The sequence below is a fragment of the Spermophilus citellus genome (assembly GCF_964194105.1).
Source record: "Spermophilus citellus genome assembly, chromosome: 2".
Classification (NCBI taxonomy): Eukaryota; Metazoa; Chordata; class Mammalia; order Rodentia; family Sciuridae; genus Spermophilus; species Spermophilus citellus.
In genome coordinates this window covers 245,052,968-245,125,056 of record NC_138183.1, presented here as the reverse complement: position 1 = coordinate 245,125,056, position 72,089 = coordinate 245,052,968, and the positions used below count along the sequence as shown (strand labels likewise).

Sequence of the window (72,089 nt, the reverse complement as noted above, 5' to 3'; positions counted from 1 at the left end):
TTTCTCATTTCAGAAAAGACTGATTCTTCTCATCAATCAATACAGGGGAAATATAACCTGATAGACCCTATATGTCAGTTGAAAAAATTTTAAGTCAACAACAACAAAAGAAGGGGGGATTGAAGACCTGTTACAAAGTAAATGTTTCCTTCAGGTTAGATTTTATCACAGAGAACATAAAATCATTCTAGCAGAGGCAAGAGAGGAGGTAAAGGAATACATAGTTTTTAAAAATTACAAGTTCTGTATTTCTCTTCTACTGTGGAAAGAATATAAATTGAGAGAGAGAAAAAAAAATTAACTTTCAATAGCTCAGTTTTAGCCAGTAGTTTGTGATCCTAAAATAATTGAAGAATATATTATTTGCTCTTAGATGGAGAGGAAAGGAGGAGGGACAGGAAAGGGGAAGAAATGTAGAATGAATTTGACAAAATTATGCTATATGCATGTATAAATATACCACCGTGAATTCTACCTTTAAGCAGATCTATAAAGCACCAATCAAAAATAAATGAGTGGGGCTGGGGCTGTAGCTCAGTGGCAGAGCACTTGCCTTGCATGGGTGAGGCACTGGGTTCAATCCTCAGTGCCACATAAAAATAAATAAAATAAAAACATGCTGTCCATCTACCAAAAAATTTTTTTTAAAAAATGAGTAGAGGGGACTGGGGTTGTGGGTCAGTGGTAGAGCACTTGCCTGGCATGTCTGAGGCACTGGCTTTGAGTCTCAGCACCACATATAAATAAATGAATAAAATACAGGCCCATCAACAACTAAAAAATATATATTAAAAAAAATAAAATAAAAATAAATGAGTGGAAGGTAGACCAATAGAGTAGAAGAAAGGGAATAGGGAGGGGGGAGGGAGGAGGAGAAGGAGGAACAGAAGAATGGGTATAGTGATACACAACAGGAGTGGGAGACCAGGAAGATAATTCATTTTGTGTGTGCTTTATAATTATAATCATTAATTATTTGATTTTTTATAAATTATATTTTATAAACAACATCAAATAATTAAGTCAACAAAATCATTTATACCAGGAGTGATGCAGGTGTGGTTCCAAAAGGGAAAAACCAAACTGTCATTACCAGTCACAGCCACAAGTTAACATAAAGGAGGAAAATTAAAGTTTTCTCATTTCAGAAAAGACTGAATCTTCAGGAAAAGCAAGTATTTTAAAAGATATTGCATTTAAGCAAAAAAACAGGGTCTAAAATAATTCTATTTAAGGAATAATAATCCTGTAGAATGCCTTCAGACTGTGTAGTGTGATTTCTGCCTTTAGATATTTTTCAGGGATTCACTAAGCATGATAATTGTCTTTAGACACAGTCTTAATAACTCTGTTAACATGGTATCCAAATTGTTTTTAAAAATAAATAAACAGATGCCCTTACATAAACCCTGATGCCACAAAAAGCTAGAAGATAAAGGAACTGGAAGAAGTCCTCCTCGACTATGTTCACAGGGCAGCCATACCCAAGGTAGAGCTCATTTGACTGAGGTTGCAGGTCATTTATTATAGGTGTTCGTCTAACTTTGACCAGGAGCCAGGAAGCAGAACAGGTGACAGTCACTGTTGAAAGAAAATAACAAAAAGGGGGAAATATTATATAATATGTGTGTCCCCCAACAACAGCTTGGGAAATTTTCAGCCTGTTCAACTTGGTTGAATTCCCAACTACAGAGTGAAAATGTTTTCTATTTGTATATTTTCCCATTGTAAGATATTAGATCAAATACTTCATCTCTGTGACTCAGTTTCTTCATCAGAATATGGAAAAATCTTAGGAGAGTTATTTCCTGAGATGTTCTAAGCCAAAGATCCCCCCTTCCCCCGGTTTTTAAGAAAGCATTCAAATTTTACCAGTAGGTCTCATGAATGTTTTTGAAATATTTCCCAATGTAACAGATCTAGACCTGAAATAAGAAAGGAAGAGCTTTTATAATTGGTTGCACACAAGTGAAAATTTATCATGTGCTCCTATTTAAATTTTTCAGTTACAATGTTTGAGCCTGCTAATATTACCTGCCTGATAACTAGATGAAACCAAAAGAATTCTAAAATTGCCAGGTGCAATGGTACATGCCAGTAATCCCAGTGACTGGGGAAGCTGAGGCAGGAAGATCGCAAGTTTGAGGTCAGCTTGGGGAACTTAGCAACACCCTATCACAAAATAAAAAGGACTCCAGATATAGCTCAATGGTAGAGCCCTGGGTTTCTCTCTCTCTCTCTCTCTCTCTCTCTCTCTCTCTCTCACACACACACACACACACACACACACACACTAAAATAAATAAATCCCAAGTTGAACAAAGAATTCTAAGATAAATAATATTTCAGTTACCTCAATAACTTTTATGATTGCTAACAAATTTTGGTCTGAGTCATACTTATTGTGTCTCTATGAATTCAAGCTATTATCCCATACTTACAGATGAATAAACTTATGCCCTTATATAACTGCTAAGTGGCAGAGCAGAATTAAAACCAATGCAAAATCTATTCGGAGTCTCAACTCTAAAAAGGAATCATTTACAGCTGAAAACAGCTGACTACTCTCTGACCAAACTTCCTAACACATGGCTAGAACATGCAGACCTAAAGAATTTTCTCTCCAGGGGACCTGGCAATCTCTCCTGATTTTGCCAGTCAGTGCAAGTATTTTATATTCTGCACAGATACTAGTCAGTCTCTAGACAAAAGAAATTATGAACCTGGAAATTTTTTGAAAGTGTGGAGAAAAATATCTTGAGATCAGCTCAGGGGACAGATTCAAAAGGAAGAACTGTGCTGAAGAAGGATGGTCAAAACCCTAGCTTACTGCAACCTAGCAGTGTTTTAGCAACTGATCACCAGATGGTACGAAACAAAACCCAAAAGTCAACAGTATGTTTTAAAAGCACCCCCACTGCTTGAAATTGCCACCTCTGGAATTCTCTTGGTTACTTACAATCAGCAAGACCCTTAACAGACACAAAAAGCATAAGAAGCCCTCCTAGCACGCCTGAGAGCTTCATTGTTGCTTCAAGTCTCAGTCCTAGGTATTGCAACAAGCAAGAAACCAAGGTAGGCGGGCCTCTGCAGGGTTCATAAACCTCTTGCCTCCTCAGCTGTGAGTGATGATTTACCATTCTGGAAGACACTAAGAAGCTCTTACCATAGTCTTGGCCTTTTCTCCTGGGAGCCAAAATTACAATTATAAATCAGAAAATCAGGGAAGAGAATATAAAAGTGATCCTGGGTGTGTCCCCTATGGTGTCTTCCCCAAGCATGTATTTGTCTTACATATTTGATGTCTGTCTATTGGATGATTAAAGCAAGGATTTGCAAGGTTAGGAGGAATCCAAGAAGTAATGAAACTGAGTTTTGAGATGGGACTAGATTTCCCACTTTGCCAATTTCCTTCTGGGTTCTTGTCTTGCAAATTTGAGGAATAAAATCCATGGACAAAAAGGGAAGGCAAGAGAAAATGAAGTAGCATTTATTTAGGTGAGAAAAGACAGAACTCCTGCATGCAGACAGCATCAACTTGCTAACTTGGGGGCTTACATGGGTTTTGGGTATGAGCATTGATCAAAATCTATATTAAACAGGCCTGAGAAAGTATCAAAGCTATTGGTTGTGTCCTTCAACCTGAGTTTCAATCATTCGTATAATTCCCATTGGGGTTCACTCCTTCCTTCCATTCCTGCCTCTCTAAAACAAAGGAGTGGGCCAGAGTGTTTCCACAGGTGAGTCCTATGGTCTTTTTTGAAACAGGCCTTGATGGTACCATTGATATTTCTACCAGTTATCCTCCAGGTGCGGTCTCTGCCTTTAAATAAGACCTCAATTGAGGCCAATTACCCATTGCCTGACCCTTGTTTATTCTTATTCATTAATACCAAAGAACCATTTGCAAATTGAATGAAAATACTGTATCCCATATTATCATGTTCACTATGGGATTTTGTGAGAAAAGAACAAGGAAAAAAAAAAGCCAATGTCCCACCTACCAGCCAATGATTCAGGTCCAGTAAGCCTGGGCCAAACAGCTCTAACCACCTCCAGGAGGTCCTGGTTCAGATAAACAAACCAACACAGCATGGTCTAAGGGCTGGGAAAATGCAACTTTTAGATTTCGAGGCATTTGTCATGAATATGTACATATTAGGGTGCTGAAGAAAGATTCTCTAAGGGATTTTTGGACAACTAAATCTAGTAATGAAAATTCCTAAGAGAAAGGGCTAATGGGAAAGAATAACAATGCTGCCCAGCTCCAAATGTTGGAAGCTTCAAATTTTGAAACCTCTAAAAAGTTCCATCTCAAAACTAAAAGTCTACTGGTTTGCCTGAAGACATTAAATGGCATGTCACATAGCCTGTGTCAGCTCTGAGTGCAGGATAATTGCTGGTGAATAGTGTCAAATCCCGGTACAGACCTCCAGGACTGTGAGCTGACGTGACACAGAACCAGCAGAGTTCCATCTATGAAAATCAGAAACCTCAAGGTGATGTTCTCTCTAGTACTTATTTCTATTACATTGCATATTCTTAAAATCAATAGGATTTTAGAGTGTTTGATGCTTAACACATTTATGAAAGTCAAGGACTATAATCAGTCAATTTTATTTGACAATAATTTTCTGTTCTCTTAATTCGACAGGTGAACATGTTTTTTTACAAAGTTAACAAGAAACTGGGTATGGTGGTGTGTGCCTATAATCCCATTGGTTTGGGAGACTGAGGCAGGAGGATCATGATTTCAAAGCCAGCCTCAGTAATTTAGCAAGGCCCCAAGCAACTCAGTGAGACCCTGTCTCTAAATAAAATTTTTAAAAGGGCTGGGGATATGGCTCAGTGGTTAAGTGCCCCTGCGTTCAATCCCTGGTACCAAAAATATAAATAAATAAACAGTTAACAACGTAAGAGTACATAATTCTGAAATCTCTAATTCTAATAACTTACATGCTTTCTTCCTCTGTTAAAATAACCGCTGAAATTTTTTAGAGGTTAAATTTGCATAAAATTAACCATTTTAAATGCACAATTCACGAGGGGAGGGGAGGGGGGATAGTAGAGAATAGGATAGACAGCAGAATACATCAGACACTAGAATGGCAATATGTAAATCAATGGAAGTGTAACTGATGTGATACAGCAATCTGTATACGGGGTAAAAATGGGAGTTCATAACCCACTTGAATCAAACTGTGAAATATGATATATTAAGAACTATGTAATGTTTTGAACGACCAACAATAAAAAAAATACACAATTCACAGTATTAGCACATTCACACATGTTCAATCATCAGTAGTTCCAAAATATCTTCATCACCCCCGCCCTGAAGAAGCACCTATAGCAATTAAGCAACTCCCCACTCCTCTCTTCTCCCAATCCCCAGAAACCGTTAATCTTTCTGTTCCTGTGGATTTACCCATTTTGAATATTGTATAAAAATTGAATTATCTGTGACTTTTTGTGCATAGATTGTTTCATTTAATGTAACTTTTTTCAAGATACACTAAATCCTAGTCTCAGTACATCATTCCTCCTCAGAGTTGAATAAAACCCCTTTGGATGGATATATCATGTTGTGTTTTTTATTATCTACTGATGCACACTTGAGTTAACATGTTTGTGAACAGTGCTACTATGAATCTTTCTGTATAATATTTGTTTGAATATTTGTTTTCAATTCTGTGAGCTGGAGGCCTATATTTTAATAGCCTCTATTCACCCCACTGCGGAGGGAGAGCTTCCCATGCCAGGGCTGCAATGATCGCCAAACACTTGACAAGTGACACAGAACAGATTGGCTCCTCAGCAGTTCATTAGGACATGCTGTCACTGCCTGGGGGGAATGCCCCATGTCACATAGGGCCACAGGGAAGCTGCACTTAGGGTAAAGAAAGTGGGCAGCCAGGTGGTACAAGTCACAGTCCTCACAGTCTGAAGAGGATGAGATGACCCCTGGCTCCCACAGGAGGACACAATGGCCTCCTTTGAATGATTCATTAGGCTGTCACAAAACAGAAACTGCCATTCAGAGGTAAGTTTCCCCTCACCGGCTTCCACGTATCTGCTCCTCCTGGGGACTTCATCCACAGGAGCAAAGAGGGGAGAGGTCTGTGAAGTCAAGTCAGTAGAGCCCCCCCCCCCATCTCACCAGACATGGAGAGCCTCATGGAAATAAAAGCACATAACACGGGGGGGGGGGGGGGGGCCTTCATTTCAGTCATGATATGACGAGTTGATGGTGGAACCCACAACTGACCTCCTCCAGCCATGTACAAAGGCCCCAGTTTCTCCGAATCCCAGATAACACTTTGGGTTGTGGTATATTGTGAAACTGAGAGTTATGTGTCACTAGTTCTCATTGACAGTTTTGTGGTTGGTTGTGAAGAGATTATGGTTTTTATTTGCATTTCTCAACTGATTCACGTCTTTTCAGGTGCTTGTCAGTCCTTTGTAAATCTTTGGAGAAATGCCTACTCAAGTTCTTTTCCATTTTTGATTGTTTGTCTTTTTGCTATTCAGTTGTAAATGTTCTTTAAATACTCTGAATACTAGACACCAAACAGGCTCGAGGTTCACAAGTATTTTTTCCCACCCTGTAAAATATCTTTTCACTTGATTGAGGTTGTTTTAATTTTTGTCAAGTCCATTTTTCTATGTTTCCCTTAATTGCTTGTGATTTCAATGCTGTGCCTAAAATTTGACTGCTAAATCCAAGGTCATTAAAAGTTTCCCCTAAGTCATATAGCTTCATGTCTTATATTTAGATGTTTGCTACATTTTGAGTTCGTCTTTCGAATGGTAAGAGGTAGGAGTTCCACGTTTTTCTTTTCCATGTGGATATTCAGTTGCCTCAGCACCATTTATTGAAGAGACAATTTGTTCCCCAACTAATGATCTTGGTACCCTGGCCAAAAATCTGTGGATCATAGATGTTTGGGTTTATTTTTAGACTCTCAAGTCTATTCCATTGATCTATATCTTTATCCTTATGCCAGTCACTATTTTGATTACCGTCGGTTGTGGTATATTGTGTAGCTGAGAGTTATGTGTCACTATTCTTTTTCAAGATTGTTTAGTTATTTTGGATTTCCACGTGTTTTATGGTCAGCTTTTTTCTTTATGAAAAAAAAATGGCATTGGGGATTTTGATAGAGATTTCACTCAATGCGTAGATTGCTTTGAGTATTGCCCTCATAGTAATGTAAGGCATGTATGCCTGAGCACAGGATATATTTGGTATTTATTTAGGCATTCATTTCTTTCAGGAGCCTTTTGCAGTTTTCAGATGGGTTTTTGTCTGCCCTTGTAGCCATGTCACGCTATCTTGATAATAAATTTAGGGTGTGTTTTGATATCTGGTACAGTAAATTCTTCTACATTTTCTATAAAGATATTTTGAGGTTATTTGGCCAAATGTCATTTCATAATTTTTAGAGTTTACACTTGCTTATATTTTCCCTTGTTTTTTTTTAACCTCCTTAACAAAATTTTAAGTCTATAGTACAGTGTCATTGACAAGGTTGTACATTAGAGCTCTAGAACTTTTTCATCTGCCATTCCATAATTTTTAAGGTTTCCCAGTAACAAAAGGAAAAAAATAGAAATGTGATCAGTATTAGAATCAATCTATAATCAATGGATCTTCAGTCCATGATCATAATCTCTTCATTTTTTATGTCTTTTTAATATGTAAGAGTAATGTTTTACAATATTCTCTTTAGTATTCTTGCATATTTCCTTAGACTTTTTCATAGGTATTAATACTTTCATGCATTTATATTATTTTTCTTACTCTTGATGGTACAATGAATTGCAGCTGTTTTGTATATTAATAACCAAACTTATTTTTCAATAGGTCACCTGCATTTTACATATATAAAACGATTCTTCTGTGAACAAAAACAGTATTATTTCTTTCTAGATAGCTCTTTATTCTGTTGTACCTTTATGTTACCATATTCTCTACATAGAACCTCCAATAAAGTCAAGTGAAATGGTAACAGTGAATACCCTTGTTTTATTCCTGATCTCAGTGGAAAAGTTATAGAATGTTTGGTATTTTGCTTCTATATCATCATTGATTCAGAAATGCCATCAAAATTTTTCTGCATTTACTGAGATTATACCATTAATTCATCTGATAAGCTGGTAAAATACTTTGATATTTTTCTAATGTTAAGTGCAAATTTCATTACTTAGGCAAACCCATCATCCTTATATTTCTGGATAGTTGGACTTGGCTTTTCTAACATACTTTTAAGAGCTTTTAGTTCCATGTATATCAGTGACAATGGTAACTGGTTATTTTCCTATTGTCCTTTTCAGATTTTGTTATCAAGATTATCCTAGCTTCATAAAATGAGGTGGAGATTATTATCTCTTTACCAATTCTCTCAAAGAATTATTTCTTCTTAAATATTTACTAGAGGGCTGGGGTTGTGGCTCAGTGGTAGAGTGCTCACCTAGCATGCATGGGGCCCTGTGTTGAATCCTCAGCACCACATAAAAATAAAATAAAGGAAAAAAAATATTTAGTAGAAATATACTGGCCTATTTAGAGGACTTAGTGGATACTAAGCACATAATTTCAATCCTGTTATATGTTCAGAGACCTCAAATCACCAAGTAATTCAGGAACCCTCTGTAGTGAAATGGAAGTGTTACACATAGGATCAGACAAAAAATAGTCAAGCTGAGGTCTTATAGCTCCATGAAGGTGTCCCAAGAGTGTCTCTTTTTCTCTCAGCATATCACTCAAGAAGTTCCTGCCTCCACAAACCAGATGAGGACTCGATAAAGAAAACTCCAAGGTCATGCATGGGCCTGGGTCACGGATGGCCCCTCCAAATAATGTCTACAGGAATGGATTAGAGTGAGGCTAAATCCTGTGTCCTTCAGTGGGTACGGTAAAGAATGTGACACAGTGTGAGGCTTTGTGCAGTATGGATGACCTTCCTAGCTGCCCTTCCAAATGTCCTGGTCGTTTGGTCAGATTAGTAGCAAGACTCAGAATGGCATATAAAATAAGTCTGTCTGGAGATGAGACAGCTGGACAAAAATCAACTGTGCAGCCAATAAACTGTTTGTTACCAATATGGACCTTCATAGAAAAAGGGAACACAACCAATGAGTAGTCTGGTTGTCAGCTAAATTTAGACACTGAATTATGTGTCATCTTGGAACAAACTGATATGTGACCAATTACCTCCAGGATTTGCAAGATCGCGGCTCATGAAAATTCAGATACCGTTCTGGACTGGGCCTGTGTGCAATAAACTGCTACTTTCACCAGAAGATACTGAAACGACATGGAAGAGCAGTCCTGACTGCCAGCTTCTAGATAAAACTAAAGGTACTGCCCAGGGACAAAGCCCTCCCCCCAACAAACAGGACGTTCTTAGCAAACAGATCACACTGGGCCTCTCATCCCATCATCCCTTCTAGAATATCCAGCTGGATCCTGACTGCAGCTGGGAATTGTTCCAGATTTGGCCTAAATATCCTTATATGGTCTACTGATTTGAGCCACACTGTCTAGGCCCTACAAGAACTCATTTGTTCCCTCTTTGTGTTCCCTAAAAACATTGCATCTGATAATGGCTTTGCAATGTAGACCACACATCAGTGGACCCAATCAAGGGCCATACTATGGATTCTCCATGCTCCACAGCACCCCAAGTCATTGGTACAGTTGAGCATTTTAGTGGACAATTAAAAAACCAGTTTAAGGGGCTGGGGATGTGGCTCAAGCGGTAGTGTGCTCTCGCCTGGTATGCCTGCGGCCCGGGTTCGATCCTCAGCACCACATACCAACAAAGATGTTGTGTCCGCCAAAAACTAAAAATAAATAAATAAATATTAAATTCTCTCCCTAAAAAAAAAAAAAAACAAAACAGTTTAAGTGGCTAATGGGAATAAGATAACCCTATCCTATAGTATACTTCTCAGGTTGAGTAATCTGGGGCTTCACAGCAATTAGCCTAAAGGGTAGTTCTCATTTCCGCCACATTTGATCAGGCTATGCATCCTTTTCCTTCCACATAATGCCTCTTTTACAATTATTTACAGATCAATCTCCATGAGAAATCCTCCAAGAACCTTTTATTCCCGCAGAGATTCAAATCAATGGTAGATCAGGATGCTCATTAGAAAAGCAAGATCTTGGAGAAACTCACCTTCTCCATTTACTTCACTGGTATAGATCATGGATTTTGCCTACAAGGATCTCAGGTATAATGATTATCAATTTGAGGTCTCTGGTTCAACATTTTCCTTCAGCCAGCCCTGCTCCTTAATGAAACCGGCAGGAGAGAACTAGTCTTAGGTTGGCCTCCCAGTTCTCTAGAATAGACCCTAATAAGCTATGGAACATCTTTTCCTGGCTTGCTAATATTTGGGCTTATGGCCTTCAAGCTCATGCCCCTTGGGGTAATGCTGAGCGTAGCACTAGTCTGTGATTTCCTCTGACAGTTTAATGTCTATGTTCATATCCCCTCAATGTCCAGTTCACTCAAGTCCAGGGTCCTAAGGATTAAAGGGTAGATTTGAATGCTCTGGCTCCAGGACTCCCAAGCCAGTCTTCGTCATTTGCATATCTGCATTCCTAGTCCAAGTATCTCCATTCAGAGGCCTCCTTGTCAATGACCTTGGCTGGAACAATTTTCTCCACTTTGACTCAGTAGCTTTCCCCTCCTAACCCTTTTCAACTGCTAGGGAGCCAGCACCACTTTTTGTTTCTTGGAAAAAAAAAAAAAGCTTCATTTCAATGTGGCCTGTCATCCTAATAGACCAGTTTGATACCTGTTTGCTCAACAGGTTGTGGACTGATTAAAAGGTAAATTTATGAAAGCCACTTAGAACAGTGGCAAACTATGACAAATTTTCTGTTTATTTGTTCCTGTAACTAAATGCATTGTTGGAATGCTTAAGATTAACATAAATTCTTACCCTAGTATTTTTAAGGTGTATGTACAGTATTTTTTAATACTGTATATTTTGGACTATGTTTTTGCCATAGTCCGGCTGGGTTAAATAACCGAGAGGTGACAAGCAACTTGAAGGTTGAATCGGGAACTACTTTATTGCGAGTGAACTCAGCAGGAACTGAGCAAGAACTCAAAGTAGCGGGCACCTGAGATAGCAGGAGCCGCTTCTCTGCCACCCAGCAGAGGTATATATACACTTAATTACACACAGCTTAACTCAATTAACATCAACTAGATACAGCAGTCAACCAATAAGGAATCCTCATCATCTTAATGGCTCGCTGACGTTGCTTCACAAACCACTCCTCCTGGCAAAGTGCCAGGCGCCATCTTGACTTGATTTCAGCCCTCAACATGTTTTCATAAATGTTTTATATATTTATAAATGGAAATTTGGTATTTTGGGATATCTGTATTTCTAGAAACTTAACATGAATTGGGAAAAATCCTGTTTTTCAAGATTCTGAGCATGATAATGAAGCAAACTTTTTCATTTTTGTAATATTTAGCAGATTTATCTATGCTATGCCATATTATTTATAAATGTGATGTTTTCTAAATGGGCCTCTGATTAGCAGTCTCATATTTTAAATTGATTTTACAGTGATTGGTGTATCATTTTTTTTTTGGCCTGTATACATGTGGATGTTAAACCACAATGCAAAGAAAAGACCACCAACTTCTATTTTATTTATTTATTTTATTTATTTATTTAGCTTTTTTTTTTTTTTTTGGTTCAACTCCAATTTTAAATCAAATTAAAGCAAGCTTGTAATTCCAACCCACCAGGACTGTCTCTCCAAAAATCCATGGGTTAAAAGACAGTACTCCAGCTCTCTAGGAGCACAATTTTATAGCACAAAAAGCTGCAAAAAGGGGGGTGTCTTAAGAACTTACAGATGACAGGATTTTGACAAGCATAATACAAAGGCAAGTAGTAGGTTAATGGTCTAAATGTTTCAGCACTTAGGGAGTAGATCTAAATTTTTAGATCCCAAAATCAAATTTTATGAGGTGTCATTAGGGTTTCAGAGAGGGTTGTTATCTGGTCAGGGAAAACCAGGCATGGGTGAGTTCAAGGCATGGGCAGGCATTCCAAGCAAGTTTAGAAGTTGCAGTAATTTATAATAAAACAGAAATTAACTTTCCATGACTTTGTGACAAGATGGCTCCCAATCTTAAAATGGAATTAGGCTGGGTTCATCAGTGACAACAACATGGATAGGTTGTCCAGTAGGTACTACATCAAGTATTTTTCCTTAAAACACCTTTTTGTACAACACCTATTTTTGCTTTTCTTTTGTTTAATTTTTAAGACTTCTCTTTAGTTCTTAGTTTTCTAAAATTTCCACCCACATCAATCTAACAGGTTGAAAGGATTGAGGTAGGGAGGACACCTACTTTACATGTATGGGACAGATGTTGATATGAGGAATTGTAGCAATTCCAACTGATATAGTAGAAACCAGTTCTATTTTCATTTCTCCCCAGAGGAGAATTAAGAGTATTTCCTTATGAATTGAAATAAAAACCCTCACATTCAGAGGTAGGTAAACTCCATATGGTGTCAGTGACGTCCCTCAGTGGTTTACTAGAAAGGGAAAGGTGGGAAAGTAGAGAACAGGCAAGCAGACAGGGCAATGGAACACCACGGGAGCAGGACAGCATAGTTGCTTACTGTGTTGCCCAAGAAGGAGCAACTTTTGAAACCTACATATGGAATTTCTGTTCAACCTTCTCTCATATGAGAATTCAATCTTCAACCCTTCAGTGAGAAGGAACAGTCCCTCTACATGCCCGTGGGGATTTTCACTGGTCTCAATTGGAATCTTCCTGGCCCCAGGTCTCTTGCATCATGAAAACTATAAGGCAGGGACCCCCTCCTTGATCTCCATGATCGGTTGGGGAAGTCAAGGAGGTGCAAAGATCTGAAGCAATTCTTATTTTTCCTGGGGGCTAATCTCTGATATCAACAACTTCACCAAAAATAAATAATACACTGTGATTATGACTCCCTTGTAACTTTCATCCATTGGTTCATAATCAATCTATAGACTAAAAGTAAATAGTTTCAAGAGAATTCTTAAGAGCACATGATTTCTTACAAGATTTTTCCAATGCCACTAGTTAATCCACTGCTTTATCAGTAAAGATTTTTGGAAAATGGAAATTTACTTTTGGTTCAAATCTAACTGACATAAAAAAAAAATCTCTGCCTAAATTTCAAATTCTTATGAGCAAGATGGATGAATCTGTTTTTTAGACTGGCTTAAAATTATTATTACATAGTAGAGAAATGGGTACAAAGAGGAAAAAATAGGAAAGGCAGAAATAAATAACACAGTTCACTCTCCTTTCAACCAGGTACAGAGAAAACTTTGATTTCATCTTGTGTTACACATATCATCAGAAGGAAATGATATGGGCACTAATAAGAACTACATCATAGTGCAGTAGCTACTCAGCTGTCACTCAGAAGTATATGATGAAATGCAGTCACATTTTAGTCTACAACACCATATTAAGTTATGACTTACATTTTTTTGAAGAAAAATAGCTACTAAAAATTGCAAAATGAGGGGCTGGAGTCATGGCTCAGTGGTAGAGCACTTGCCTAGCACATGTGAGACACTGGGTTCAATCCTCAGCACCACATAAAAATAAACAAAATAAAGGCATTGTGTCCATCTACAACTAAAAAAAAGATTTTTTTAATTACAAAACTTTTTAAAATGACTTCACTACAAATTTAAAATCTCTTTCTCCCCCACAAGAAAAGTTCTTAAATCCATAGGACTTTAGTCCAACCTCCAATAAGCAATAAAATCTTCAGACAGCCAAAGTACCAGGGTTAGTAAGGTAACCTTCCCATCTACAATTTATACTTTCATTCATATATTTAATCAGGAATAAAATGTATGTGATCTACAATTCCTATAATGAAAGAAAAAAATCATATAGTAGTTTCCTATCAATAATACTTCATAAGTAGTCATTCAGACTAATCAAGGTGGGAGCATATAAGAGGACATCAATTTTCAATCTTAGCAGTGATATTTATAGTATCATTAATAAATGTTTATCAATTTTTCCATAAGAGCAATATTTCAAGTGTTGACTTAAATGCACCAGTTGACATATAGAAAGGGCTGGGGGGAGTTGTGTGAAATAGATAATCCCCAATGGAACAATCTAGATAAGGTTTTATCTTCCAAAAAAAAATCATTCTTAACATGAAATGTGAGACTTCAGATATAGGGAATAGTATCTATGGTGCACCATCATACCATGTGACCAGAAAAACTTCTACCCCTCAACCTTTCATCCTCTATCATACTGGAACACAGTATGGTAAGGGAAAGAACAAGGGAGAAAATATCCATAGATAGGATATTCATAGAGCCCTCTTACTTTGCAAGTCCTTCACACACAGATTTGAAAGTATCGAAGGAAGGAAACATTACATTTCATAAAACTGAAGATGTGCACTGGACTTTCACATATGAGAAGGAACAAAGATTTTAAGGAACAGAAAGAGATTTCATACAGCATTGTTGAAAGTCAACAGTTGTAAAAAAAAATCTAACTTCTATTTTTCTCAGAACTCACATTTGTTTTCATTTTTTATTCTAATGTTATATATGACAGAATGCATTACAATTCATATTACACATATAGAGCACAATTTTTCATATCTCTGGTTGTATACAAAGTATATTCACACCATTTGTGTCTTCATACATGTACTTAGGGTAATGATGTCCATCTCATTCCACCATCTTTTTTACCCCTTTGCTCCTTCCCTTTCCCTCCCTCAGAACTCACTTTTCAAAAATGGTTTACACTGCAACCTCCAAGTGTATAGAACTCAGAGGCTATAACTCTGCAGTCTATAATTCCTCTGCTTCATTCTGTCACAGCAGTAGATGTTATCAAGTAGGAGAGCATGTTTAAATTGGTAAAGACACTACACCAAACATAAAACTATGGGCATACAACTTCTGAAAGTGAGATGACTAATAAGGACTATCATAGTGTATATTGTAGGCACTCTTTCCATGTGCTATGCCTTAATATTCAGGCTATTTGTCTCATGTGATGGGGGCAAACTATTAAGGGACTAATATTATGTAGGTCTACTACTGCATTAACTCCGTCAATTAAACAATCAACAATGCAATTTGGTCAATGTCCCTGTGCACACTGAAATCAAATCATTGTGGAATAATTACTGAAATGAAGGTGAAGAATAGATACATATAAAGTAGGCCTAACTAAGTCATTATTGTCTTCTCAATGCATAATCACTTTAATAACAAAGAAACTAAAAATCAAAACCTTAGTAAAGAGCTATCCAAAAATTGTCTTAAGGAAAATGGCAAATCGGGTTGGGGTTGTGGCTCAGTGGTAGAGTATTTGCCTAGCGTATATGGGGCACTGAGTTTAATTCTCAGCACCACATATAAACAAATAAAGGTCCATCAATAACTAATAGAAGTTTTTTTTTAAAAAAAGAAAATAGCAAATCAGTAGATAAATTTTAAAAAGTTTGCAGAAGTGTTTTAATCATGTACCAATTCAGACAATTCAGTATTTTTTGGACTTTATAATAGGCCTTCAAAAATTGAGGTCCGACAAAGCATATGGTAACCTAGAAATAGAGAAATATCTCATCACAAATTGACAATGCCTTCAGAAGCTGGGTATTTATTTCTTTAGGCAACTCCAAAGTTTATACTTAACTACTACAACACATTTCTATTACAAAAATATTAAGTAAAATTTAGTGAATTATTTCTCATAACCAAGGCATAAGTTATGAGGAAATCCCTCCTGTTTAGCATGAAAAATACTATTGACAACAAAGAAAGCTAGCAACCTAGACAGACTCCAAGAACTTTTTGAAAATTGGTTAGGTACTGCCCTATATATATGTATGATTACACTACCGGTATGACTCTGCACCATGTACAGTCAGAGTAATGGGAACTTGTGCTATATTTGTGTACAATGTGTCAAAATGTGTTCTACTGGCACCTATAACTAATTATAACAAGTTAAAAAAAAATAGAAGGGAGACCAGTAGAATAGAAGAAGGGGGTCAAGGGAGGCAAAAGTGGAGATACTAGGGAATGAAATTGATTGAATTGCACTGTTTTATTGTGTGCACATATATTATAAAAAATCCCATGGTTACGTATAATTATAATGCACCAATAAAAAGTATAAGTTAATAAAAGATTTGTTAGATATTACCAATGGAGAAGCTTTCCATTTTTCACCCACAATCATCTGCATGCGATTAATCCTTTGTTTGGGGTACATAAACATTATTAAAGGAATATGTTAGTCTGGATAGGATGTATGTTAAACCTGAAGTTTCAGTTGCTTGACATATGTTTGTTACTCTTGATACCTATCAGCACAAGCAAGGGACTCTGCTCTATAGAGTCACTCAAGGCCCCAAGCCAATGAAGGTTGCACCTTCCTACACTCACTCCCGTTTTATCCGGGAAGAGGCTCACAGAACTTCAGCTCACAGCTTACTGACCAGTGATAACCTCCAGCCTCCCCTAGAAGGGAATGTGATGATCACTTGCATATATAGTGGTCATCAATATCTTTTTCAGAGAATTACACAGAACTGTTCTGATAGCCATCATTATACCACGTTTTTTAAAAAAATGATAACCCGTAAACCTATACACATAGGACTCTGGCCCATCTAAACCACCACAGGGCAAGCTAAGGATCTGCTTTGATAAGGGATCCTGAGGTTTTCAACTTTAAATGTTGTAACAAGTTTCGTTTAAAACTGAGTCAATATTTTAAAGGCCTAAATAAAATATGTAAGTACAAAAAAAAACAGAACACAAAACATAATACTCATAATTTTTTAAATGCCCATTAACAGATTTGAGGTTTTATAATTATATAAATTATGCCTAGGTCTTTGTATCCTGTGTGATAGATTGCTTATAACCACATATTCTTCTCACACAAGTATGTTAATACCTTTTCAATGAGATTTGACTATTGCTCCCACTCACAGGCAAAACAAATTTCCCCAGCCACTTGAATCTGGGCTGTTCTGGAACTCATCTTGACCAACAGAATGTAATCATAATGATGTATAAATCCTAGAGTTGAGGCTCAGCAAATCTCACAGTCTCTGCCTCACCTCCTTGAGAGTACTCTTAAGCCAATTGAGGTAACAAGAGAAGGAGAGAGAGATACAAGTAAACCAAGGCCCAAGTGTACCAGCACTAGCTATCCAATATGTGCATGAGACCATCTTGGAACTCCCATGCTACCCAATCTTCCAGCTTTAATGCAGCTATTCACTGGAGCTAGAATAAAAGCCCAACCAATCCACAGAATTATGAGACATGAAAAGTGTCATCATTTTAAGTCACTAAGTATTGGGATAATTTATTACACTACAGGAGTGAACTAATGACCTGTATAAAATAATGTGGTTTATGACGAAATAAATAAGTAAAATTCGCTTTTCCATATTAAGATATTTCTCATAGCTATGCCATACTAACCAAACTATTCATCAGTATATTTTAAAAGAAAATAGAACTATGATGAATAGGTAGCTATTTACTTATTTTAAAAATGAATTTGTGTGGGAAAATGCCCTTGACATATATACAGGATAAAAATATACTTCAACACATAAAATATGAATTCATTAATGTTCAAGTAAATACAGTAAACACATAAATAAAGACCAGACACTCTAACCCTGTGTCCTGCTCCAGTATCCTCCCTCTAGTCAACTCAAATTTTTAAAATTTAGGAATCCTACTATATGACTTTGTGAAAAAGAAAGATGACTGGAATGAAGTGAAATTTGTTTCCAACTAAACCCCTGTAACTATTTCTACTATTTATCAGAGGAAAAGGGGGAAGGTTATAGTAAGGAACCAAGTTATCAGCACAGTTTTCTCTGTTGTTTATCTAGAAATTTTAAGGTTAAAGAAACTTTTGTAGCCAATCTGGAGAGAATATATGCAACCAATATTAGTAAAACCTCAAAGCACTTTGTACACTCTTTTAACTATGTTAACATAGCAACCTGGGTGAAGTGGCGCATACTTGCAATCCTAGTTACTCAAGAGGCTGAGATAGAAGGATCCCAAAATCAAGGATGGCCTAGGAAACTTAGCAAGATCCTATCTCAAAGTTTAAAAAAGCCTGGGGATGTAGCTCAGCAGTAGAGTGCCCATTACAGAAAAAATTCCCCACTACAGGAAAAAGAAAATGTTAATAAGAGTTATCTCTCTGTGGTGGTACTGAGACATATTCTCTTATTTACAGAAAGCAGCACAGAAAATTTTATTAAGAATTTTACAGTTAAATATGTTTTAAGAAAACACAAACCTAGACTTTTGGATTATAGGAGGATAATGACAATAGCCTAAAATATCTTCTTGGATGCTCTAAAAAACATATATAACAGAATAAAGCTATTTCCTATGCCTTCAACAAACTGAGAAAATAAAGAGAATGCTTGTATTAGTCAGTTTTCCATTACTGTGATCACCATACCTGACAAAAACAACTTAGAAGAGAAAAAGATTATTTGGAGTTCGTGGTTTCTGATATTCAGTCCTTGGTCAGCCAACTCCATTGCTCTGGGCTTGAGGTGAGGCAGAACATTATGGCACAAGAACATAGTTGAAGAAAGCTACTCAGTACATGACAGCCAGGAAGGAAAGAGACATATCAGGGACGAGATAAAGTCCAAAGTCATGCCCCCATTGACCTTCCTCCTCTAGTCACACCCCACCTCCTGACAGTTGCCACCTAGTAGTCCAAAAAAAGTTGTTCATCAAATGGATTAGTTCACTGATGAGATTATAACCTCTAAAATCTAATTATCTAAAATCTACCTCTGTACCTTGCTGGCAGGAATCCCATGCTTTTAGCGCATAAGCTTTCCAGGGACATCAAACATCCAATTCATGACAATTACTAACTTGAAGCTGCATTCCAGTGGGGAAAGCACGTCTAAAACCAGACCCAGGGCCAATCTAGAAGCCAGACACCTTCAAAAAAACATACTGTCATTCCCATATTACAGATCAGGAAATTGAGGCCAAGAGAAATATATAAGAAGCATGTGCAATGAGTAACTTCCAAAACTATTTATTGAATTTGATTCCAGTATAATTTTTAAACTCCTTTCTCAAAAGGAGTCATAAAAGAAATGTCAATTTTATTAAAATTACATATTTATAAGAACATCTAAAAACACATGGTATCAGTAAAAGCTATGCCATTTCAAAAGATTGTTACTGCTTCTCTGTCTTCAAGAGACTGATGTTGCTCTGTGCATCATTATGTAACCCATTTCCATTTCCCAATTGAAAATAAAATGAGGCATGAGGTGGTCAGTGTTCTAATGTTAGGCACTTCCTAGAAGAGAAAAAGAATTGATAAATGTCTTTCATATTAATAATGATGGGATTATCTGGCTAAACTAGTTTTATTATTGGGATAGAAAGGAGGGAAGAAACTGATCTGTATCCTCAAGACTAACCCATGAGAAGACATCACATCAAGAGCTATAAATACTTAAATTAAAAAATTCTCAGGCACAAAATTTAAGTACTATGTATTAAACTGTGTGCAACACAATCCACAATAGCTATGGATGAACATCAGATACCCATCAAGAGGTGACTAGATTAAGAAATTGTGGTATGTAACTGTGTATATACATACACACACAAAAATGGAGTTCTACTCAGACATAAAAAGAATGAAATTATGCATTTGGATGGAAATGGAGAACATCATGCTAAGTGAAATATGCCAAACTCTAACTCAAAGTTTGGATGTTCTCTCTCATATGGGGAGGCTAGAGTCAAATAAAGGAAAGCAGGAGGGAGGGCAGGGTAACAAGGGAAATATCAGGGATGTAGGAGGACATGAAGAGAGAGAGAGTGAAGGGATGAAAGGGGAGTAATGAAGAATAAATCCTTAAATCATGTCATGGGCACATATATACTACAGAGAACTCCGCCTTTAAGAATAGGTAGAAAGAACCCATCAAATATGAATTAATAGACAAGCAAAAGGAAGTCTAGTAAAGTAGGAGAATGGGAAAGGGGGACATCATGAACTGAAAGCAAATTCCACGTATGTACGAATTTGCTGGGATAAACCCAAATGCTATGTGTAACTATAGAGTTCTAGAACAAATAAAATGGGTGCAACATTCCAATTTCCTAGAGTAAATGGCTTCATTTTTAACTCTAGCTTTAAAGCAATCTCTGTAGAACAAACCCCTTTCCCTTCAGGGTCATATCTTGTCCCAAGCACCCTAAACATGTAATTTTTTTTTAACAACTTCCCTTTCACTGCTGATTCAGTGGGAAAATTCCACGAGTAGGGAACATTCTTCTAAACAAGTTTCAGTTTAAGAAAGACGATTTATCTCTAAGAAAATGCCAAGTTTGTACCTTTAGTGATTGCTTAGTGACTGACTGCCTTCATAGGAATACTAAAATATTTCTTGTTACTATATAAAGTTTCAGTGAATGTTGAAATGGCCAACTATGCACACATCAACACCAAGATTACAGATCTGGTCTACTCTATGAAGCCTGAGAAACCACTACTAGAGATCCCCCCTCCAACAGGATCAGATGAACGGGACAATATCATGAAGACTAATTCACAAGTTGACATAGTAACATATACATCTTCCATTCCTGAACTGGAAGGCTGGTAAGTTACCTGATATATGAAACCACACATTTATGCAATTTTTTTTCTAAAATCTTCCTTTTATCATAGACCATACCTGAAGAATATAATAAATTGATATTTTAACTACCTTGACTTCATTGATCTTCATGGATAGAGAAGGATCTAAGTACAGGAGTATGACAACACAATCGCAATTATTTGGAAGGGCACCGGAAGCGTTTTTGGAAAAATGGAGAAGCCAATGATTCGATCTGCCTAGAAAGTAAAGAAACAAACATCAAACAAAGAACAAAAGATAAAACATTTTAATGTCTATTTAGGCCCCAGTGTGATCAAACTGAAGTCCGGGTATTGTTTCTATTTGCTGACACTAGGATTTTTTTTCTATTTTTTAAGTGAGAGGGCCACTGTGTCCCATTGCTGTTTAGACACCAGAATGAGATCATAGATTCTTAGTATAGAATTTAAATATGAAAACATTTATGTAAAAGTTGCCTTAAGAACATCTTCCAGACATATGACATTTTATAACTAGATTAAAATAATGATTGGTAAATAAGGGCTCGACATAAAATTAGACCTATTGAAAGTTTCCAAAAGTATAAAAACTGAAAAAGTTCATCTCATGATCCTGAAGGCATATAACTGTCATTAGAAACTAGGAAAATTAATAAAAATTATAATTCTTCTTGCTGACAGTTGTGAACCCTAATGTGCTCATGTAATTATTGCTAGAGAAAATAAGACAGGAAAAATATAGAATGTAGAAATTAAATGGAACCCCAGGTTGATCCTGACATGAAAAATATTTTAAAGAAATTATTCATAGAGGAATAATGATCTTCCCATTCATTTACAAATGACAGACACCTCTTAGTATTTGCAAAGATAAATGCTTGTTCTGCTAAACACAAAATAAAAAATTTTTAAAAATCAACTGTGTGTTATCGCAGTCAGATCTTGGTGTGCAAGAAAACATCCTTCTTATTTTCAAAACTATTTAGGAAGTAGAGAGATGATTCAAGATCCATTGAGGATGTATAACAACATGCTTTAAAAGAGAAACCAGGGCTGTCATTAAAGGGGGCTTTCGGGGAAGGCATTTTTCAATACTTTCTCTGAACACAAGTACCTTGGGTGGATGTATAAAAGCGCAGGCCATTTTGGGGGCGGGGCTTCATTAACAGAGCATGAGATAGGCATGATTCCTTGCCTTGGTGATGTTTTTGAGATAAATGATAGTGATGTCCTAAAAATAATCTTCCCCTTTGAAACCTGAGGGCATAAAATAAATTTTAAATAGATAAATCAACATATTATGTTTAAACAAATTGAACCTGGAACACTACATCCAATACAGGATCCCCTAGTAAGTTTTAATTAAATCTGAATTTATTGCTTCCAAGAAACAACATGATTCCCCAAGGACCTTTATTGGGAAAGCAATTAAGCCTAATTGTTAAAGAAATGGTTTATCTATGTTTAAATTCTATGGTCTTTCTAAATATCTTACTATTTCCCTGTCTTCCTTAAAGTCGTGGTTTCCTCCCTAAAGGTGGGACTATGCCAGACTCATACTAACTGAAACCAAAAATATTCATCAATGCATTGGCACATAAGTCAGAACACATTCACCTTAGACTAATAACACATTAGTAAAGGAAGTTAATTGTCAGTCAAATGCTTTATAAGCACCTCTCTGAAATACCTCATTTTCTATTCTATTCAGCAGAAAGAATTCTCCTAATTCCTACAGGCAGAAGTAGAAACAAACTCTCTGGATGAAATGAGCACGCATTTAATGACCCAACCAAGTAAAATACCAATTGCTCTTACCAAAGTTTGGATGCCACAGTCACTTGTAGGGTATAAAAATGTGTAAATATCCTCCTGCACATTGGTCACAGGACATCCAAACCCCAGAAACACCTCATCAGGAAGCAGATACCAATCTCCAATTGTTATTGCTTTAAAGTCAACTTGAATCCAAAGGAGACTACAGTTGATCTTCAAGACTGAGAAATCCAAAGAGAACACATCAGTACACCTGTGTCCTAGGAAACAGCTCAGAATTGTGCAAGACAGGGGTAAAGCATCTTCTCGACAGGAAAAAAAAACTAAGGTCTGCAGCTTACAATACTGTGTCACTATTAATTCCCTAATCTTGATAATTGTGAAGCATATAAGAGAATGTTCTTGGTTTTAGAAAATATACACTGAAATGCTTAGCAATAAAAGACCCAGGAGAAATCTTAGAAGCAAGGCAGCAAAGTCAGGGTACCAGGATCTGAACAGCAGGAAACTGAGCAAATTAAGAAGTTGTTCCAACTCCAATCATCAAGCAAGAGTCCTGTGTAAATTCTAAAGCACACAACAGCAGGTACAATGCCATCATATGGGATTCCCACTCCAAGGTAGACCCACCAGAGGCTGCAGCCTTCCCTTAGCGGAAGGAATTTTCCTAATCCCTACAGGCAGAAGTAGAATCAAACTTTCTGGATGAAATGAGCACACACTTAAAACATGAAGACAAAAGAAAAACAAAAAAATTTTAAGTAATCCCATGGAAAAAGAAAGCACACAGAATAGCTAGAAGAAAATGTGTATCAATATAGTTACATCAGACAAAGTAGAGAGAGGGAAGGGTGAGTCTAACTTTCCTGAGGACACCAACTGCTAGAATAACTGGGGGAAAAAACACATTTGCAGCCACCACATTAATAATTACTTTTGGCCAGAATCAACAATGGATGCTTAAAATTAGTAAAAACTTGAGGAGAAAAAAAAAGATATTTGATGTAGTCTCCCAAGAAAATATAATAATAAAGTTGACAAACAACTTTATAATGAATAGTAAATGACTCTATAACATGGCAGGTACCACCATAACCATGTGATCCTCCTGTGGGGCAAACGGGTACCTTGTGCATCTGGACACAACACACTGAGAACAACAAAACAGGACTTCTGGGTATTTCAATCAAAGATGAAGAACCTGGACCCATTCTTGAGAAAATATTAGATAAGCACCCAAATTGACTAGTAATAGTCTACAAACTAAATAGCCTGCTCACTTAAAAAAAATAAATACTAAATTCTGACACAGATCGAAAGATTCTAAAGAGATCTGATGTCTATGATACCGAATTTGATCATAAACTGGATTTTTTCTTTTTGCCAAGGAGGGCATGAATGACAGAACTATGGACATTTGAACAGGTCTGCAGCTTACAATACTGTATCACTATTAATTCCCTAATCTTGATAATTGTGGATCATACAAGAGAATGTACTCGGTTTTAGAAAATATACACTGAAATGCTTAGCAATAAAAGGTCATACTTTGACTATCAAATGGTCTAGAGGAAAATATATAAGTGCACACAAGAGAAGAATTAAATGGCAAAACGTTAACACAGAGAATCTTAGGGCAGCTATATGGGAATTTTGTGTACTATTTTTTGCAAAGGTTCTATGAGTCTGCAATTATGTTAAAAAGTTCAAATTAAAAGACTATTTTCTACCTTACCTCAGGTATCTATTCCCAGACCTTTGTCATCACCATCCACCTTCTTCATAACCTCAATTTCATATAACATAGTCTCTCTTCCAAGATTCTAATGTCCAGTTGATCCTCTAAGAATGATCACCAATAACTCACTAATGTCTTGAGACCTCAATCTTTGATCCTACCAGCCCTCTACTGTTAATTATCTTGTCTTTTACTCCACGTTTGCCTTGCCTAAACTCCAGTCAAGCATAACTTCCCCTCCCCAAACCCCATGTCATCCTGAAGCCCCTTCTAACAGGTGTGGTGGGACACCTGTGGTCTTTCAGTGTTTTCATACAGTCAGTGAACAGCACTGTCTGTGTTCATTTAGAAATTCTGTTTCTTTTTTTTTTTTTTAATTCCTACCAGATGGAGTAACCCAGGCATGTTGCTTGATTTTTCTTATTCTTTTGCTTGACTTATAATGCACTTATTGTACTGCTTGAGATTTGGGGGGAAATGCTTCAGGAAGAAAACTGTCTAAGCACCGGGCTCACTTCTATGTGCTTTCACCTTAGGAACCTTAGTGCTTCAAGTCCTGAGTGCTTTGGTAAAATGTGATGAATTCTTATTTCACCCTTAAGCCCTATAAGCCACATTCTGCTGGTTTCTCTGCATCTCCCTCCCACCATCAGCACCAAAACATTTTAAATATCCTGAGATAAAAAATAAATATGCAGAATATTGAGTTCACTTCTCTGAGACCTTAGCCCTCCAACTGCTGGCCACCTTGCCAGGTCTCCAGTACCTTCAAAAAGGTATATGTGTACTTTACCTACATCTTCAAATTGTTCTCAGTATTACCTCCTTCAAGCTACTTTCTCCATCAGAGCCCCAAACACAAGTTCTTCCTAATAAAATTTTGAGGTAATTATATTCCCATGGAAACCACAAATCTTGCTTTTTAAACATAGTATAACAGATTGATTTCAAGAGCAACTCCAGACCCCAAACCTGCACTAGGAGAACATATACAGTAAACACCATGCAGTTGCCCTCAGAGGAGATCGTCCCTAGTGCCCATTTCTGATGAGGCAATATAGAACAACAGATAAGGAATAATCATTCCAGAGGCACAGCTAGTGGCTGTCAGAATATAGCACCAAAGAACTTGCTTTCTGGAGCCATAACCAGGATCTGATTAAGAAACTTAATTTCGGCTCACAATTTCAGAGGTCTTTGCCCATAGAAGGCTGGCTCCATTCCTTGGGGCTTGCGGTGAGGAAGAACATCATGGCAGAAGAGTGTGGCAGAGGGAAGCAGCTCACATCTTGATCAGGAAGCAGACAGGATCACTAGGCAATGCTGAGCTGACGTGGATCTGGGGCGAACAGTCTGGGCCTCTCAGAACACACACTGAGCCCGGATCGGCTGAATTCAAGCTCCCGTTCGCCTGCTTCCCGCAGACAAACAGCTGTGACTCAGCACTAATCCATCCGGCTGAAACAACTGGTCAGCCCTTCTCATCCTACGGAGGTAAATGCCTACCGAGCCTTCATAGGTAGTGACCACAGGTTTGAAACGGGGCTTGGGAGAGACAGTAAGGACCCACCTGTTGCTTTGGTCGCCTGGCAAAGGGAAACGAACTGTTGCCATTTGCAAGAGATACCACCATGGCAGAGAACTGACGTCCCCAGACTGCGGCGGAGGAGATAACTTCATTGAAACCTGCGGCTACAGGTGTGTAATTCCCTAGCCTTCCCTCTCCACACATCGGGGAAACCTTAAGGGACCCTCCCAGCTCACCCGTAAGGGCCCCTCCCAGCTCTCCCGTGAGCACGATAGTCAGACCGGGGGAATCAGAGGTGGCGCAGGACCAAGGCGCGGAACTACCGCTCCCACCTGTGCTGACAGCTGAGGTCTCTTGTACCAGCTACCGGGGGCGTGGCTACTGGAGGGCAAGTAAAATCCGCTGAGGATTCTCAGCCCCAAGCTCTACAAACTTAGGGTCTGAGGGAATGGCAAACAGAGAGAGTGTACCCAGTTGTTCATGGAAACAGGGCTCCCGGGAGCAGCAGACCTGGCGTGTAGCCAGTATTGTGGTGAGCGGCACCCGTGAGAGGGGCCTGGCTAGAGGAAAAGGGGGAAGTGACTAGACACAAGAGGCGGCCCTAGGCACTCAGGATTGGAGACTCGCCCTGTCTGGGAGGAGCTGCTGCACAGTGATTGGTTCCCGCGAATTGACAGGAGAAACTTGGCCTGGTGGGCACAGCGCCACCTACTGGAAGAGAAGTTAATCAAACTTTAAGACTGCATTTATTAGGTTTTTTTTTTCTTTTTTCTTTTCTCTTTTTTTTTGATTTGGGTTTTTCTTTCATTTTCATTTTTCTTTCTTATTGTCTTTTTAAATTTTTTTTACAATTTTTTTTTAATTTTTTTTCTTCTAATTTTAATTTTAATTTTAATTATTTTTTTAAATTTTTTTTTCTTTTTTATTTCCTATTTTTTTTCTTCTTTTGTCTTTTCATTTCTTTTCAATTATCTTATCCCCCCTTCCTTGAATTCTACCTGCTTACTCTCATTCTCTTTAATGACTTCTTCCCTTCCCTTTTAATACCTTTCCTCCCAAGCATCAAATAAATTTATAGGAGTAAACAGTAACTCAGCAGTCAAACAGAACAAGAAGTAACATGAGCAGCTTCAAAAAGCAAGGAAGAAAAGGAGTACAAACAATGCAGGACAGCCTAAATATTCAGGAGGACCTAGAGTCATCAGAAAAATGGTCATATAAAGAACTCAAGGAACACCTTAGACAGATGGAATGGAACCTTAAAGAGGATACAAGTCAGCAAATTCAAGCAGCGAAAGAACACATTGAGAATGAATTACATAAAAGAAGAAGTTAAGCATCTTTATCAGGAGATAGAGATTATAAAAAATAATCAAACAATAATTCTAGAAATGAAGGAAACAATAAACCAAATTAAAAACTCAATTGAGAGTATCACTAACAGAGTGGAGCAAGTAGAAGCCAGAATGTCAGATAATGAAGACAAAATATATCATCTTGAAAAGAGTCTAGCCAACTCAGAAAGGCTGGTAAAAAATCATGAGAAAAACATCCAAGAGTTATGGGATAACATAAAAAAACCAAACTTACGAGTCATCGGGATAGAAGAAGGTACAGAGATTCAAACCAAGGGAATGAGTAACCTGCTGAATGAAATAATTACAGAAAACTTTCCAGAAATAAAAAAGGAAACAGATATACAAATTAAAGATGCATACAGGACACCGAGCACACAAAATCACAGTAGACCAATGCCAAGACACATTGTTATGAAGATATCCAATATACAGAACAAAGAGAAAATATTAAAAGCTACAAGAGAAAGGAGCCAGATTACATTCAGGGGTGAACCAATAAGGTTAACAACGGATTTTTCATCACAGACACTGAAAGCAAGAAGGTCATGGAACAATGTATTTCAAACACTGAAAGACAATGGATGACAACCAAGAATTCTGTATCCAGCAAAATTAAGCTTCACGTATGACAACGAAATAAAAATCTTTCATGATAAACAAAAGTTAAAAGAATTTGCAGCCAGAAAACCAGCATTGCAAAGCATTTTGAGCAAAATGCTACACGAGGAAGAAATGAAAAACAATAACCAAAACCATCAGTGGGAAGTGCCTCGGTAAAGACAGAGGGTGAGGGCTGGGGATGTGGCTCAAGCGGTAGCGCGCTGGCCTGGCATGCGTGCGGCCCGGGTTCGATCCTCAGCACCACATACCAACAAAGATGTTGTGTCCGCCGAGAACTAAAAAAATATTAAAAATTCTTTCTCTCTCTCTCTCTCTCTCTCTCTCTCTCTCTCTCTCTCTCTCCTCTCACTCTCTCTTTAAAAAAAAAAAACACAGAGGGTGAGGGGAAAGATAATCATGGATAAACAAACTAAATTTTTTTTTAAAAAAAGGATAAATAATCAAACATGGATGGAAGTAAAAACCATACATCAATAGTAACTCTGAATGTTAATGACTTAAACTCTCCAATAAAACGACATAGGCTGGTATCTTGGATTAAAAAAACAAATCCAACAATATGCTGCCTCCAGGAGACACATCTGATTGGAAAAGACATACACAGGCTGAAGGTGAAAGGATGGGGAAAAATATACCATGCACACGGTCCTCGTAAGCAAGCAGGGGTGGCCATCCTCATATGGAATAAAATTGACTTCAAGACTAAGTTAATCAAAAGGGATAAAGAAGGACATTATATACCGTTAAAAGGAACCATTCACCAACAAGACATAACAATTATCAATATTTATGCACCAAATAATGGTGCTGCGACATTCATAAAACAAATTCTCCTCAAGTTCAAGAATCAAATAGACCACAACACAATAATTATGGGTGACTTCAACACACCTCTCTCACCATTGGACAGATCCTCCAAACAAAAGTTGAATAAAGAAACTATAGAACTCAATATCACAATCAATAACCTAGACTTAACTGACATATATAGAATATATCAACCATCATCAAATGAATATACTTTTTTCTCAGCAGCACATGGATCCTTCTCAAAAATAGACCATATATTATGCCATAGGGCAACCCTCAGTAAATATAAAGGGGTGGAGATAATACCATGCATTTTATCTGATCATAATGGAATGAAACTGGAAATCAATGATAAAAGAAGGAAGGAAAAATCCTACATCACATGGAAAATGAACAATATGTTACTGAATGATCAATGGGTTACAGAAGACATAAAGGAGAAAATCAAAAAATTCTTAGAGATAAATGAAAATACAGACACAACATATCGGAATCTATGGGACACAATGAAAGCAGTATTAAGAGGGAAATTCATCGCCTGGTGGTCATTCCTCAAAAAAAGAAAAAACCAACAAATAAATGAGCTCACACTTCATCTCAAAGCCCTAGAAAAGGAAGAGCAAAACAACAGCAAATGTAGCAGAAGGCAAGAAATAATTAAAATCACAGTGGAAATCAATGAAATCGAAACAAAAGAAACTATTGAAAAAAATCAACAAAACTAAAAGTTGGTTCTTCGAAAAAATAAATAAGATCGACAGAGCTTTAGCCATGCTAACGAAGAGAAGAAGAGAGAGAACTCAAATTACTAACATACGGGATGAAAAAGGCAATATCACAACAGATGCTACAGAAATACAGAAGACAATTAGAAATTATTTTGAAAACCTATATTCCAATAAAATAGAAGATAGTGAAGACATCGATACATTTCTTCAGTCATATGATTTGCCCAGACTGAGTCAGGAGGATACACACAATTTGAACAGACCAATATCAATGGATGAAATTGAAGAAGCCATCAAAAGACTACCAACCAAGAAAAGCCCAGGACCGGATGGGTATACAGCGGAGTTTTACAAAACCTTTAAAGAAGAATTAATACCAATACTTTTCAAGTTATTTCAGGAAATAGAAAAAGAGGGAGCTCTTCCAAATTCATTCTATGAGGCCAACATCACCCTGATTCCGAAACCAAAGACACCTCAAAGAAAGAAAACTACAGACCAATATCTCTAATGAACCTAGATGCAAAAATCCTCAATAAAATTCTGGCGAATCGAATACAAAAACACATCAAAAAAATTTGCACCATGATCAAGTAGGATTCATCCCTGGGATGCAAGGATGGTTCAATATACGGAAATCAATAAATGTTATTCACCACATCAATAGACTTAAAGATAAGAACCATATGATCATCTCGATAGACGCAGAGAAAGCATTTGACAAAGTACAGCATCCCTTTATGTTCAAAACATTAGAAAAACTAGGGATAACAGGAACTTACCTCGACATTGTAAAAGCTATCTATGCTAAGCCTCAGGCTAGCATCATTCTGAATGGACAAAAGTTAAAGGCATTCCCTCTAAAATCTGGAACAAGACAGGGATGCCCTCTATCACCACTTCTATTCAATATAGTTCTCGAAACACTGGCCAGAGCAATTAGACAGACGAAAGAAATTAAAGGCATAAAAATAGGAAAAGAAGAACTTAAATTATCACTATTTGCAGATGACATGATTCTATACCTAGAAGACCCAAAAGGGTCTACAAAGAAACTACTAGAACTAATAAGTGAATTCAGCAAAGTGGCAGGATATAAAATCAACACGCATAAATCAAAGGCATTTCTGTATATCAGCGACAAAACTTCTGAAACGGAAATGAGGAAAAACACTCCATTCACAATATCCTCAAAAAAAATAAAATACTTGGGAATCAACCTAACAAAAGAGGTGAAAGACTTATACAATGAAAACTACAGACCCTAAAGAGAGAAGTAGAAGAAGATCTTAGAAGATGGAAAAATATACCCTGTTCATGGATAGGCACAACTAACATTATCAAAATGGCGATATTACCAAAAGTTCTCTATAGGTTTAATGCAATGCCAATCAAAATCCCAACGGCATTTCTTATAGAAATAGATAAAGCAATCATGAAATTCATATGGAAAAATAAAAGACCCAGAATAGCAAAAGCAATTCTAAGCAGGAAGTGTGAATCAGGCGGTATAGCGATACCAGATTTCAAACTATATTACAGAGCAATAGTGACAAAAACAGCATGGTACTGGTACCAAAACAGGCGGGTGGACCAATGGTATAGAATAGAGGACACAGAGACTAATCCACAAAGTTACAACTATCTTATATTTGATAAAGGGGCTAAAAGCATGCAATAGAGGAAGGATAGCATCTTCAACAAATGGTTTTGGGAAAACTGGAAATCCATATGCAACAAAATGAAACTGAATCCCCTTCTCTCGCCATGCACAAAAGTTAACTCAAAATGGATCAAGGAGCTTGATATCAAATCAGAGACTCTGCATCTGATAGAAGAAAAAGTTGGCTCCGATCTACATATTGTGTGGTCGGGCTCCAAATTCCTTAATAGGACACCCATAGCACAAGAGTTAAAAACAAGAGTCAACAAATGGGACTTACCCAAATTAAAAAGTTTTTTCTCAGCAAGAGAAACAATAAGAGAGGTAAATAGGGAGCCTACATCCTGGGAACAAATTTTTACTCCTCACACTTCAGATAGAGCCCTAATATCCAGAGTATACAAAGAACTCAAAAAATTAGACAATAAGATAACAAATAACCCAATCAACAAATGGGCCAAGGACCTGAACAGACACTTCTCAGAGGAGGATATACAATCAATCAACAAGTACATGAAAAAATGCTCACCATCTCTAGCAGTCAAAGAAATGCAAATCAGAACCACCCTAAGATACCATCTCACTCCAGTAAGATTGGCAGCCACTATGAAGTCAAACAACAACAAGTGCTGGCGAGGATGTGGAGAAAAGGGTACACTTGTACATTGCTGGTGGGACTGCAAATTGGTGCGGCCAGTTTGGAAAGCAGTTTGGAGATTCCTGGGAAAGCTGGGAATGGAACCACCATTTGACCCTGCTATTGCCCTTCTCGGACTATTCCCTGAAGACCTCAAAAGAGCATGCTATAGGGATACTGCCACATCGATGTTCATAGCAGCACAATTCACAATAGCTAGACTGTGGAACCAACCCAGATGCCCTTCAATAGATGAATGGATAAAAAAATGTGGCATCTATACACAATGGAGTACTATGCAGCAATAAAAAATGACAAAATCATAAAATTTGCAGGGAAATGGATGGCACTAGAGCAGATTATGCTTAGTGAAGCTAGCCAATCCCTAAAAAACAAACACCAAATGTCTTCTTTGATATAATGAGAGCAACTATGAACAGAGCAGGGAGGAAGAGCAGGAAGAAAAGATTAACATTAAACAGAGACATGAGATGGGAGGGAAAGGGAGAGAAAAGGAATATTGCATGGAAATGAAGGGAGACCCTCATTGCTATACAAAATTACATATAAGAGGTTGTGAGGGGAATGGGAAAATAAACAAGGAGAGAAATGAATTACAGTATATGGGGTAGAGAGAGAAGATGGGAGGGGAGGGGAGGGGAGGGGAGGGGGGATAGTAGGGGATAAGAAAGGTAGCAGAATACAACAATTACTAATAGGGCATTATGTAAAATTGTGGATGTGTAACCGACGTGATTCTGCAATCTGCATTTGGGGTAAAATTGGGGGTTCAAAACCCACTTCAATCTAATGTATGAAATATGATATGTCAAGAGCTTTGTAATGTTGTGAACAACCAATAAAAGAAATTTAAAAAAAGAAACTTAATTTCACTGTCAGGAGAAATTCTGTGCAATTACTGCCCTGGAGAAATTGATGTGGAGAGTGCTCATCCCATTTTCCTCCATGAGGGTTTTCATAGCAATAATTCCGCTCCTTCTGAACCATATATATATATGTATATTTGTATGTGTATGCATGCACACACACACACACACCCCCCACATAGTTTATATTTTCCCATACATGAGAAACCATAAATAGACAAAACTAAAGTCAGCACATCCCCCAATAGCCTAAACTTCAACTTATTTACTATAACTACTTATAGCATTTTGGGTAGCTCTTAAATGAAGGTGAATATATCATTATAATGTGGCCAGGGAGATTGACTATGGCCAAAACTCCTACATATTCCCCAGCACTCATTATTGCCTTTAGTAATAGAATACTCTGATATTCACCCTCCAGGAGAGGTTGTGTAACTAGAGACCATCTGTAGGAAGCTGTGTAACTAAAGACCATCTTTCCAAACTCTCGTGACAGTAGGTATGGCCACATAACCAGGACATGGCTGATGTAATACATGTATACAATATCTGGGTAATTTCTCTGGAGAAAAACCACTGATCTAGACATCCTCATTTCCCTTTCTTGGTGGCTGAGAAGTGGTATCAACAGAAGCGGTCAGTTGGGGACAGAATTGGGACATTAGTACTAAGGAATGAAATCGTGGAGCAATCGTGCTCTGGGCCACCTGACCATCTCTGGACTCATCCTTCAGCAAAATAAATGGCTACTTAGTCCACTGTATTTTGAAACCTGTTACATCAGCCTAGTTTAGCCACAATCTTTATACTCAACAGTGTGGTGGAAAATGTTAACCGATTCTCTGGGGTGGAAAAGCATAAATATGCAGTGTTTCCTCTCTTCCATAGTGTCCTGATCTTTTTGTGCTGCTATTAAAAGCACAATTGGTCCTCAGTACCCATGGAGGTTTGGTTCCGGTACCCATGGGGATAACAAAATCCTTGGAGGTTCATTTTATCCTTTATATAAAATGGTACAGTATTGTACAAACTCCCACATACTTTAAGTCATCTAATTGTTTATAACATCCAATGCAATATAAATTCAATGTTATTAGTTGTCATGTTGTTTAGGGATTGACAGGAAAAAGTCTGTACATGTTAAGTAAAGGTGAATTTTTAAAATTTTTTGATCAGACATTAGTTGAACTCATGAATATGGAGGGCTGACTGTACCTGAGCCTGGGTAATTTATAAAGAGGAATTTATTCCCCCCCAGTTCTGGAGACTAGCTGGTCCAAGTTCCAGGCCATGGCAGATTCCATGGCTGGAAAACATGCATGATGTGGGGAGGAGGAGGGCCGTGTCCTCACACAGCAAAACAGAGGTGCACAGGAGCACAAGCCCGCCAAAGGCTGCATGAAGCCTCCTCTAACTAAGGGCCTGGATCCCATCAGTAAGGAGGGAACCCTGGGGGCCTAAGCTCCTCCTACAGTCTCCGCTTCTCAATGCTATCTCACTGGCAGCACTTTAATTCTGGAGGTGAAGCATTCAAACCATAGTACATGTTATAAATCCTCCCAAAATAACTAATTGCAAGCAGTCACTGAACAAGAAGTTGGGAAGAAATATGTACAATTGGCTCTTATGATCTAGAAACAAGGTGCGTAACAATTATCATGTCTACAATCTGGAAAATTTATAGAATTCTTTGGTTTTTTGTTTTGTTTTTTTTTTTTTTTTATGGGTGTTTTTGTGTGTGAGTGGTGCTGGGGATTGAGCCCATGTCCTTGTGCATGCAAGGCAAGCACTCTACCAACTGAGCTTTATCTCCAACCCTTGGTTTTGATTTTTAAGTAACATCCACTATTTAAGCAAATATCCACAATTATGCTTCCACCTTTAAAAAAAAAAAAAAACAAAAACAAAAAAACCTCAATAACCAGATTGTAAAACCTAATCAGCCTGGCTGGTTACAGAGGACCGATTGTTCAGGCCAGCAATCTCTACCTTAATTTTAACCAAAAATAGACTATAAGGAAAATACTTTTAAATTTCCACTAACATTATATTTGGTATCTGTCGAATCTGAAGTTCATGATTAAACCTGATTTAAAATGGAGCACTCCATATCAACACTATTATAAAGACAGCATAATTAAGCCAGGAATTGAGGATAAACAGACCAACAAAACATAAACATAAATACCCATGAATTTATGGACACTTGATTTTGTATAATGATGGTATGTAGAGCAGAAAGGGCAAGAGAAATTTTGCAATATCTAGGATTGAGACAATCTGTTGTTATGTACAAGCAACTTGATTCACATGATACACAAGAATAAGTATCAGGCCTAATGTTGAGCTAAATGTTCACAGCAGGACTAAGCTGGGAGAAAGTAAAGGCTTTCATTGTTGTTTGGCCTGGACTCAGGCAGGATTCTTAACCCTCACTATAAAGGAAAAGGTGGATAGGATGAGTGACTGCAACATGAAGAGCTATGGATTAGAAAGATACCACTAAGAAAGTAAAAACTAAAGCCAAGGCATGGAAAAAAAATGTGTGACACATGAACTACTGCTTTGCATCCACAATATTACAGAAATCCTATGATTTCAAGAAAAATTCAGTGGAAAAATAGTTGAACAAGAGACTGGTACAGGCACTTCTAAAAAAAATTCAAATGGCAAATAAACTTATGAAAAATGGCTAACTTCATTTTTTAACATGAAAATGCCAATTAAAACTACCATAAAATAATACTAAACATTCACTAAATACAATGAAAATTACTGATAAATCCAAGTTTGTGCCAAGCTAGGAAGCAACCAGAGCATTCATAAACTTTGTAGAAACTTTTCAGAAAACTTTTGTAGGATCAAAAGGTTGAGCCACCCTCCTCTAGATACAAGCATCAAGACTGCATATGTGGAGATTCACAGCCTCTGGGACAGAAGTCTCCTGTGCTTCTCCTTTGCTAGCAAAGCAATAAAACTTTCCTTTTTCTCAAAACCATGTCCTCATCACTGGATTAACATCGAGGACAAGGACTGAGCCTTCAGTGACAAATTCCCAATCCAGATCGGACCCCATTGCAGCCCCTGCTCCAACTTCCTTGGGCAGGCCTGGCTCTCCAAACAACCCCACTTCCACGCTGAGGAGCAAGATGGCTGGTGAACTTGTGGAGCGCCAACTGCTGGAGAGGTAGGAGACAGTGAGTTTGCCTAGTGTCCAACTGGGTAAAGGGAGGCACTTTGGGATCATCCTAGCAGCTGATTAAACTGCTTTTGTTTGCCTCAAGGAAGTCCCAACTTCTCTTAATCCACTTAGAAAAAGGAAACGGAATGCAGCAATGTTGTAACCCCCTTGCCATCTGCAAGATCTCTGCCCTAAATATGCCTTGTCCAGTCACCCACCAACTGCCACAGGGACCCCTGGACTTCCCTGATGCTGAACACCCTTAACTGTCTATGCCCAACCCATGGAGACCAAGAACTTCAGGTCACTCCCCCTACTTTACCCTCCCTCAGCAGGAAGCAGCTTGAAGAAGTCAGTCACCCATTTATTCATAGAAATGGAATGCAGAAATTGACAGTGAGGAAAGATAACAATGGTCCACTTCATGCTTTGAATACAGCCCTGGCTGCTCTGCCACTGCAACTTATTTTTAAAATGGACATGTTTCTTTCTCTTCCTCTCTCCCTGCTCCTCCCCAATCTCTCCCTCTCTCTAACCTCAGGAGAAACAGGATTACCTTTCTTCCCCATCTAGGCAGAGTCATCTGTTCTTGTGTTGTGGAAAGCTCCTCCTTGTCCCCACACCAGTCCAAAAATGAGGACATGATTTTGAGAAAAAGGAAAAGCAGCTTCCCCAGGTGTTCTGAGTGCTGCTCCTGTTCTTGACCTGGGGGTAGTCAGGTGTTCAATTTAAAGTAATTCACTAGGCAAAATTTCATGAACTTTTATATATGTGTTTAGGTTAATGCTATTTAAAGTAAATTATTTCAAAGGAACCCACATCTGCTTATTAAGATGTCAGATCTTTAGGATGGAGATGGGGAACAAATTCCTGTAAATTTAAAGTAATTAAAATTCCTTCACCTGAGAAAGCTAGAAATTGCAGTTACCACTGATTCTTCCTTTCTTCCCCCAGACATCCGAAACTCCACAAGACCTCAACAAGCCACTCAACTAAGACTGCCAGCCAGTGGCCAGCTTTTTTCAATTCATACTTAAACGTCATACTTTCAGAAATATATTTGCATAACAAACGGCTAGAATTCACATTATGCTTTAATACTTATTGCTCACTCTCCTTCACAGTACTCTGCCTAGGAGACACAAAAAGCTCATATTCACTGGGTTCCTAGGAAATCACTCCTGGTCTATCTCTGTTCCTAAGGCTCTGTGGTTTTCTTCTTCCTATGGGTTTGTATATTTAAATGATCTCATTCTTTCAACAATGGTTTATCTTAGAGGGTTGACCCCTCAAGATTCAGGTCCACAAAACCATATTCATATTATGCTCCAACTGTTTATGGCATGTGTGGGCTAGACGTCTCAATTCCCAAATCCCTTTCGTGTCATCTTGCTTACAAGTGACACACACTGCTGCAGCCACCAACAGAAGTTGTAACAACAAAACCCTATCAATAAAAAAAATCAAATAAGGTAACTGCCACTGAAGAAGTTTTGCTAGATATAATAACACTAAAGTCTAATTGATTAACTCCAGGTTTAGTCATTTATTACAAATTATCTCAAGACAAGGGCCTCCTGTCAAACCCACTTTGCAGACAGATCTGTAAATAAGGTTAGCAGGGAGACCATACACCTCCTGGGCCCCTCCTGAGACTTAGGTGTCAATCAGCTTCCTAAAGCCACACAAAGCGTGCTGACAGGTACAGTTGCTCACTGCCAAGATGACTAGTGATTTCCTGATCTGCTATATGAAAGAGGGGTCAGGGAGATAACAATGAAATAGCAAAATTCAATTTTAAAAAAATGTTCCTGCAGAAGCTGGAGGAGGAACAGTGTAAGAAAATTAATTTAGGGCAGAGCATGGTGGCACAGGCCTGTAATCTTAGCAATTTAGGAGGCTGAAGCAGGAGGATCACAAGTTTGAGGCCAGCCTGGTGTACTTAGCGAGACCCTGTTTTGAAAAAAAAAAAAAATTCCTGGGGGTTTTAGCTCAGTGGACGAGGGCCCCTGGATTCAATCAATCCCCAGTACCAAGTCAGAAAAAAAAATTAATTTAAAAAATTAAATTAAATTAAAAAAATTAATTTAAGAAGAGCACTGTGAATGAGAATTGGGTAATCAATTCTGCCCAGTGAGAGATTTCTTGAAAATTCTGCTGGTGTGAGGTTCAGACATGGAAGAACAACATGGCAGATGAGAAAAGGTAGAGTTAAAAGAAAATATCTGATGCTTAAAAGTGTTTCATAAAAGTAAAAATAGCATCAATTTGAACTCAGCACATTGATAAAAAGGAAATAGTGCCGCTTATTTGACCCTAACTGAAATTAGAATCAGAAAATCCTTAGTATCAGCTGAAACAATAAGAGTCAGAGAGTCAAATTAGAAAGCAGTTCATTCAACACACATATGGAGCATGTCAGTGTGCCTAAAGGTCAACAAAAGCTGTGAACGAAATTCTCTTCTCTACCTGCTGGTGCACTGTATCCAAACAAAGTCACAGCAACGAGGAGAGGAACGAAAGCTAGCTTCAAGGGAGACTTCATGACACCAGACCAGAGACAACAGCCTCAGGACACAAAGACAAAAAGAAGCTGGGCTGCCTTGGGTTGTTTTATAGCTGACAGGGAGCTCAGGTGTTGCCCATGGACGCGTCCTTAGGCTTTTCCTAGCATTCAGCCCAGAATCCTAAATTCTGACCCTTCATCTATCACATGAGTTTCTTTTTTTTTTCCCTTGGGGGAGGGGTATTTTTTTTGTACCAGATATTGAACCCCCAGACACTTAACCACTCAGCCACATCCCATAACTTTTTATTTTTCGTTTTGAGACAGGGTCTTGCTAAATTGGTTAGAGCCTCACAAAGTAGCTTAGGCTGGCTTTGAACTTGCAATCCTCCTGCCTCTGACTCCTGAATCACTGGGATTACAGATTTTTGCTACAACAACTGGCTCACATGGGTTCTAAATTCCAGAGAATAGGTAAAGTAAGTAAGAACATCAGTTGTGACAAGAGATCTGTTTCTTCTTTAAGTCTATGGTACTGATAGAGAAGAAAGTATGCAGAATTCTCAAACCATGTTTTTGGATTCTAGGATCTTGTTCACTGTGGGGTTAGCACAAGGAAACTCCACCTGCCTCTCAGCTGTGGCTGACCCTGCCACCCACAGCCTGTATTTAGCATTTTGCAATCCACCTTACTCCTTCCACCTATACACTGGTTTCTAGCTCCACTTTCCCTAAGAACTACCCTTCTATTCTTACAGTGTTGCTGTCCTAGGGAGAGCAATTCATAACTGCTCTTTTGGGTTCCTTTCTTCCCATCTTCTCTTAAACAGACTTTCGCCCCAACCACTCCACCAAAACTGTTGTCAAACTATAAGAGCCCTCTACATTGCTGGATCTAATGATTAATTCTTAGTTCACATCAGATTTAACCTTTCAGAGATCATTAACGTAGTTGACACCCCCATCTATGGGCTGTCAGGAGCCCCTTTATCCTGGTTTAACTTCTACTCTTCCTTACTGACTTCTCTTTGGCTGGCTTGAAGGTTCTGTCTCCTCTAACTACCTCTTCACACTGGAAATACCAAGACTCAAGCCTTAGACCCATTGTCTTCTTTTTCCTTATTTGCTTTGAACTTAGTCAGTCTCTAAGAATATTACATTTTAAGGATGAATCCTAATTTTCTACATCCAGCCTGGGCCTTTCCTCCTGAAATTCAGATATATATATATATATATATATATATATATATATATATATATTCAAATACCCAGTTGTTCTCTCCTCTTGGATATCTAACAAGCATCTAAACACAGTATTTTCAGAACACAGTTAGTTCATGAACCACACCTTCCATATTCTCATCTGATTTAGAGGCATCTCCCACTTCATGATAAATCACAGGTCATAAACTCTCCTAGATACCTTTCTTTCTCATACCCCATATCTAACCATCAGCAAATCATTCTCAGACGATGGATGGATATACAGGTGGATAAATAGATCTGACCACCTCCTATGTATTCCACTGCTGTATCTAACACAGGGTTCTCAAACTCAACATTATGGACACTTGGGGCAAAATAATTCTTGGTTTCCAGTGGCAATCCTAAGCACTGAAGATGTTCAGCAGCACCCCTGGCCTGTGTCCTCTAGATTCTCTTAACACAATGAGTACCCCACTGTGGCAAACAAAACTGTTTCTAGATATGTCTTCAAGAGGGCAAAATCACCCCTGTATATGGAGCACTGGCCTAAGAGTCATCAGTATCCAACCAATCTCCTCGTTCCCTCTTCATATCTGATGACCCAGCTCATGTAATCTTGGTAAAAACCCAACTCAGATCATGTTACTCTTCCATTTGAAGTTCTCCAGTGGCTTTTCCATCTTATTTGGGATAAAATCCAAGCTTGTAATGTTGTGGTGTGAACTGATAAATACAATCAATAAGAGTGTAAATTATAGGTTATAGATTAGTAAAAAAATAGATTATATATAAGATTTTGATAAGTGAGATAAGACAATTATGAAGCAAAAACTGTCATAGATAAGCCTAAGTCTCCATTTTGCTGCCTTCTATAAAAAACTGTTACAAGAGCTGTTTCTGAGAAACTGAAATGAAAGCTGTTTTCTTATAAAAATTGTTTTTCTGTACTTTGTACCCCACAAATTGTACCCTACTCAGGATGCAGCAGCGGTCATGGTGAGCTGCAGGCATTTCCCCATAACACTATATCAATTTTGGGAAACTAGGTGGTCTACCCCAGCAGAGTACCATCATTTTAAAGGTATTTTTTTTCTTTCTTAAAAACTTCATTTATTGGGCTGGGATTATGGCTCAGCAGTAGAGCACTCGCCTAGCAGGTGCAAGGCCCTAGGTTCGATCCTCAGCACCACATATAAATAAAATAAAGGTATTGTGTCCAACTACAACTAAAAAATAATTTTTTAAAAAAACTTCATTTATTAAGACTTTCCCCCTCCAACCACACTGATCTCCTGTGGATACTCAGGGCATGCTTTCTTTCCAGATATTTTTTATTAGCTATTTTCATACTCTTTTTTTTACACTTCATTCTAAATGACTGTAATTGTATGAATTTATGGAGTAGAAAGTGATATTTTGATATATATGCTGAGAAATTAGTAAATCTGGCTAATTAACGAATATATCATCTCACTTGTTTTTTGTGGCAAAAACATTAAAATCACAAAATCAGCCCAGATGCCCATCAACAGGTGAATGAATACAGAAAATATGGTGTATACATACACAAAGGAGTTTTTACTCAGCCATAAAGAGGAATAGAATTATAGTTTTTGCTAGTAAATGGATGGTGTAAGATATGGAAAATGATAACCCTCAGGACAGGAAAATGATAACCCCTCAAAACTGTCTGACCTGGAGGAAGAGAGAAGAAGGAGGCCTCATTAATCCTCTCCCAGCAAATCCTTTCCCAGTAACAATCCCCCCCACCTCAGGGGGGAAAAAGCAAACTTTCTTCTCTTCCCCACCCACCACAGTGGGTCCTGAAGGAAGGAGGCAGATAAGGAAATGCTGGGCCCTGGACTTTCACCCTTTCCCATCGCCAATGAGTCCTGGAAGGAGAAGAGCAAAGAGTGAAGCTCTGGGTCACAATGGGTCCCAGAGGAGGAAGATAATCTGTGAACACCTAGTTCTGAGCTTTTCCCAGGCACAATGACTTTCAGGCTTTTGACAACTTCTTTCCTGACTGTCCAAACCAACATGTCCTGCCTCAGTCTCCAATAACTAAACCACCTTCATTGTAACCTATACAATGCAGACTCCTTGTACAACCACAGCCATTTTCCTCTCAGAAAATGACACTGAAGAATAAAGGAAAGCTTGCTGATCCATTTGGAGTCTGCTTCGGTACCAGTTATTTTGTTTTCATAAAGGTGCCCAAACTGTGTTGGTTATTTTTGCTTACAGATGGAAATGGAGAACCAAGTGAACAGCTAAGTGAAATAAGTTTGACCCAGAAAGTCAAGAGCCAATTGTTTTCTCTCCTATGCAGAAGGTAAGCCAAAATAAGGGTGGCAGGGAGAAAGGCAGGTTGTGGGTGGGGGGAAGCCCATGAAAACATGAGAGATTGGTGGGGTACAGGAAGGAGACTGAGGAGGGAGAAGGGAAAGGAAAAGGGAGGAATAGTTAAATGAAACTGACCAAACTATCCTATGTACATATATGAATATACCACAGTGAATTTGACCTTTATGTGTGTGTGTGTGTGTGTGTGTGTGTATAAAATGCACTAATTTTTTAAAAAAAAAAACTATAAATAGAAGATCAGTATAGGAAAGGGAACAGGGTGAGGGAAAGGGATATACTGGGGACTAAATTGAAGCAAATTTTATTCCATGGCTGTATATTTTTGTAAAAATGAGTCTCAATATAATGTATAAGTATAATGAACAGATAAAAATTGAATAAAAATCATTAAATTCTCTTAACTTTGAAATGGAAAATACATTATTGATTATTGTCACCATTCTATACAGTAAACCGCTAGAGCCTATTCCTCCTACTTAACTGAACTGTAATCAGCATCTCCCTTTTCCCCAGCCCCTGGGAATCACTATTCTAGCCTCTATTTCTAATCAGTTTGACACCTGTGGAGCCCACAGGTAAGTGAGGTGGTAAAGTCCATCTTTCTGTACCAGGCTTACTCCATAGCATAAGTCCTCCACAGTCTTTTTTTTTTTTTAGGTTGATGTTTTATTTTTTCTGATGCCAGAAATACTCCATATTCCTTGGATCCTGTATACTTTGCAGTATATTAGTTGATCATCATCATGATGACCTAGGAATTAAGAATTATCTTCCATAGACCTATCAGTAGTAAAAAAGAAAATTGCATAACACATTTAGAATGATTTTCATCCAGAGGTATAAAGTAATGTTTAATGAAGATGGGAGGGGAGGGGAGGGGGGATAGTAGGGGATAGGAAAGGTAGCAGAACACAACAGTCACTAATATGCCATTATGGAAAAATGTGAATGTGTAACCGATGTGATTCTGCAATTTGTATTTGGGGTATAAATGAGAGTTCATAACCCACTTGAGTCAAATGTATAAAAGATGATATGTCATGAGCTTTGTAATCTTTTGAACAACCAATAAAAAAAATTTACAGAGCTAAGTTCTGATAACATGTTAACTCTGTATAATACATACCTTATGCTTTTCATATAGCAAAACATTACTTTATACCTCCACAGTCTTGACAACCTTCCCTCCAGGATCTGCATGCCTCACTCTCTCACTTCCTTCAGCTCTTTCCCCATACCCGTCACCCACATGCTACATCTAGACCTACAAGGCTTAGCCCAGTGTTCCCAATCCCTCTTCTCTGCCCTACTTTCCCTCAGAAGCAATTTCCTTTCCTAGGATGCTTTGTAACACGCTGTCTTTTTGATTATTGTCACCATTCTATACAGTAGACCACTACAGCCTATTATAGTGTCTCCTCCTACTGAAATGTGAGCTCCACAAGGGCATGTTAGCAGAATAGAAGAATGAATAGGCATCATTCTAGGTCCCCACAACTAAAGCCTTAGCCAAGGGCATGAGTCAACAACAAAGAAGAGTGAGTAATTTTATGTTAAAAACCTTTAAAATGGGGTTGGGGATATGGCTCGGTTGGTAGAGTGCTTGCCTTGCATGCACATAGGCCCCGAATTTAATCCCCAGCACCACACACAAAAAAAAATACACTTTAAAATGGGCATAGAAGCTTATCATGACATGCAGATCAGCTCTTTGATAATTAGAAACAGTATGTGATAGAACAAATTTTATTCATAAATAAAGCTCCATAGTTAAAAGGGCAGCTCCTTTTTTTAACAAAGGGAATATAAGAAGGAAACATACCATTTTATTTAAAATTGCAAATAAATTTCTTTTTAAAAATGGATCAGAGTTGAGATATCATTCAAGCTCTTTTCAACTTCTCACATCTCACACTTCTTAAATCCTCAGTCTAAGCACTCGCTGCAGTCATTCCAAATTGCCTCTCGATGGAGGGGTGAATAGCCCGGTTTCTTCTCTTCTGATAAAGGTACATCATTTGGCAAACAAGGTCTGTAACATTTGGATTGTTACTGAAAAGGAAGAAAGATGGTAAAAAAAAAAAAAGGTCCAAATATAAACATTGCTTAGCTACTTCTAAGTAAGGCAGTGTATGTGCATGAAGTAGGGAGAGAGGTTGTGGATAGGAGACAAGGGGAGAAAAGAATTTGAGAAAGTCAGTGCTCCATGAGAGAGACCACAACCCGAAGTGCATCATGATTTAAGCACAATGCATGCCTAAGTGACTAAATATACTTTTGCTTCTTTAAGCCATGAAGATCATCCCAAATGCTTCCTTGGGCACTCTTTACAACATAGCTCCATCCTTTTATTAATAACCATCCTTTTATTAATAACCAATCAACATGTGGATTTTGGGTAGTATCTGTTGGGAGCCACTCTGGACAGTAGCTATGTATACACCTTTAAGTCCTGAGTAAAGGGGTACTGAATAGTTATTGCACCCCGCAAAACATTGGACTTTTACCCCCGCACTCCAGGAGAGGGTGTCACCCAGTGAGGTTGAGTTACACTCACCTGTTCTTTTGTAATCTTACTACCCCTTTGCCCTTTGGGGGACAGAATGTTCCATAGAACCTCCCCTTGTGTGCCCTCTATATAAGAATGAAGAATTCCAGTGGCTCTCTCTTTCCACAGACCCTTAAGGTCACAGAGTCATCCCTGGATTTTGAAAAGGTACTTCTGTGTGTTTGCATGCTTTCTTCACTGTTTTCTTAACTTACTGAAATAGTCAGATTTTGTGAACCCAGCATAGGTTGCCAGCTCAGATAGACGGTGATAAGTATCCCTTTATATGGGACTTGAGAATAAAGGACCGCATTGCCTTATGGGCATTTAGTAATCCTGGAAGAAGCTACAACCAAGATTTATGACATTTCCGAGTTTACATCCCCAGGGATTACCAATGAAGCTACTTTGTGGGCTCAATATTAATACTTGCTTTTTAAAATTCAGAATTTTTTTTTTTGATATTGGAATTGATAGAAATTCTGTCTTTACATTGATTATGGAATTTCATATGACACCCAAGAAAGACACCTCTTATTTATAAGGAATCTCTACCAGTTAGCAATAGAATAGCAAGAATACTGTGATCAATAATACCTTCTACAAACAGGAATGCATGAATTTGCCCTCCCCGATTTGGAAGCCCTTTCAGTACAAAGCGCCTAAGTGCAAATACATGACATTTCTTTGACAGTCATCTTGATTCTTGTCTAGGATGTGCCTGGACAAAGTCACAATCTGCCACTTCTAAGTGTGCCTACCATAATGGTGTCCCACAAGCAGCTCCCGTGTCTTCGTGTGCATTGTTTACTCTCACTTCCACTTCCCACTCAGTAGTTGTGCTGCCATTGTTGTTCCTGTTCCTTTCCAAAAAATGGAAAGTAAAATGAGAAAAGAAAATCAAGAAACACCACAAGTTCAAAGCCTAATGTTTGCAAGGCTGAACAGGGGGCCAAATTCCTGTTGCTTCTATATGTATTGATTTCTGCTTATTTCTCCAGAACATTGCAAGGCAGTGTTTGTGGTGTTAAGAAGCATGGGTTTAGAAACCCAATATCTGGGTTTACTTTATGGTTCTACCATTGACCAATGAAGGATCTAAGGCCAAAAAAAAAAAAACACCTCAATTTCTCTGTGCCTCAATTTCCTCACCTGAAAATTGGCATAGTAGTATCTACCTCATTGAGTCGCCATGAGTAACACTCAATAAAGTGCTTAGAACAGTATCTGCATGCAGTGATTTAAAAACATTAGCTGCTAATATAACTAGCACTACCTGTGGGAACAGCACATGTAGGGTCACTTGAGGGGGATAAGAATTCCAGTTTAAGATTTAAACCAGAAAATTTGATGGAAAAATTTCCCAAAGAAAGTTCTTTCAAATATATCCGTTTTGCTAAGATCTGATCAAAGATGTTATTAATCTAGAGAATATCTCAGACTTCTTAAAGAATCAGTTAATAAGGTACAAAAAGAGTCAAATCTCCACCCATGGATCCTAATATAATGTGTTTTTTAATCTCACCCCACAACTTCAGCCAGCCATGGTGCATGCTGATCTTGATTCTTTGTGGTATTATTTGGGTTGAGTTTTGCCTTTCATTTTGCCTATTACCTTCAGGAATCTTGAAAGTGGGCTCAAGTTTAAAGTTAAAATAACATGGTAAATGGCACTCAAATCAGGTTTTCAGTTATCAACACTTTTTTCAAAAACAAATCATTATTATTCTATATTTCAATATTCCTAATGTTCTTATATTCTAGGGGACAATTGCAATAATTTTCAAAGAATGCTGACTAGCAATCAAGAGATTTTGTTCCCATTAGGATCTAGGGCTGTCCACCCTATACCCACACTTCTAGTTTTGCCATTTTACTGTTTGGGCTTGGGCATCTTATTAAAACAGAAGGTAAAGATGAAGCTGGGGGCCAGGACAGGTGTCTGGCATACTGTACTCACTTGTTGATGACACATGACAAAGGCATTTCAGTTAGGAGAGTAGTGTTTCTTGAAACATACTTGATTTTAGTTTTAAGCACAACAACTTCTTGGAAAATCTAAAAGGAAAGGAAGTTTGGAATGTTTATCTCAATTCTCTCAGGAAACTCCAAGGCATTCAAATAGAAATTTACAGATATTTTGAGCACTCTAAAAATGGTCACACCCTCTTAAAACAAAAAACAACATCTATTTATGGGGAACAGGACCATTTTCCTCATGTGCCAGATGAGTTAAAATCTGGCACAATGTTTGTACATAAGAGGCAAACAATACTTGTGAGATGAAACAGGGCAGGTCTTTATGATTCATACTCAAGAAAGTGCTTGCACCTCTTTTTGAGAAACACCATTGTAGCTAGAGTACTGCTTATCAACAGAGAGACAGAGGATGTGAGCTTTCAGATTAGTTGAATCCTGTTTGGAATCTTAGAGCTACCTCTGTTCAATATGAAGGGAATTTTGTTTAAACTCTGTTTACTCATTTCTGGGGATGGTGTGGGAGGAGCACTCATCATGGTGGTAAGGAATAACCTTGATACAGTTCAAATTTCCAATCACTTATCCAGCAGGAATTTGAAGCTCTGTAGGGTCAGCCAAAGCTGCCTTTAAGCCTACATTAATAGCACAGCTTCTCCATTTTACCCAACCTTCTTTATCCCAAGAGCACTTAATAAATAACCTGGAATTGGAGCCATTGTTCAGTGGTAGAACATTTGCTTAACACCTGGTAAGGCCTTGGGTTCAATCCTCGGCACCAAGGGAAAAAAAAAATGCATGCTCAACTCCATCTTGAATTTTTCTTTCTATGAAACTGAATCTATAACATTCATGTAGAATTGACAAAGTTCTAGTATTTCTTTTGGTATTTTATTTGGGATATTAAACAAAAAAATTAATACTATGACAAAGTTTCACTGACTTTTTTTTTTTTAAATCAAGTCAAAAATCCCAATTATACCTTTAGGAATGGTATATACAATTGCCCTAAGTGACCTATCAATATGCCCAGTAAGGCATGCCAGAATATCTGGGCTTAGGACTGGTACGAGTCAAACATTTACTTTGAAAAGCTGTCTGATGCTTACCTCGTGTTACTCCCTTCTTCTGGTAGCAACTGGCCAAATTTCGAATTATAAAGAATAACTCTTTTGTAAAACTGCTTAATAATCCTTGAAGCACAGAGAAATTACATTCGTCCTTTGAAAATAGTCAATTCTTAACCTGTTCTACCACAAATTGAGCAATATGAATTTTCAGTTACTGAACAACAAGTTAAAAAAAATAGTATTTAGCATCTCCTTCTTAACTTTTGTTGTAAATGTGACTGTTAAATCAATCTAACCATACTACAAATAAGAACTTAGTGACTTCTGGTTTGTTGACAGGTTAAAGAAACCGTAAGACTCTCAATTTAGGTGAGAGCGCCACTCCCCTTACTTTAGTTTCGATGCCACAGTCTTGAGGGTGGTATAAAAACTCATAGTAATTATTTAGACAAACGTGGGTTACAGGGCATCCGGTTCCTAAAAATGCTTCATTATGGTTCATATGCACGTTGAAAAATATCATGGGTGGGATTCTGGCGTAGAAGAAATTGCTGGAGCACAGCACGAGAATGGCTGAGAGGCAGAAAAGAGAATCCCTCTGTTAGTAAGTACACATAGAGTAGCTCAGAAAGTTTTAGCACAGCCAATTAATAGAAATGAAGGCATGCTCCCTGACTCAAATAAAACACGTTTTAGAAGGGGGCAAGTCTGCAAAAGATGGTCTCCATATTATTGCTTCATCCCCCAAAACACACCTCATCTACAAAGAGGCTTTTGGGTGATTATATGTGAAAAAATAATTAATACAAAAATAACATCTTTTCATTCCACTGTGCGAGATTTTTTATAGATTCATAAGAATACATCTATATTGTAGCATTTGTGCTAAGTACAGTGCAGGTTCTAGTGATCTTGTTCAATGGAGGCTTCATTTCTATAACCACAGCTTCATGATATATAAGAATAAGCACTGAGGGGCTGGGATTGTGGCTCAGTGGTAGAGTACGCATCTAGCATGCACGAGGCACTGGGTTCGATCCTCAGCACCACATAAATGTAAAATAAAGATATTATGTCCACCTAAAACTAAAAAATAAATATAAAAAAGAATAATCACTGAGAGTTGATGCAGCAATAAAGATTTATCCAGAAAAGCTAAAGCCTACCAATCAGTGACATTAGTACTCCTCCTCCTCTTTTAACTCTAAATATCTGTACCACATTTATAATTTTATCTGAGAAAGGGAATTTTTATGGTATAATCTGTTAATTGAGCTAGATGCCAAGGGCAGAGACTCAGAACGACCTAGAAATTATGAGACTGGGTAAGCATGAGGGAAAGAGTGAGGTTGGCTAATTACCTAGACCTCCCTAAGGAAAAATCTTCTCACTTGCACTTAGGGTACTGGAAGGGGCCTGAGGCCTCAGGAGATATCAAAAACTCACACATCAAATGCAAACAACATAAATCTGCCATCCTTTCTCTGAAAAGGATATAAAAATTGCAAATAATCAAAGATATTAAAGATAAAAAAGATAAAAAGATATTAAAAGATAAAAAGATATTCAACATCATCAGCTATTATGGAAACCCAAATTTAAAAATCACAGTGAATTATCACTATACACCTATTAGCATATCTAAAATAAAAAATAGTAACAGTCCCAAAAGCTGGTAAGGCTGCAGAGAAACATTACTACTTATATTTTGCTAGTGGAAATATAAAATGAAAACTGAAAAACAGTTTCACAATTTGCTTTAAAAACTAAACATACAACTACCATATAACCTAGGAAATAAGTTAATGGACAATTTATCCCAGGAAAATAAAAATTTATATTCACACAAACTGTATGAAAAAGTTTTCAACAGTTGGTCAAAAACTAGAAACAATCTAGATGTTTTTTTAAAGAGAGAGAGAGAGAGAGAGAGAATTTTTTAATATTTATTTTTTAGTTTTCGGCAGACACAACATCTTTGTTTGTGTGTGGTGCTGAGGATCGAACCCAGACCGCACGCACGCCAGGCGAGCGCACTACTGCTTGAGCCACATCCTCAGCCCTAGAGTTTTTAATAGGCAAATGGTTAAATAAACTGTGGTTCACCCATGCCATGGAATAATAGTTTGCAATAAAAATGAATAAACTATGAATACATGCAAAATAAATAGATGAATCTCCATGAGTGGAAAATGCCACACCCTCAAACAAAAATAAGAGAATAAAAAAGAACAAAGATGATCACAAAAGGTTATATGCCATATGACACATTTATAAAACACCTGGAAATGACAAAAATCATAGAAGTGGAGAACAGATTTGTGGTGTTTAAAAATTAAGAACCGGAATTAGAGCAGTGTCCTCATATGATTGTTCTAAGAGGACAGTGGCAGTGACTCTACAAGTATCTTTATTGTGATAGAAATGATCTGGCTATAATCATACCCCAATGTTATACAGTATTAGAGTTCTGCAAATGTTATTAGTGAGAGAAATGGAGTAATAGTATATTGATCTCTCTCTACTACTTCCTATAACTGCATGTGAATATACAATTCTATAAAAAATAAAAAGCTTTTGGAAAACTTTGAGTTTCAGTTACTTTTTGTCAATCTCAGTATGAAGCAAGTCATCTGCTAACACCAAATACAGATGAAAATGAAAGAAAGAAAAGTTTTTGTTTTAAGAGGACCCCAAACTGGAATGGTCAAATTAGCAAACTAAACCAGTGGGTCAGTTTTAAGATCAGTCCACCCTGCGATCCCACAATTCCATTCCTAGGTATGCAAAAACATACCTACATCCACATCAATATGTACAACTATAATGTGCAAATAAAAAATATGGGGAAAAAACCATCTACATACAAACATTACTTGTAATAACAATGGAAAAATTCTTTCAATATGAGAATAGAAACATTTTGTAATACATTCATTCAATGGAATAACCAAGTAGTAATTAAAATAACCAATGTTTCCAGTATAAATCTCTAAATAATGTTAAAAAAATAAAATCATAAAATTAAACAAATAAAACTTTAGATGTCCACAAAACATATTTATGGATTCATAGATTTGAAGCAAAATTATAAAGTCCACAGAAAAATGAGTAATTATCAAGTTTACATACAGGCATAGAGGAAAGACCACAGGATCAGGGATATTCACAGGGTCTCTACTTGAGCTTTTATCAGAAAATAAAATTTAAGTAAATGTAGCAAATCATTATGGATTTAATAAAACTGGATAGTGGGCCAATGGTTACTTACAGTTGTCTCTTTCAAATGGTCTCTAATAAAGGAAAGCAAAATGTAATAAATACTCCAAAATCCATACAACTGTCCACACAGCAAGTCTGGACCATGTTATTGAAGGTAACTTGACAAGAATATATAGCCTTTCATTGCCATTGTGAAATTTCAGAATCAGAAATGTCAGAACCCCAAGTTCATACCTGGGGTGGCAAACCATGCATGTTCACCCAAGATAGAAGACTTGCTAAAAGAAGGACATATTGAGAAACAGTAGGTTAGTCACCTGAGGAGGAGCCCTCCAACATGACAGATCTATGAAGGATAAGGAAGGTAGAGACTGTGGTAAGGCTCCCTGCCTGAATGTCACACCCTACAGAATCCTGAGTCCTAGCACAGCTGTGGAAGATGCCACCGATTTCTATCCTCAAGAATATGATGTGGTTTGCAAAGTGTCAAAAGAGAAGGGAAGTCGGGTGTGGTGGTTCATGCCTGTAATCCCAACCGCTCGGGAGGCTGAGGAAGGAGGATTTCTAGTTCAAAGCCAGCTTCAGCAACTTAGCGCCCTGGGCAACTCAATCAGAACCTGTCTCTAAATAAAACACAAAATAGGGCTAGAGATGTGGCTCAGTAGTTGAGTGCCCCTGAGTTCAATCCTCTGCCCCCCACACCACATACAAAAAAAAAAAAAAAAAAAGAAAGTGAGAGAGAAGGGGAATTAGAGAAAGACTGAAGTTCCCAAGTTAGGACACATCCTTTAGACTCAAGAAGACAAACATGACATCCCAAGATCATTCATCCAAGAAGTATCTCCGTCATTACATCCTTAGTTGTTACTAAGATTTATCCAGACCAAAACTGTAAAGAATCTACAGGCCACATCTTACAGTGCTTGTTAACAAATTCCAGTTCCCCAGGTCACATGTGATACCTGACCAGTCCCCAGCACAAATCCACATCCAGGAAAGGAGGAGAAAGAGAACCCCTAACGCCAGAAAAGTCTTCATTTTCGCAGACTGAAATCCAGATCCCACTGAGGAAACAGGAAATTGGGAGCAGTGAGCAACCTTAAATGCCAAAACAGCAGAGGCCACATCAGGAGTAAGTAATTGACTACCACTTTAGACAGCACACACATGCCTCAAATATACCATCAAGTCACCGGTTCTAGAGTTAAGCAACTGTATGTTATCTTCATACAACAAGAAAAGCAGAAACTTACATAAATTAGAAGACTAGATAAATGCATTTAACCATCCAGTCTGTTCTAAACATTTTGAAAGAGTTCATTTTTTAAACTTTAACATTTTTATTCAATTATCAAAGAATGAGAGCAAAGTTGAAGCAAAATGTACTATTTGAGCTTTCCCATAGACAAGCCTAAGAAACCCCCCCCCCTGAAACACACACAACTTATAATAATGTGTGATGTAAACGAGGTAGGTCTTTGAGAGGTGATTCAAAGATTAATAGAAATCTCTACACCTGCTTTTGAGTCTGTATCATCAAAAATAGAGTTATTTTATGCACTAATGTATCTTTATTAAAACTCCCTATCATCCTAAAATGTCTATCTCCATATCTAAGAAGAAATAACTGTGAAAGATCTTAATTGTCCTGTGGACCTGAAATAAGGGATATGAAAGACTGATTTCACCTCTTCCACCAAGCAACTTCTACACCATGGCTCCCAAACTTAACAGATATCAAAATCACCTGGAGGGTTTATTAAAATACAGAGGGCCCCAATCAGTTTTCTGATTGGGGCAGGACTTGAGAATTTACATTTCTAACAAATTCCCAGATGATGTTGATATTACTGGTCTAGGGGCCGTGTTTGAGAACCGCTGTGTACAGGGTTTTGCCTTCAGAGAGCATGCTGTGCTGATGCCCATTAGCAGCATTTGCTTATCAAACTTCAAGAAGCATCCACACCACCTGAGGATCTTGTTACAGTGCAGATTCTAATTCAGAAAGTTGGGGTGGGGGCTAAAATTCTGCATTTGTAATAAACTCCCAGGTGATACTGGTGATAATGTGCAGACTACATTTGGAATAGCAAGGTCTGAATATACCTCATGCACACTTAGATTCCTTTCTTCAAAACAGAAGATGCCACTTTACAATGAGAAATTCAAACTCTACTATGACAAGGAGCTTAAATAAATATTTGGTTTAAATGTATTCTGCTTTTTTTTTCTCAAAGTCAGCAGTTACTAGAGTTAAGCAACTGTATATAATGTCAATACAACAAGAAAAGCAGAAACTTACATAAATTAGAAGACTAGATAAATTCATTTAACCATCCTTGGTATTACTTGAATTTTATCATTACATGTACAGTCTGTTCTAAACATTTTAAAAGACTTCTTCAAAGCCAGGGACCATTCCTTGGGTTTTCACATCTCCAGAGCTTGGCAGACCTGGTGCTCAATCAGAGATGGTAGGAAACTGAAATGGAGCAAATTATATTCCATGCATGTATGATTATGTCAAAATGAATCCCAATATTATGTATAAGTATAATGTACCAATGAAACATTTTTTAAATCCTTGAAAAGAAGAGATGAAGGGTGGGGAACAAAAAGAGAAAAGAAATGTAATTAATTAGCATTTTTTTGATTTAACAATTTACCAAATGTTTATGTTCCACACAAACATATCTTCACTTTCATAATTATAACTTTTAAATTTTACGCGTATTAGGATAAAAGGTGAATTAAAACAGCATTTCAGAAATATTGCTGTCCAGAATGGACAATGCTAAAGAACAGTCCAAATGAAGGTCAGAGCCTTGTGCATAGTGATGTACCCTGAGGCTGAGCACAGGTCAAGGTCTTCAACTTTCAGTAACTGTTTCTTAACATCCTGTATCTGCCAATCTACAAAACTACTACTATTGTCATGTTTTTAATAAACTGGTAAGAAAAAGGTGATTTCTATCTTAAAATTACATGGATTTGTGAGATTTGGTTAGCAGTACTTTTAGGATGAGGATAGAGGTGTCGATAAAGTGATTGCCTATGGCTTCGCTTTGGAATCTCACCAGACTTCAACTTCTAGTTGCTCCATAGTCTCACCAGCATCTGCTATTTTAACTTTTTCCATTCTACTGGGTGTATAGTGACCTCTCAGTGTGCTTTAAGTTTTCCTAATAACTAATGGTCTTGAACAATTTTTCAAGTGCTTCTTTGCCATGTGTATTCATATCTTTTTTGAAGAGTGTCTGTTCACCCATTTTGCTCATTTGTTATTTAGCTATTTTTTTTCTTATTGAGTTGTACCTACTATTTTTGTTTTGTATAAAAAGGTCTTTTTAGAAGAGTCTTGGTTCATTGTCATGAGTAAAGATTCAAATTTAGAATCTTTCTGATTATGTTCTCATAGGTAGACTCAAGCCTTTTTTGGCAAGAATATATCATAGCCATGTTGTATCTTTGTAGTAAAGTTTAAAATCTCATAATTTTGAGAACATATTTTTTCATTATCTTTTATCTGTGATAAGATGCAAATATATTATTCCCAGTCGGTCATTTATCTTTCAATTTTTCCACCAGAGTTTGTTTAATTATGTTTTCAAATTTTATTTGGTCAGATTTCTACTTACTGCTTCTGGAGTTGAGTATAATTAGAATAGACTCCCTTGCACCAGTTAATAAAGTAATTAATACAAGCAAGCTAAACACACACTGAAGTGAGACCAGCGCACAACCAGAAATTCACTATTTGCTCCTATCCAACAGATCCCCAGACACCTAACCGAGTCATACTAACTCTCAGCTAAGTGGCTAGTAACAGTAAAACCCATCAGCTCTATCCTGTTAATACTTGTATTAAAATAGGGGAAAAAAGAAAAGAATACTCTTGCTGGCTAAGGTGCCTGTCTAAGGTGCCTAATGGTCTCACCCACAAGGCTTTCTCCCTGGTAGAGGAAACAGGACACCTTGGTTTTACTCTCTCTTTGGACCAGAGCCCAGCCAGCCCTCCCTCTCAGTGTCTTAAATATAGTAATTTTTCTGCATCCTCACCTTCCTGCCTTGGGTTTAGAGAGTTCTATTTCTATTTGGCCAGATCTTTTTTTTAACAAAAAGAATTGTTTTAGTTTGGAAGATTCACAATACAGTTATAGCAGAGAACATCATTCCATAGTGCTCTTAATAGTATGGTTAGTTTTTTTTTTTTTTAAAGCATCCCTTAATGAAAAGAATTGTTACTGGCTCACTTATTAGTTACATCAAAATAGTTACATCAAAATCAAAATAATTATTTATGCTGTAAAAACTTAGTACCATTTGAAAACATTAAATGCATACTTTGAAAAAAGTACAATATTTTTATATTATTCTTTAAATAATCACTATTGCTAATGGAATGCATATGCCTGTTCAACACTGCAGTTTCTCAAATCTTTGAACCAGATTGGACTGTGCTGTCTCGTGTCTTATTCCAAGTTGATTTTGCCACAGTGGTTGATTTTGCTCTGCATCTCAGCAGCCACTGACTCTCCAGCTGCACAAAGGCACACACTAATAGGAAGGAAAGGTACACCAGGACAGGGCTATCTCTAGCTCACTGTTCGCACAGTGACTGACAGTTGTGGAGTATCACTTTTCCCTGGAAATGTTAACATTCCCTAAGGTACCCCCGCAAGATCACTGTAGTCCCTCTGGCCTTCTCAGCACACAGTGGAGGAACTGTGGAGTTCAGGAGACAATGTGTGTGTTTGAAGAAAAATCGACATGTTAGTAACTCCTTTAATGCGACAGCAAATTCTCCCACACACTTTTTTAGTAAATGAATGAAAATAATAAAATAATGTTTTATATCTCTTCTCACTAATTCAATGAATTTAGTTCTTCAATATATCTACTGAGCACTTAATATGCCAGGGGCATATTTCAGAGAAATAAAAATTTGTTTTTACATGTAAACATGTACAGGAATATTTTAAACAGTCTTATTCATAATAGCAAAATACTACAAACAATTGAGATATCCTTCAATGAGTGAATGGTTAAATAAACTGCAGTAATTTATACCATGGAATATTACTCAGCAATAAAAGGAACAAATTGTTGATTCACTGGAACTCAAGGGAAGAATCACTAGAGAAGTATACTGAGTATGAAAGTCGATCCCAAAAGGTAACAAACTGAAAGATTCCGTTTATACAACACTCATGAAATGACCAAGTGGAAACCAAGAGCTGCTAGGGGCTAAAAAAGAGGTGGGGACAGGAGGGAAGTGGATATAGCTCCAAAAGGGCAATATTAGGCAAATGTGATGAAGGAAATGATTGATTGTATCAATATCAATATTTTGATTGTAATATAGTGATATAGTTTTGCAAGATGTTACTTGGGGAAAATTGGGCAAAAAGTACATGGTTTCTCTGTATTATTTTTTATAACTTCATATGAATCTATAAATTTCTCAAAATAAATTTTGTAACGTTAACAAAAAACTTCTATAAAAACCAGCTATTATTTTAAGAAATTAAGTCAGAAGAGATCTTTTTCAATGACAAGAAAATCAGAACCATAAAAGAAAAAGAAAATAATCTACTAAGTAATCAATTAAGCAGAAATTATAGGTGAGCAACTAAATCAGAAAAACTTGAAATGAATAATAAAAGGATAAAATTGCTTTTATAAAACTGCTCTTACAAATTGCTTAGATCAAACAAATAATCCTACTAAAAAAAATGAGCAAAGTCATTTGCATAAATATGTGCAATTCACATAAGATTAATGAATTAGTAGCTTCTCTCTTCCATTAATATTTGCAAACTTAAACAAAAAGGGATCACTTACATTCATTTGGACGTCAAAATTTAAGAGATTTGTTACATTCAATGATGACAGTTTCCTTAGAAAGTATGCAATATTATTTACTCCTATGAGAAAGTAAATTAACACATCTTGATGGAAAAATTTATCAATACATTTATACTTTATTGCAATTCCTCATCCAATATTTTATCCTCTAGAAATATTGTCATGAGATTGCAATGATTTATCTTAAATTAATTACAGCACTCGGTAATTATATAATATTGGCAAAGAAGATTCAACTCAAAAATTCATCATTTGATATGAATATACCAAAAGTGTGGTTATATCCATAAAATGCACTAATGTTCAGCAATTAAAAATAATAAAGTACACTGATACATCTTCAGTGCCTGTGTATGTGTGTGTATACAGTGTACACATACATGCACTGGAAAACTTCAGAAAAAAAAAAAGCCACAACAGCTATCACTTAGAAATGTGTTAGAACTTTAATTTTACATTTTTAACACTTCTGTATTGCTTGCATTTTACTTCATTTATTTTCTTCAAGTCACCTGGTTAATAGGACTCTGCCTCCACTTCTAACTCAATATACTTAAAACCTAGTTTCTGGGTTTGCTGCACCCAATGTAACTCTTTGGTTTCTAAAATTAGTGACATTTTCAGATCTACCTGTCTAATGCTTCTCAAACTATCTCTGAAATAGAAAGAAAATGAACAACATCACATACAGGGTTGTAACTGGAAGATGCAAGCTTAAAATAGAGTTTTATCCTAAGTTTTCAAAAGAATTTTCACCAGTTTTTTATTTGCAATTTGTGCTGTGTGTTGTGTTACTGGGGATCAAACTCACGACTTCACACAGCTAGGCAAGCACTCTACGACTGAGTTTCATCCCAAGCCCTGTTTGCATTTTAAATGACATTTTAAATTATTTTCCAGATAAGTCATCAAATACTTAATAGACTTTCTAGGAAATTTTGCCACCTCCATCTTTTATCTTTGATTGTATTATTGCAGAGTACTAACATATTCTTGAGCTTGTCCAAACCCTAATATTGAAAAAGCAACACTACTGGAGAAACTTAAATTTTCATGGCATCAACTTGAGCAAAATCTAAGCTTTTCGTTGATCATGGGGATTTTTAAACACTTTAGATTAAACGTACTATCCAGGAGGCACACATTGCTCACCCAGGAGCACCTGTCCACACCAGTCAGTTCCTGGTATACCACAGTATTTCTTTGGGGATATGGAAAATGTGGTTAGAAAAGAGATCAAAGTGTTAACCACATGACCTCTGGGAAAGACATTAAGAAGTCTGAAGAGAATGGAACTTGTTAAGGTTGATTTTTGCAAAAGGTAGAAATGGTCCAAGTGAGGCTGCCTGTCCCTGTTGGCAACTCCTTCCCAGGCTGATAGTGTTGGATCAGGTCTCTTGCAGCTCCTGATAGCACCCAAGTTGTTAGTTAAGCAATTAATATAAGTATATGTATCACAAACGGGGGGTGGAGGGATGGCACTATCAGTGGATCATGAAATGACACCATCATATCAGAGCTTTGAAGAATCCCTAAATCAGCTAATAGAATTTCAAAAAATGGCCAGCAAATGACCTCCATTCAAGCACTTCAAAGGTCCCCCAAAAGACAATTCTGTGGGCACTCCATAATGCATTATAGTTTTCTATGCCCAAATAATAAAGACAGGGTCAGGAGCTGGAGATGATGACAATATGGTAAAGGTTTTCTTTTTCCTCCCTAAATTGGGTGAATTGGACACATCTGAGTGTGCCCTCCCATATAAAAACACCTCAGGCTTCCCAGCTCCTCTCCCTCGCTGTTTCCTGAGAGGATCTTACCCTGAGATCCAGCATGATGAAGGCCTTACTCGTGCTGGAAGGACTGTTGCTGCCACTTTTTTCCTGGATGTGGATGTGTGCTGGGCAGAACAAAGGTACAGGGGGACATTGACTCCTGGTGTTTTCAAGGGGGAGTTTCTCAATGGCTATGAGTCACAGGGCTTTTGATTGCCAGCACTGAATTGTCCAATGCTAACAATTAAGAACTAAATAATTCTCATTAGTCCATGCTTTGGTCTCCCCTGGGGTCCAGATAATCCTGGTGGGTGAGTGAGGGAGAGCTGCACTCAGGTTGCCATGAGTTTCTCCTCTTTTCCTCCCTACCACTTCTTCCTCCTTGGGACCTACTGGAATTTCCCACTAGATCATCCTTGGACCATCTGCTTTTCCATATGACTCTTCCCATTCCTGGTAACTCATTGTTCTTTCGCTACTTCACACCTGAGTTACTCAACCATGCACTCCTAACTGGCCTCCCTTATGTAAGTGCCCCACCTCCCCGCTACCCACAGAACATCATTGTGTAAATTTTTAAACAGACCCCCTCTTAAACACTCCAGGGCTTCCCTGCAGCCAACTAGGTATAGAGTAGCATCCTATAAAGTCTGACCTAAAGCTACCCTCAAATCCCAGATGTCTGATGGCTTCCCAAAGAGTCACAGAAGGGACTTTTAAGATGCTTGCTTCTCCACTGACATTGTACAGCCTCTCCCCTGCTCCTAGTAAAAATGTGTTGCAGGGCTGGGGATGTGTCTCAAGCGGTAGCGTGCTCGCCTGGCATGCGTGCGGCCTGGGTTCGATCCTCAGCACCACATACAAAGATGTTGTGTCCGCCGAGAACTAAAAAATAAATATTAAAAAAATTCTCTCTCTCTCTCTCTCTCTCTCTCTCTCTCTCTCTCTCTCTCTTTAAAAAAAATTCTCTAAAACATCTCACACCATTCAGAATGGAGATTTGCTCAACTTGAAAGAGATAGGGGTTAATTTATATGTCCTGCAGATGTATAAACTGCTCTAACTACTTAGACGGAAAATGACGAGAGATGAGTATATGAAATAAATAGAATTGATGTAGTTCTTTGGGGAGAGATTCCCTGGATTTCTAGGTGGGATAACATTGTCTTTACTTAGGGGAAGACTTGGGTGTTGGGGAACTAGAAACACTAATTTTTGCCTTAAGCTAAAAGGGGTTGTGTGTGCACACAATACCTGTGTTTCCAAGATAAATGGAATACAACCAGATTGGGGGAAAGAAGGAATGTGAGCAGACTAACAGGGTGGACAGGACCTTGGAAGGCTGTGAGATGGTAAGGGGGGAGGATATGAGAGGACCCCTTTTTTTGTACAAATGGTTCTCTAAATTAGTCTTGCAGATCCTTAGGGCAGAGTGCTGTCAGTGGTTATTAGAGAGCTGGAGAAAAATGTAGAAGTGATGTGAGAGCTAGGAATGGAGTATTTGGTTTGTGACTGAAACACTAGGACTCAGAAGTGAGGAGAGTAGAGAGGGAAATCAAAGGTGACACAGTGAACAGCACAGGGTCTGCCCGTCTCGTCTGTCTCTGCCCTCCAGCTCACTATCCCAAGTTTGAGGGCCTGCGTTTGCTTCTGATGCAGGGGGCTGACTGGGCAGAGCCTTGTAACTCTTGGTAAGGACTTTGGTCTTTTCTTAAAAAGGAAATCCTAATCAGGAGAGTCCCTATATTTAGGTTAAGACATCAACTACCCTATCAACTACCCTGCGGTAGTAATGGCATTTCAAAGCCTTGCCTGATGTCCTCCCCCAACCTGCCACTCTCAATCACAAAACCACTTCAGCTAGATGGAGGATTGTGGAAGGCAGAATTCGAAACAGGTGATCCTTGTAAACACGTTGCCTGATGTGGCCCAGCCCAGCCTGACTCTGCTGACCAGTTTTAATTTGCACATCTGAAACCACTTGAGTTCCTCTTTTCCTTTTCTACAAAAGGCAAAGAATGCTTATTCAATTTTCCAAGGATATAAAGAAATTCAAATTTAAAATAATGATGGAAATGTGAAGTTCCAAGAAAAGAAAATATGCGGATGTTTTGTAAATATAAACAACTCTCAATTCTTATGAAATGGAATTTTGAAAGTTGAGTTTCCCTCCCCCCGACGGAGAGAGATACTTGTGGAAAAAGAGGCATATGAGACTGCTGGAACTTACCGTCAAATTTCCGTTAAGCTTTAAAGCTGACAATGAGTAGCTTTAGTACAGTTTTTTTTTTTTATTTTATTGTTGGTTGTTCAAAACATTACATAGTTCTTAATATACCATATTTCACAGATTGATTCAAGTGGGTTATGAACTCCCATTTTTACCCCGTATACAGATTGCTGTGTCACATCAGTTACATTTCCATTGATTTACAAATCGCCTTTCTAGTGACTGATGTATTAAGGCAATATCACAACAGACACTTCAGAAATACAGAAGATAATCAGAAATTACTTTGAATCCTTATACTCCAATAAAATAGAAGATAGTGAAGGCATCGATAAATTTCTTAAGTCATATGATCTGCCCAGATTGAGTCAGGAAGATATAGACAACCTAAACAGACCAATAACAATAGAGGAAATAGAAGAAACCATCAAAAGACTACCAACTAAGAAAAGCCCAGGACCGGATGGGTATACAGCAGAATTTTACAAAACCTTTAAAGAGGAACTAACACCAATACTTTTCAAGTTATTTCAGGAAATAGAAAAAGAGGGAGAACTTCCAAATACATTCTACGAGGCCAACATCACCCTGATTCCTAAACCAGACAAAGACACTTCAAAGAAAGAAAACTACAGACCAATATCTCTAATGAACCTAGATGCAAAAATCTTCAATAAAATTCTGGCGAATCGGATTCAAAAACATATCAAAAAAAATTTTAGTACAGTTTTTACACACTGTTTACCCTAAATACTGGATCTTGCCCTGGTGAAATCAGGCAGCTTTATTTGGGTTCTTTTGTATTTTTTTTCATTTTATAGTAAGTTTATTAATTGAATCAACACATCTACTAGGGATTTAAATATCAGATATTTTCTCAAATAATTCCACTTATTGATAATTAAGCACACAGACACAATTCAAAGAATAAATTCAGCAGTTTCAATGATATATTTTGTTTATAGTCATAAAAGAGCAAAATCTTTAAAGATAATTAATATTTCCTGGAGTATTCTCCCACAGAAATCAAATCAGTGTTAGATCTGATTTAACACCCAATGTGTGCGTGCTGTTAGGAAGTACTTCTCCCAAAATGTGTGCCCTCCCTCCCCGGGACGTGTTGACAGTTATGAATACAACTTAATCAATTCTTTATGCTCATAGTCCTAATTCCATCATAATATTTCAGGTTCCTCACAAGGTCTGTGTTTTATTCAGCTTTTTTTGCTACTGTGACCAAAAGACCCGACAACATTTTAGAGGAGGAAAAGTTTATTTGAGGTTCATGGTTTCAGAGTTCTTGGTCCACAGATAACCAACTACATTGTTCTGAGGCCAAGTGAGGAAAGGTGAAGGAAAGCAGCTCAGGACATGGCAAACAGAACAGAAAGAGACTAAGTTCAGCTCACCAGGGATGAAATATATACCCCCAAAGCACACCCCCGGTGGCCTGCCTCCTCCAGGCACACTCTATATGCCTACATACCACCCAATTAACCCATTCAAGTGGATTAATCCATTCAAGTGGAATGAGCTTTGGGGGGATACCTCATATCTAAACCATGACAATAATCTTGAACAAGATCTTTCCCCCCTTTTCCACAAGGAAAATCCATGTTACCCATCTGCTCTGTCCTATTATCAGTATTTATTTAGCACAGGTAGTAAGTAAGTAGAAAGTATCATCAGAATTCTAGATTTCCATTTAATATTTCCTTCCTCATCCATTTACCAACCACATGTCTGACTTGTTGGCAGAAAAAAACAGCAGTAAATAGTCACTACATGTATAGCTCTTGAACCCCAGTTAGGGAGAAAAACCCTATAAATAAGTAGTATGATTCCAGATTATAATGAGGGCTTTTTTGTTTTATTTTTATTTTTTTGTTTTAATTACTTATACATAATAGTACAATGATCTTGACATATCATACATTTGAATCAAATGGGAGAAAATTTCTCATTATTCTGAGTGTACAGGTTGCAGAATCACATTGATCATGGGTCACGTATATACATACAGAAATACTAGTGTCTATTTTATTATGCTGCCCTTCCTTTCCCCCCTTCTCCTCCCCTCCCATCACTTCTCTCTATCCAATCTAATGTGACACACTTCTCCCCCCCCCCCACATCATCATACATGGAAGCTGTATACGATGAGGGTCTCCTTCCATCTTCCGTGCAACTCCCCTTCTCCCTCCCTTTCCCTCCCACTTCTCTTCCCTATTTAGTGGTATTCTTCTTCTCATGCTCTTCCTCCCTACCCCATTTTGAGTCACCCCCCTTATATCAGAGAAGACAGTCGGCTTTCAGAGAAATGAATAGGGTGAGGTGAGATAGGAATAACTGAAAGAGAAAAGCCACTTGAATAGGACCCTCAGCATGAGGTCTGCTGAGAAAGTGACATTGAACTGGGACATGGAAGAAGAGTTAGCAAGTCAGAATCCCAGAGGGAAAAACCCTCTATGTGCAAGGAGCTGTGAAGAGGGTGTCAACCTCACTGAGCCAAAAGGAGGTCGGTATGGCTAAGGTGCCTTCAAAAAGGCCTTGTTTCCTGCTCCCTGGGGCATTTTGGTAATGTATACCACTTTGCTTTGAACAAAATTGGAAGGAAAGAGGGTATGCCACATAACCTAAAATGCAAGGGACAATCCCCAAAGCAAAGAATTCTCTGGTGTCCAAGATAAATTTCAAATATTTCACCATTCATTTATATATATAAAATCTGTTAAAACAATCTGAACCTAGAACCCATCCTTCATTTATATAGAACCAGGTTCTCCCCCAGATTTACTGAGCTAAACAACCATGTATATTATATATATATGTAATAAATATGAATGATGTATATATGTTTATATATTAAAGGACTACAATGTGGTTTCTTTATTAGTGTATCAGTTATACATAATATCAGGATTCATATTGCTGTAATCATATAAGCAAGAAATATAATTTGTTCCACTTCAGTGCCCAGTACTTCCCCTTTCCCTTCCCTCTCTCCTCTTCCTCTTCCCTTAATTCTACTGGTCTTCCTTCCATTTATTTATGGTTTTTTGAAATTACTGCATTATGGATATACATAAAGGTGAAATTCACTGTAGTATATTCGATAGAAGGATACATTGTAAAATGATTACCGCTATTGACATAATTAACGTATCTATCACCTCAGTTTCTTTGTGATGGGAATACTTGAGACCTACTCTTGGAAACCTCAAGTGTACCAGGTGCTCTTAATTATAGTCACCATGCTGCACGTGGAGCTCCAGAACTAATTCATTTTGCAAAGATGACAAAGAGACTCTTGTACAATTTGTACATGTAACCCAAGGGAAGTTTGCACATCTTTGTTCTTGGAGCTTTACTAAGTTGTTTATCTTCCTGGAAAAATCTCACTACTGAATGGAAAGCCACTCTGGTGCTTGAAATCTGTTGGTATTAGCCTTAGTCTTGATCAAGGTAAATATTATGTACATGTTAGAGTATTCAACAGGTCTACCTGACTATCTTTTTATTGATATACATATTGTTTTAGTACATTTTTTCATTTTATAGTGCAATGAATAAATTATAATTTTTTAAAGTGTAAATAGGTTATCTCTAAATTTTTAGGAATAAGAAAGTAGGCATTAAAATTGCTTATTGTTAAAATTGGGTCAAATGATTGAAACTCACTGGACTACAACTTAGCAAATCAAGCAAAGTTAATTGGAGATTCAGTGACCAGGTCAATATTGACCACTAGGATCTCAGATTTTATACTAATCACAATAGGAAGCAGTTAGAAAGCTGTATGCATCCTGGTGAAATGATCTTATCTGCATCCATCCATCTTTGCAGCTGACCTAGAAAAAGAAGGAAACTGGAGACAGGGTGCTCCTTCACAAGGCTGTGAGGGTAGTCCAGGGGAGATGCAGTGGCAGATTGGGCCAGAGTGTTGACCATGGAGAAGTGAATACATGTGATATAAATTTCGAAGGTCAAAATGAAAAGGTTGGGAGATAGGATGTAGGTATGAAGATAAAGGAAGATAGATTCTAAGGTGTTCTGGCTTGGATGTTGGGTGGATTGTGGCACTATTGGCTGAGATGGGGAGAAAATAAATAGAAAACAGGGTAAAATCCTGAGTTCCATATTGAACAAGAACATAATGAGAGAATATTTCAAATATCCTTTTGGAGAGATGACCCTAAAACTCAGAGGAGTTTAAGCCAGGTGTAAATTGAACATTCTGATCTTCCAGTGTAATGGTATATAAAAAGCAACAAGCCAGGCTTGACTCAGTTCCAGATCTTTACTTCCTTAGCCCTAAAAGACTTGCTTCTTTCCTTCCACATGTACTACACTGTGCTACTATGTGACACATGACCAAAGCTGAAAACCTAAAACAATCTGAACCTAGAACTCGTCCTTCATTTATATTGAACCAGGTTTTGCCCTAGATTTACTAAGCTAAATAACCATAATAACCCCCCCCACACACACACACACACATTTAAGGACTACAATATGGTTTGTTAGTGCATTAGTTATACATAATATCAGGATTATCTAAGGGCTCAAGTTTTACAGGAACACTAGGTATTGGGGAACTAGGAACCCAGTATGAGCACCCTAATGAAGATATAGACCTTTTCTCTTCTACCAAAGGCAGCTATATATGGTGTTTCTCAGAAAAGAATTCTGGTACTGGTACTTTTACAAAAGAAGGGAATCTTTGGGTGGTTTTGTTTGTTTCCTAGCAGTACTTGGTATTTAATACAGCAGTAGTTGGTGTTTATTAAACTTGGTGTTTAATAAAATGCTAGACAAGCATTTTACCACTACCAAAGCCTCAGGCCCCTTTGTATTTTATTTTGAGACAGGGTCTTGATAAGTTACCCCAGATGGCCTCAGACTTGCCATCCTCCTGCCTCAGCTCCCCAGTAGCTGGGATTACAGGCATGCACCACCATGCCCAACTGGGAATCATTTTTTACACAAATCTCTAAGCTTCATTTCCTTTAATTAAAGATGGTTTTCCTTCATGCGACCTAATACTGCTCAGATTTCTTTGCTTGTCCACTGAAGCAGAATTGCTAATTTTTGTCTTCTCTTGGCAGTACTGGTGGAATGCAGCCATCTTAATTTCCGTGTAGTAGTTAACAGAGCACTATTTTATGAAGATGAATTGATAGGCCCTGATGAATTATTTCTTGGGACTGGCTGTGTGGCAATTTATGTGCGACCAAATGAACTTGAATTTAACTATCCTGTCAGCTTCTGTGGAATCGTACCACAGGTAAGAGCAGCAATCATTGTGCCCAGTGTCATCTGTAAAGTGGTAGGAAGTGTTGCTTTGTCTTTGCTCTAGGTGCCAGAGTGCAGGTGGAAGGCAAGAATAAGAAGAACCTTTTCCTCAATTCATTCATTCATCAGAGTCTAGTATGTGTAGGACACCAAGTATGAGTAGTAAACTCCAGGACCTCTCTCTCAAGAAGCTCACAGTCTGTTGGGTAGTACAACTCCACGCATAGCATAATGTAGTATCCAGCATTGCCACACCTTCCTAATCCCCATAATCCTTGATATTGGCGCCGTCCCAATTTATTTATATAAAAGAATCAAGGTATAAAGGCCAGAAATGTGACAAAACTTGTGAAGTTGGGATATAGCAGAGCCAGGAATAGAAACCAGGTTTGCTGATGCCTATTCGAATGCACATTTTTCTTTGTTTTCAATTATGACTCTGGGATAAGCAGAACAGAATGCATAATATGATAAAAAGAAATTTCCAGGGGTATTCAGAGGAAAGAGTGACGTGGGACAGTCATGAACTCAAAACAGACTTTTCTTGTTCTTCTCTGATTAAAAAATATTGAAAAATATATTCAAAGTATCCCAATGTCCGAGAAGGGAATGTATGAGAAGGTTTAGATATAGGTGGTTTCTGCCAGGCCAAAAGCAAGTACAATATGTAAATTTAGTCTGTCTTAATGGTTCCTGCTTTAAACATGAGGCTAAGTGTGCTGTGCCAAGAACCTAACCTTATCATTACAGAGAAAAGATAACTTGGACATACTGACATGATGTTCTATCAAAGGATCTTCTTAACAGACCCATAGTATCATGGTCTGAGAACAAAGTGTGTTTGTCTAGAACATACTATTATACCTGCCCTGCATGCATCACAGCAGGGAGCTAGTGACTCAGGCTCTGTTACACCTGCCGAGAAGAAATCCAAAGGCATCTTGAGATGCTCTAAATTATTAAAAGTAGCTCTCACAGTAGAGTCTTTGGCACATTTAAGAAATCTGGACTGAAGTAACCCCCTGAGTAGAGGTTGCCTGGGCTAGCATGTTAGGAAAAGCTAAAAGTTTAGATTGTAAGAAAAGAAAACGGAAGGCATGTTTCCTGTATTACAGGAACTTCATCAGTTTGTAAAACAGGAGTCTGAAATGACCAGCACTTTGGTTCTTGAAACATCTCTGAATCGTGTGCAGTTACTTGAGCTAGTAGGTCAGGATCCCATCCTGAGACAAGTGAAAGAGAAAAATCTAGTCACAATATTTTCTAACAAATGAGATGTGGCAATCAGGGGACAGTGACATATACCAAATGGGTGATATTGGCCAAAAGACAACATGGCACAGTATCAGTGTTCCAGACAGGCCTTAGAGAGATGGTATATCAGTACATGCAAAAGGGGTCTTGAATTGATGTAAAAGGGAATGTAGACTACGGTGAATTATGTGGATAAAAATAATGTGAGGCAACAAGCAACAATAGTCAGAGCTGATAACATTATTTCTGAGGGGCCCGACAAAAGAAAAGGCATAGAATGCATGACTCTTCTTTGGCATTGTTTGGTACAGTCCCATTTCTGAGTCATGTATAGTCTTTATAATTTCTAAGGAGAAGATTTAAAATGCTCTTTTATATAAATAATATTTTTCCTAACTGTCACTGCCTCCTCCCTTTTTGTGGTATAAACCTCAGTAGCTCCTGTCAAAAAAAAATATTATATATTATTTATTTTATATATATATATATATTCTGGAGTCAAATTTAGCTGCCACAACTGGAGAGGAAAGGAGTGTACTGGCATCTGGAGAATAGAGGCCAGAGATGCTGCCAGGTACCCTGTAGGCACAGGACAGCCCCCACAACAAAGTATTACCTGGCCTAAAGTACCAGGAGTCTCGGGGTTGAGAAACCCACCTTTTCTCCTGGCCCCTTGTTCTCACTTCCACTCCACTCAGAAGTTTAGAATCATTGCAGTTGAAATGACCTAACCTCTAACAACCAGGAGCATCCAGGAGAGTGCTCTTCTTTCTTTCTTTCTTTCTTTCTTTCTTTCTTTCTTTCTTTCTTTTTCTTTCTTTCTTTATTTCTTTCTTTAACTTTTTGGCCCTTTTTAGTTACACATAACAACAGGATTTGTTTTCACATAATCATAAAAAGCATGGAATATAATTTGCTCTAATTCAGTCCCCAGTACTTCCCTTTCCCTCTCCTCCTACCTCCCCCTGTTCCCTTACCTCTACTCTACTGATCTCTCTTGCTGTCTACTTATTTTTTTAATTATTTTTAGATGGACACAATACCTTTATCTTATTTATTTTTATGGGGTGCTGAGGATTAAACCCAGTGCCTCACATGTGCTAGGCAAGTATTCTACCATTGAGCTACAACCCTAGCCCAAGTTTTTTTTTTTAAATTGGTGTCTTGTAGATGTGCACAATTGTATATTCATATATATATACATGGGAAAGTTAGGTCAGAAACATTCCACTGTCTTTCCTAATCTCATCCCTCCTCTCTTCCCTTCATTCTCCTTTGTCTAATCTACTGATCTTTCTTTGATTCTTTAATTCCCTACCCCTTATTTTGGGTTGGCTTCTGCATATCAGAAAAAAACATTCAACCTTTGACTTTTGGGGACTGGCTTATTTCATTTAGCATGATAATCTCCATTTCTACCCATTTAGCAGCAAATGCCATAATTTCATTCTTCTTTGAGGCTGAGTACTACTCCATTGTGTACATACATCACATTTTCTTTATCCATTTATCTGTTGCTTTGGCTATCCTGGATCTGACATTTTTCCAAATAAACTTCATAACTGCTTTTTCTATTTCTGTGGGAAAACATTGTTGGAATTTTGATGGAAATTGCAATGAATCTGTATAGCACTTTTGGTAGTATGACCATTTTGACAGAATTAATTCTGCCTATGCAAGAACATGGGATATCTTTCCAACTTTTAGGTTCTTCAATTTCTTTCTTTAGTGTTCTGTATTTTTTTTTTTTGCTGTAGAAGCCCTTCATCTTTTTTGTTAAATTAAATTGATTCCTGTGTATTTTTAGGCTATTATGAATGGAATAGTTTTCCTAATTTCCTTTTAAGCAGACTCATAATTGGAATATAAGAATGTAATTGACTTATTTGTCTCTTGTCTTACCTCTTGAATAGCTGAATGAGACAAAGCATTTAGACCCCAGGAAGCATATGATCATTCATCTAACAGGATATTATGCAGCTAATCAATTTATACTATGCTTTAATGACACTGAAACCTCTCTATTAAAGTCAAAATATTAGAAAACATACATACATAATATATAATATGACTTCAACTACATAAAGAATTGAGACCCTGTAGGAAATCCATACAAATAGTTATAAAAAATGAACTCAGGATGATAGGAATGTAGGAATTGTATCTCATCTGCTGACCACCAAACATATTTCAAATGCTCCTAATGGGGGTATATATTTTATATACCTCAATTGGTAGCCTAAATACATCATTTTAAATTAGCTCTCCTCCTTTTGGTCTAATGTTCTAGAGGTAAAAATCAAAAGGAGAAAATATATTTTAATCCAGAGATACCAGCTAAAATATTCTTAGAATTCCACCACAGTTTCTTTGTCCTTTGAGTCCTCCTTACAGAAAGATTTTTATCCTAAGGACCTGTGGAAAATTTTTCTTTCCCAGAATTTTGATTAAAGAAGACCAATAGAAAATCTTCAGGGTCAACTGACACTCATTTGCCAATTCCATTTAAAAATCCTATACCATGGGTTTCTGCTTTATTTTGTGACTAAGCTAAGTGCTTCCCCTTTGCCAGAGAAAAATTTAATCACCTTACTTGGGCTAATACTCTGATCTCTTGAGATAAGTGGCCATCTTTTATTTTAATAAAATACACTGTTGTGACAAATTAGCTTGCATTATCAAAGATCTCTTTTCCCACCAGATTTTCTACGATGGTTCCGTCTTTCATTCCTGGCTCACCTATAAACCAAGGAATCAAGTGATTTCTACTGAACTTCATTTGCAGTGTTTAGTTCCCAGGTCAGTCCAAAATATCACTGGCTCCTTGCCTGAATACCAGTAGCTTTTTGCTGAAATGTATTCTCACTTATCCAGAGTCCTTGAAAATCCTAACTGGTTTGTCTATCTGCTGGGCTTCACAGAATGGCCTATTTAATCTCTACAGCAGTTCACTTCAAAGGCCAAAACTGCAAAATTACAAAGCTAGAAGTGGGCCTTGCCTCTTCATTGTAGACCCTTTTTTCTATCTACTCTTCTACAGATAGGAGGACACACTGCTAAACCTCAAACATTACACCAACATCTGACACACAGTATCTACAGGTTTCCTAAGTATACAGATTGGCTTTGATCTTCTCCACAATGCAAGAGGCTATAGGTTGTGCAGAAGAGTTGGAATTTGAGAAATTAAATAACAATCTGTTTCTAAATTTTAGATCAAAACAGTAATAAGCTATAGAAGATACAGCTCAATTTGAATAAAATCAATTAGCAAATGAGTCTTTTGGCCACAGCCAAAAGTCCACCTATAAACCCACCCAGAAATGAATTTGCTGGCCCTGGAATAAAGAGTTGTACAGTTCCAGGACCCGCCTTGAATACAAAAAGCCCACCTAGTAAGCTGACCTCCTGGCCTCAGAGGCCAGGATGTGGCTCCCTGAAGACAGCCTAGCTCCAAAAAGCCAGGAACTAAAAGTGATCAGTTCTTCCAAATTCACCTTCAGCTAATGCTTTCCTGTTCTGAAATAATTGAGGAAGAAGGCCTACAAGAGATAGAATTGTTCCTCCCATAAAGGAGAACAAAAATAAACCTTTTTTCTCTTAAAACTTAAAAAATTATAAAGGAAAAAAAAATAGTATGCAATACTCCATTTTACAAAAGAAGGAAAATTCTATGGTTTAAGCACTAAGTGTATAATCTCTTATAAGCAAAATGAAATCAAATAAGGAAAAAAGACTAGAAAGTTTAAGCTAAGATTCTGCTGGACATCAGTTTTTGAGCAAAAATGCTGTTTGACACTCGCTAATAACAATAACCTTATTTATTAGAGCCTCACTATGTTCCAGCCACATGTTTCCAAGAACTTCAAGCATCTTAATCCTCAGTATCAACTATATGCATGAATCATTAGTATTGTCCTTGCTGAGTAATTTAGAAACTTGCACTCGGACACATCAAATGATTTTCCAACTTCACACAGCTAGAAAATCCCAGAGTTGACTCCATGCTAAATGACCTGAATCCAGTGGTTTACATCATTATCTACCACTCTAAACCTACTAGACCCTCACCCACAGCCATTCTTTGATATAAAATTCATCAGCCTTACGAGTTCTTAGTACCTAATAAATGAGCTCTAAGAGATTCTAGGAATATCTCTCCCTAGACTAGTTACTATTTTAAGCAAAAAAAAAAAATTACTTCAAAACATTGTGAATGTTTTCTTTAAATATTTTTTCCTTAATTTAACAGACAACAGTTTTTCCATAATTCAGTATCCTACAATGGAGGGCTTGATGAGGGGCAGAGCGTATTGGACAAGAATAACACAGTTATGTGATATTTTAAAACAATGAAAAGTTACAACTTTTTAATTGTTAAATATACTAAGCTATTAAATCAAGGATATTGAACCATTAAGCTTTTGAATCATAATAAAATACCTGAGCCAAAATTCAGTCCCAGGGATGATGACTCTTATGGCTTTTTGTTTTCTTTTGTATTGCTTTTTGTTTTCTTTCTCTGTCTTGCTTTTTAATTCCTCTTTCTTTTTTCCTTTGAAAGTTCCCGTGCCCCACTTGATGTCAACGAGATGAACCAGTTGCCCTCGAGTCTCGAGGTGTCCCCTCCTCTTCAACAGTGGTACTTGGTACAGTACAGATTCTGTTCATCCTGTGGCTGCATCCACTTGAGAGATAACTGGGTAAGGATACAAGGCCCAACCAGAAAAATATTATTCAGGGCAAGTAAAAACAGCCAAGGCACACCCCCCCCACACACACACGCACACACACATACACACTGAAGACAGAATGGCACACAGATCAGTAGTGGAGGTAAATGTGGAGCTCTCTTGTACCTTGTTCACACCAGGCTTAGTGTTAATTCAAGGAAGACCCTACACTTACCCATCCTAGAGTTCTCTCCTTATCCTGGGATTTTTCCCCCTAGGCAGTAAGAATTATTCCACTTTACAAAATTCAGAACTGAATACGTCCCTCCAACACCAACGATTGTGAAGGAAGGAGGAGTCGATCAACTCTGGAATGGCCAGTTTGGAACATTTTCTTCCTTTCTTTCACAAGAAATTCAATGTC

At 37.6% G+C, this 72,089-nt stretch overlaps 1 pseudogene across 1 annotated transcript; it reads left to right on the top strand.

The window, feature by feature from the left end:
- The first annotated feature begins 66,835 nt into the window (after positions 1-66,835).
- Positions 66,836-67,268, top strand: LOC308641473 (single-stranded DNA-binding protein, mitochondrial-like; annotated as a pseudogene). The gene has a single exon. The product of its transcript is annotated as a single-stranded DNA-binding protein, mitochondrial-like (transcript).
- The last annotated feature ends 4,821 nt before the right edge of the window (positions 67,269-72,089 follow it).